General features: G+C 39.2%; 3 protein-coding genes across 3 annotated transcripts; 1 reads left to right on the forward strand and 2 right to left on the reverse strand.

The window, feature by feature from the left end:
• Window positions 1-10,525: 10,525 nt before the first annotated feature.
• LOC306770419 (formyl peptide receptor 2-like) lies at window positions 10,526-16,217 on the forward strand (the record flags this gene model as incomplete). Its single annotated transcript, XM_079259279.1, has 3 exons — window positions 10,526-10,705; window positions 12,344-13,198; window positions 16,164-16,217. 3 exons carry the CDS (start codon window positions 10,526-10,528, stop codon window positions 16,215-16,217), a joined length of 1,089 nt encoding a protein of 362 aa, XP_079115405.1.
• Window positions 16,218-18,497: 2,280 nt separating this feature from the next.
• LOC306770420 (chitin synthase chs-1-like) lies at window positions 18,498-35,358 on the reverse strand (the record flags this gene model as incomplete). Its single annotated transcript, XM_079259280.1, is given in 22 exon segments — window positions 18,498-18,576; window positions 25,523-25,734; window positions 25,821-25,931; window positions 27,157-27,221; window positions 27,684-27,715; window positions 27,815-27,974; window positions 28,058-28,333; window positions 28,477-28,656; window positions 28,786-28,954; window positions 29,087-29,202; window positions 30,582-30,782; window positions 30,866-31,007; window positions 31,093-31,194; window positions 31,277-31,300; window positions 31,302-31,452; window positions 31,534-31,695; window positions 31,839-31,931; window positions 32,049-32,232; window positions 32,669-33,548; window positions 33,671-33,859; window positions 34,862-34,997; window positions 35,303-35,358. Coding segments are annotated over 22 exon segments (3,720 nt in total).
• Window positions 35,359-44,147: 8,789 nt separating this feature from the next.
• Window positions 44,148-52,789, reverse strand: slc39a7 (solute carrier family 39 member 7). The gene is made up of 8 exons (XM_079258444.1): window positions 52,662-52,789; window positions 49,805-50,211; window positions 49,105-49,273; window positions 48,819-48,899; window positions 48,602-48,736; window positions 48,159-48,254; window positions 46,305-46,501; window positions 44,148-45,395 (listed from the first exon to the last, which is right to left on the reverse strand). Exons 2-8 carry the CDS (start codon window positions 50,201-50,203, stop codon window positions 45,141-45,143), a joined length of 1,332 nt encoding a protein of 443 aa, XP_079114570.1. The 5' UTR covers window positions 50,204-50,211; window positions 52,662-52,789; the 3' UTR covers window positions 44,148-45,140.
• Between the last annotated feature and the right edge of the window lie 19,300 nt (window positions 52,790-72,089).

Below are 72,089 nucleotides of genomic sequence, written 5' to 3' on the forward strand. Positions count from 1 at the left end.
AGGGCGACATCCTCCCAATCCACACTTTTGCAAACTGGAAGGGGTCCATTTGTCCAACTTGAAGTAGCGTCTGCTGAGTCTTCATGATTAGTGACATGAAGGCAACTGGTCTGAAATTTTACCAGAGCTTTACACGGTATTTATCAGCTTATTACTTAGTTACTTGATGACCTGTGTTACTGCTTTTTGGCATTAATTCTCATTACAGCATGTATTCAATATAGATTTAGTTAAAACCTGGTTGAGGAATGAAAAATAAAAATATTAACAAGTTTTATGATTTAATGGACAACTACAGTTTTTCCAGTTCCTTTTGACCCACGAGCCTCATGACCAGCATGAATTTCAGAGATGAATTCATCAGAGGAGACTGATGATGTTGGAGCGACAGCACCATCTAGCGGCCATACTGGATATGACCATGATAAAGGAGAAACTTGTGCTTCATCACTAAAACTGGTCTGAAGTGGTTTTTATTTCATTACATCATGTTAAAAGCAGATGTTTTTGTGTTATTGAGTGTTTGTGTATGTGTGTGTGTGCTTAAAGGCGATGGTAATAATCTAGCCAAAACAACTGAAGTAAAAACTTACTAAATCATTTACTGTCCTTGCAAGTGTCTAGCTGATGTGCACAAGCAAGTAGACATCTTTCAGGATCCTTTCTGGGTTGGTCACTATAAAAGGCTTGGAACTGAAGGGGTCTGGTTGTGGGTGGGTGAAAGGGGATGTGTATGTGTGTTAGTGTTTTATCTATTTTGATGTAAATTGTTTTATAATGTAAAGCACTTTGTATTGTTTTTAAGCACGAAAAGTGCTATACAAATAAAGTTTGATTTGATTTGATTTGATTTGAAGATGCCATAATCTGCCATTTAGTTTATTTGGTTCAAATCCAGACAAAGGACTTTACTCTGATTGCTGAAATGTCTCCTCTTTACATGCTGTTCCCCAAACAGAGGGATGCAGGTATAAAAATTGAAGGAAGCCTCAGTAAAACTGCATAAAAAGTTGCAGAAGTAAAAATAATTTGGACTGGTTGATTTCTGGAAGACACTACTTAAAATGTACAAATATTTCAAAACATATGATGGTTATTAATGTGGGCTGCAATCTATTCTCCTACCTGAGCATGCTGGTTAGGTTGTAGAACAAGGATGCCTGAGTGAATGGCTTGTTAGGCCTCTGTAGGGCTAAAGGAAATGTAGAGAATTCTGACATGTTGTCCAGGTATGTTGGGAAAAGGGATGTTTCTAAAAGTTGGTGGACAGTAAATCTCAAGAACTGGACTTGGGCACCCCTGTTGTAAAATACTGTGGCCAAAAGCAAAGCTTAATTGCTATGTTGATACTGTGCTGCAGATACTGCATTAACATATTTTCGATTGATCTGCCACCTTAAGATTTGCACACTCAGCATAAATTTGCAGTCATGTAATGAGTTAGAAACAGGATCCAGAAAAACTCAGATGACTCAGAAATGTGTAAAGATACAAATTTATTTAAAAACTCAAATGGTGTTGAGGATAGCAACAGTAACCTCAGTAGACTTAAATCTGTGGAGATGAATAGAACCGAAGTGCCTTGTTAAAGTTGAGCTAAATAGTTTGAACCAAGAGTTTAATTAAGATCTTTCCTGAATGAACCAGTAGATGAGCCACAAGACTGTTGGAAAATGACTTCTGAGTGCAGAGAGACAGGCCGTGCAAAATGAGAGATATTACTGGTGATTAACTGGAGATTTGAGGTTTCAGTTTTAAAACAGTGACATCTGGTGGCCAAATGAAGCCACAGCAACCTCTCCAGATGACAGCTGAGGCACTGACAGTTTCAACCTCATGCAGGCAGGAAAAGCTCTTTTCCATCACCTGCTGCTTTTGGTAACTTATTTTAAAGAATGATTATATCATTATTACATGTAAAAGCAAGTAAAATACTTGTTAGAGACACAGAGAATGCACCAGAAGTACAATGTAAGGCATTTAAAAAAATGTTAACTTTAAAACATATCTCCAACTAAAACTGAGAATAAATGTAAATGTTAGAACATTAAGGGCAAATTATTGTTTTGTTTTTTTTTGTTTTTTTTTTAGTTTTTTTTTTTATGCCAATTCGGAAAGCTCCTTTTAAAAACTGGACTAAAAGTTTATATCAACATGACCAAAGCTCCTTCCTCCTGCTGTTTTGCTACTGATCCAATATTTCTTTACAGAGCTTTTAAAAATATGAAAGATTCAAAGAAATGAAACACATTCAAATGCATTTTCAAGTGCATTTAAGTGTTTTAGATGAGAAGATTGGAAATACATATGAAAAACAGATGATCTGGCAGATGGGACAGCGAAGTCTGATCCTAAACACAAAAGCAAAACAAAGGGGAAAGGAGTCAAAGACAGCATGCAAAATCACATGAAAAAGGTCTGTTAACTTATTGCAGCCCTCATATCTGCTTAAAAACCCATTCAGAGAAGCCAAGTTCTTTAATATGACCAGACAAGCTCCATTCTCATGACTGTTGAAAATGAAAAAGCCTCATACATCTCTGTTCCTAAAAATTTCAGGTAGAAGATCTTCACATTTCATCATTTACTAAAGGATTTGTGTGACCACAGTGTTTGTGATTTCATGGAGAAGAAGGATGTCCAGGGGCGCTCCCTTTTCTTCCATCCTATTGCAAGAATAAGGTCAAACGGAAAGAACAGATAATGAAGCCACCCACAACGGTTCCTGGAAAATATGTGACCACCAGTTGCACTTCTGCGGTGAGTAACTGACCCGACTGGCACATCTGCTTTTGGGGTTTTTCTTCTCTTGTGGCCAAAACATCCCGACAAGTAATAAGACCAAAGAAACATCACACTTCCTTCTCCATGTTAAAAAAGGGGAACCACTATTCAGACAGCAGTCTATCACCCTATCTGAAACTCACTGCCTGGAACAAAACAAATTAGATCCAAATCTGCTGGGTTTTTCTAACTTGTCTTTTCTATGCATTGAAAGGTAGGGTTTTAATCATGGAAAATGGCTGAAGCAAACATTTTCAGTGCTTTTCTGTTTTTGTAGCTAGTTTCTGTATTTGCAGCATTTTTTTTTTGTATTTGCAGCTGGTTTCTGTATTTGCAGCACTTTTTTGTACTTCCAGTTGGTTTCTGTTTTTGTAGCTGGTTTCTGTATTTGCAGCACTTTTCTGTATTTTCAGCTGGTTTCTGTATTTGCAGCAGTTTTTTGTACTTCCAGCTGGTTTCTGTTTTTGTAGCTGATTTCTGTATTTGCAGCTGGTTTCTTTATTTGCAGCACTTTTCTGTTTTGCAGCTAGTTTCTGTATTTGCAGCACTTTTCTGTTTTTGCAGTTGATTTTTGTATTTGCAGCACTTTTCTGTTTTTGCAGCTGATTTTTGTATTTGCAGCACTTATCTGTTTTTGCAGCTGATTTTTGTATTTGCAGCACTTTTCTGTATTCCCAGCTGGTTTCAGTATTTGCATCACCTGTTTTTGCAGCTCATGTCTATTTGCAGGACTCCTCTGTACTTGCAGCTTTTCTGAGAATTTGTTTATGCAGCATTCTTTTCTATATGAATTGCGTTTGCACCTGTCAGCCACCATACAAACCCTTTCTTCACACTTCAGATTGCATCCAAACCACAGAGACACGCAATGCTTTTTCTCTAGGGTTTTTTTTTTTCAGCCCTGTCTGTTTCACAGGTGACAGTGGTTGTTTTTACTTTCGTGGTATAGTATTCCATTAACTGGCTGCAGTTGGAGAGTAAAGGGGATTTTAAGCAACATTGTAAAAAAAAAAAAAAAGCTCCAGGAAAATATTTACCTTACCTCTAAAGGTTTGCAGTTATTACCTTGTTATTAACCAATACCTTTTACTGATTCTCATCTGCACACTTTCATTTACTTACCTCTTTAAACTCTTAGAGTGGTGCTTTCTGTAACTTTAGATCTGAAGCTTGAGGAGTCACCTAAAAACCATTTCTTGCCACAAGAGGACAGCACAAGAACAGTAATCACATGTAAAACTAATGCCACAAACACAGATAATTAAATACATGTTTTTTTAAGAGTTATTTCAAGATTTTTGAAAATTTTTTCACAATGTAAACTTTGCACCTTCCTCCTTCTTCATTCCTTCCACTGCCTTTGCGTAATTCTAAGAGTGCAATCGCTTCCTTTTTGCAGCTCCTTTGAGCCAATCAGGTCATGCTACAACATAAACTTTTTTAATTACAGCTTTGTTTCCCAACCCAAATGCATAAACCTTTGTTTTATGCATTTTAAACATTTCTAGTTTGGTTGGTGGACAGCTGAAAGGTTGCGTGCACCACTTTAAAGTCTTTATTCTTAAATGTATTTGTGTGCAGTAGATTGGTTTTTTTAACAATCATTTCAAGGCTTGTGCCACTTTAGCTTAGTTGATCTCATTTATATATATATATATATATAACCACATTTACCACACAATCTCATTTATTTGTTTATCTACGTGCTTTGTTATTAGTCTGGATGGTTAAGTTCCATTTGTGGTCTATTTTGAGTTTTGCTTTTGCTTGATGTGAGACAAACAAGGTTTCTGTAACCCAGAAACAGAAGTCATTTAACGAAATACAGGAAGAGGCTACGGCTCATGTCAAGACTTTTTGTTATAACCTTGTTGTCATTTTGTTTTATTGTGCTAAAAAGCAAATGCACATAGAATCAAGTGGGCAAGAAAAAGTCTAAGCCTGTCATTTTGATAAATAATTAAGGGGTGTGATAATTCAAACAAACATAATGCTTCACTTTAGATTAATGATGTTTTGTTTGATAAAACTGGAAAGATGTCATAAGGCAAGTTGTGTGAAGAGGAAAGTGAAAACTCTCAAATTCATACGTTCATGCATCTGTGTGTGATTGACAGTGGAGAGAAAAAGAGAAGCAGCCACACAAAAAGGAAGACAAAACGAGATGCATGACAAAACAGAAAGAAGTGTGTGTTTGTGTGTGAACATGAACACAGACACACGTGACGTTTTTTGGTAATAAAACCTCCTGAAGTCATTGTAACTGCGTGGAACCTCGAGGGATAAATGCTCATTTCTGCCTCTGACCACTGAAACTGCAGCAGCCGACATCAGCGCCGTCAAATTGACTCATCATCTGCAGGTAACAAATACATTTATCCACATCTGACACCACAGGCAAGCTCTTCTACACCATCATTTAGGCAACATCTCCCACTCATCCTAGTGTTTTATTGACTGTGCTTCTGATAAACCTGATTGTTTCCACCATAAATTGTATTTCTAATCTGATATGGACTTAGCTGAATAAGTATGATAACTGTAACTACAGCCATCCTGGACAACACATTTAAACATTCAGACCAGGGAGAGGTGATTTCTACACATTACAATGTGAAAGTCATGAGTCATTATAAGTCTTTATATTTTGTTTCCAGTCAGCCACACCTTCTCTGAATTTTTTGGTGTTCTTGATCAATAGATCTTAAAAGATTCCTCACTGTCTTTCTTTTATTTTATTTTTCAGTTTTGGGCATTGGCTGTTTTTTTCTTTTTTTTATTTTCAGTGCAGTCTTTTTATCTGACCATTTCCTGAAGAATGTGATCTTTTTTAAGCCACCCACCACCTATTTAGTGACATTTGTCTCTACTTCAGTGACTTTTGATATATCCCTTAAATTTAAATGATATATTGTATTATTTTAAAGGTCAGTTGTTCTGAAGCCTCTAAAAATGAATCTTTTTCCCTTAAAGGGATATAATTTAACTTTTGATGCAAACATCAGCCTAATGTGAGTAATAATGGATGATTTGTGGTGTAGATATAGACGTGGGTGATGCCCTCTTCAGAAACCAGAGAGATCAATCTTTCATGTGACCTGGAGCTCTTTCCTTACAGCACTCCTACTATAAACACAGAGAGCTCTGATTTGTGCTGCTTTTCCTCCTCTTCCAATGAAAGCCTGTCATGATTGAATGTCGTAAAAAGGTGAAAATAGTGTCTGAGGAGACTGGTTTCCCTGTAATAAATGCATTTCCTGTAATTCATGTAAATCTCAAATAAGTAACAGAATGATTAGAAACTAGTCTGGTTCAGTTTTATGGTTTTTATAGGCTGTTAAATAGGAAGCAGTACTATTGTAATGTCCCATAAACTAATGGCTCATGCTGATGTTTCCATACAAAGTTATTGACATGAGTTGTGCCAAAGTTACTGCTTCATTTAATATTCAAAACCATCATTTATAGTCATGTTTTTGTTATTGGTTATTTATGTATTTTCCATGTGAGGTTCACAGATGGAGACTGTTCAATCTTGCGACACTGCCGGGGGGGTCTGCGGGAAGTTACAGGTTTAGTGCTCCTAGTAGCCAAATCTAGCATCAGGTATGCTTCTACACCTTCTTTTGTATTCAGTGAATGCGTTTTTATTAATATGTTAATGTAGCCCAACATTTTTCACCACCAATCTGCATCATAACTCACCTCTGGCAGACAGAGGTTAAGCTTCAATGGTAAATGAAGGTAAAATACTTTATATGTTATATTTCAGGTCAGGTTGACCAGTCAAAGCACTTTACTGTTTTGCATGTCACATTCACAAACACTCATATCCCAATAAACACATTGGGAACCAATGCAAGGTTCAATTCCTGGGGCATGTAGTCAGTGGTCTTCTTAGCTCTTCTTCTTGAGCTTCAGCTTAACACATGATGGTTTGTTACTCTTTTAATTAATGCTGTTTCTACAACTAGCAAGTCAGTGAGCTAGCTAGCTAGCTAGGCAGTTAGTTAGCTAGCTAGGCAGTTAGCTAGCTAGCTAGCCAGATAACTAGCTGGCTAACTAGCCAGCTAGTTATCTAGCTAAATTAAACTTTATTTATACAGATGCAACAAACAATATAAAGTGCTTTACATAATAAAAATAATTCCTGCACATTAAAATAAAGCTTTCACACACCAAAAGTATTGATTTAAAAACACACACACCGCATACTTTCCTTCACATGTGTCATAGAAGCACAACTCCCCGACGCAGACGTCTTTCAATCATAAACCTTTCTGCAAACACAATAAGTATCTTTTGTGCCTTTTTGATGCTAACGTCTCTTCTAGGCCTGCAAGCTTCATTACATTCTCCATAAAATATGCTAATTAGTGGTACAGCTCCATCAAGCAAGAAGACCGCACGAGTTCCTCAAATGTTCAGCATCGATGACGCCATCAGTCTGACGCCACCTGCCCAACATCTTCCAACTATTAATGGTTGATTTTATACGAATGTTTTCTGACAGATAACAACCATGAGGTTAAAAACTTGACTTTTAGAAAAAGGGGAACTTCAAACCAATATTTCAGCAGTGAAAGGACAAAGGTCCATCCTCTTTTCAACATGAGAATGGGACTTTAAAAATTAATATACTTTTTTTTGTTTTTAATCAAGGAAATTAAGTTTTTATCTCTGATTGATCAAAACTATGGAAATTTTTAGCTAATTCAGAAAAAAAAAAAAAATAAAGAGTAGGACTGTTTTATGCAGTTAGAGAAAACGTCCATCACAATCAGAAGTTTTATCAGATTAGCACGAGCAAAGATCTCTGTTCGCCCCATTAACTGGTTCTCAGAAAAATAGCAAGCAGCAGATAAGATGTGCAGTGTCTCATTTTAGAAAACAAAAACCACTCGCTGCATTATCAACATTCCAGCTCCTCGTTCTTTGACCCATCATACCTGTGTTCTCAGTCATCACTAAATATATTAATAACAATTTTTACTTTATCTTTCTGTTCCCTCTTTAGCAGCTAACGGGTGTAAGGTTTGACTTTATGAGCATATTTGCCATTTTTATAACTTCATTTCATCCTTAGAAACTCCATGATGCCTTGTCTTCAACACATTCCTCAACTCAGATGGAAACCATCAAACTTTGACAGGATACTATCAATGTCTGTAAAACGACTACATACCACGGATATATCACTACATATTTGTATTTGTAAAGGTCTCAGTCATCTAGATGAACATTTAGGCATCCTCCTTGCAGAACAGAAATACTGACAGATTCTGCAGAATTTGCTTAACCTGCCTAGATAAACAATGAGGACTGGAAATACAACAATGAGGCTGATTATAGGAAGTCATAAAGAAGATGACTTATTGAAAAAGCTTGTGGAATGTTTTTAATGCCAAGTTTCAGGAAGTTTTTTGCTTTTTACAAAGACTGGAGTAAATATGGACTGTATGTCGATGCGTTACTCTGCAGGGCGTATCCTCTTTTAAGCAACTACGACTGAAATTTAAGCTTTTCTGTTTCATTTCAGGATTAGTTTCTTTCATTCAGGGCTGAAAAGAGGCATGAAGTGGCTGCTTTCATGTCTCTTTTGGTTTGTGGTGACAGTTGATTTGTATTTTCCTTCACAGCATTTCTGTGCATGAGACACCGTCTATCACTGAGGCATTTTACTATGCAGCTCCCTTTGCATGGATGAAGTTTGTGAGCCTACAAAATTCACTGCCAAACTCTGCATGCTGAGTTCATGTGCAGAGTTCCCACTGCTGCACTTCTGGAGGCTGAAATGCAGATGTAATTAAGACATTTTGATGGTGTAAATTATTCAATTCTCTGCAGTACTGAGGTGTGGCAGCTGAGTCAATGTAGGGGAAACAGTGCACATGAAATGAAAAGAAGCTGATCGCTCTAAACGAATCAACAAGTCATCTTTATCTTGTCATTTTTTACTGGAGATGAAAATCTTGTGGTTTTACAAAGGCTTTTTGAAACTGACTTTCATGTTTCTTAGAAAAAGAGGAGTCAAGCTGCACAAAATTCAAGAAGTTACAAGGTTTTAATCTGAAACTTCTCCAGGACTGGAATTAAGTGGGGGAGGTTGACGGACGATCTGGTCACAGCTGAGTGATCTGATTTCATAATGGTGGTGATGAGGAGCAGGTGGGCTCCTCATGGAGTGCAGCTGCAGGCAGAGAGGCTGATAGTTAAGAACAGGAAGGCCTGAGAAGCAGGAAGAAACTGTTGCATGACAATGACTTTACTTTCAGTATGATACACGCTCCGCTCTGCGTGTGAGCAGCTGTGTGGTTGCTGCTGTCTTTGGTTTGGATTCGCTCACAAAGAGATGAATGATCTCGATTAGACACTTTACCGGTTAAACATAAAAAAATAAACTATGCAGTGCAGCAAACTGTTGTGTTTCTCATGAGTCTTTCGTGGGGAACAAATCTTTAAAGGGGTCATATTATGGTATTTGGAGTTTTCTGAGCTTTCTACAGTGTTGAATCCTCATCAGACATGTGAACGGCACTGTTTTTAATGATTGAGTTTGAGTTTGAGTTCCAGCACTCTCTCCATTCGGTTTCCATGGCGACAAAAAACGCGTCGTTTTAGAGAGTTTTTTTCTACTTGGGAATCCTTGTGACGCCCCGCTCCCATGTCTGATGAGGATTCAACACTGTAACACTGTAGAAAGCTCAGAAAACTTGAAACACCATAATAGCACCCCTTTAACATGAGAGGAAGTGCACGATACATGCAACAAGCAAAGTGTTTCTTGTAGAGATATATTTGAAATTTTCTGTGGTTTCAGGTAGTTTTATTTATTTTTGTCACTGCTGTTGGTTCAAGGTGTGAAAGCTGAGGTTAGGGATGGACATGTTTGTAAAACAGATGCCCATTTTGTTTAAACCGTTTTTAGAAGTCATTGTCTCATATTTAAATATGGCGATGTATGTAAGGGCTAATATAACATCAGAAATCAGAAAGGAATAAAGCTTTATAGCCATGCAGGGATCTAACAGGGAAATCTGACTAAAACGAGATTATTTTCCAGACAATGTGTCAGCCGGACACATCTGACTCATAAACGTTATGGAGCTACAAAGACAAACACGTTTCCATTTTGTCTGTCAAAGAGTATATTAAATCAAATCATGTGAAGATTCTGACTTGAGACAGAAATATGACGGCTACTGTTTACTCTGAATGGCATTTTATTAAAAGCAGAGGTTAGCTTGAGACAGAAACCGAAGACAGAAAATAACCACAGCTACTGTTGAACCAAACAGAAAACCAAAACAACCAACTGTTCACCATCTGTTCTCTGACCTCAGCAGACTATCAGCAGGAACAACAGTGGAAAGCTGCAGGAATAATGTTGGTTTTTATACACAACTTTAATCATGTAGTTTGTATAAAATGTTACTCGTTTGGCTGTCGGGTGTGTTACATCATCCTGCAACCAGTCAGGTGTTATGGTTTTGTCTGTATTTATCTGTCCGTTTGCAAATTTCCACAAATATTTATATTATTTTGATTTTTATATATATATATATATATATATATATATATATATATATATATATATATATATATATATATATATATATATATATATAATAAAAATATAAAATATACATTTATGAATTAAAACATGAAATCTGATCTGCCTTGATGTTTGGAGGTAAAAACATGTTTATATTTTCTTTTTTTTCTCATTTCCAGTCGCACAATGTTTGACAATGCCTCTCTGCTCGATGCTGTTACCAAATCTTCCACGGACGACCAGGCAACAAAGGTGGACATGGAAAGCATCATGGGCAACGTCAGCATCATCCTCTACACGCTGACTGTGGTGCTCGGCATCACTGGGAACGCCGTGGTGATCTGGGTGGCTGGATTCAGACTCAAGGTGGATGCACAGTGTTTGATGCATTACGGAGATAAATATCACTTTAATTGGTTTTAAAAACGGGACTATTTCAGGAAGGATAAATACACTTTCAGCTCTGTCATTGCTGGAAGTTTTGAACAACTAATGTTGTTAAGTCTTACAGGAAGCTGCTTTCTGAATGATAACAGCAACTCAGATTAAACTAATAATAATTATCTTTGTAGACATTGGAAAGAGCGGTACAAACAACATGCTGTGATCAATAACCAGTGTATAATTATTCATTCATCTGTTTCTGTTACAGCAGCAAAGTTTTGAGCTCATGTGATAATAGTCAGTGACAAATGCTCCTTGAAGCTCTACACAATAATTAGATTAGAAATGACATAAGATAGGTTGAAGTTTTTCTGCTCTAGAAACAGAAGAAGTCTAAAACTGTTGCACCGCATGGCATTCATATCCACATATTACAGTGTGTGTAAACCAGACCTCAGGTCTTTAAGGGAACATTCACATCAGCCTTTTTTATTCAAATCCGAGTCCGTTTGCTCAGAAAGTCTGCTTCTTTTGGGGAAATGTGAATTCGCCAAACAAATTCTGATTCGGGTCAAAGAAGTGGAATCGGTCCACCTACAAACCCAGGTCTCGTATAAAAGACAACAAATAGCAAAAATGCCAATAAAATCATAAATGGAATAGGAATAAAGAAGGTGAAGTGTTTATTTTGGTGGATTTGGTTCACTGGTCTGACAAAATACCTACATGTCCAAAACGAATCCAGCGATTTTGGATTTTCATTCGGGCTGTGAATATATGTTTTCATCAATTCAGTTCGATTCAATTTTTTGGGTGCCGATTTAATTTAAATTGTGATTCTCATGATTCCCTGATATAGCTGATTTCTGTAGACTAAAAACAACAACAACAAAAAAATGAGCGTGTTTAATGATGGAATATTTTTATTTAAAAAAAAAAAAAAAAAGTTTGTTAATTTGTGAAGCAAAAAATACAGACATTTGATTTTTTTTTTTTTTATTCCATTTTCCCACCCCTAATTTTCATGCTCCAAGCTATAACTTTGTTGAGTATGCATCATCAGGTACTCGAGGTCATTTCTTTGCATTAACGTGTTTATATATAACAGTTTTATGAAACAGCATCAAAAGCAACGATTCCAGCCCCCTTTTTTTTTTTTTACTGGTTATCAGATTGATAAATCTTGCAGGATCACACGTCCCTATGTTGAGAGCTAAAAAGGTATTGTGAGTAATTATTGTAAAGTTAAGTTGCACACTTGGCTTTGAAACTAAATTGAAAACATTTAGTTTCAGACTCTAAATAGGAGTCATTTCTCACTTAATCCTACATCAGTGAAAGCAAATATGTTTTTTTCAGTGTTCTTTCGTGAGATTTAGTGAAATTTTACAGGGTCATCATATGTTACACTATGTTTTGTTTCTTCATGGTAAATCATGTCTCAACATGTTTGGATTGATGTTTCAATGCTGTTTAAAGTAAAAAAAAAAAAAAAAAAGAGTAATGGAATAATGTAAAAAAAAAAAAGTGACGTTCTATTCATTGCATTATCTTCCTGTTTATTTATTTATCCCTATTATTATTGTTTATTCCTTCTCGTGTTTTCTTCTTCCCCTCCAGCCGAAGGTCACCAACGTCTGGCTGGTGAATCTAGCGATAGCGGATCTAATCTTCTGCTTCACACGAGTCTTCTCCCTCATCAAGAAGCTGTTTTTTAACTACTGGCCCTTTGGCAATTTCCTCTGCAAGTTCAACGGCTTCTTCAAATACGCCAACATGTTCTGCTCCGTCTTCCTGCTGTCCGTGATCAGTCTGGACCGAATGCTCTGCATCTGGAGACCCGTTCTCACCAAGCAACGTCGCACCATGTTTGCTGCTAGAGTGGTTGCAGTTTGCGTCTGGATCTTGGCAGTCGTCTTCAGCACTCCTTATTTCATCAGCCGGCATGTCTATCATGACAAGTACAACAACAGCAAGTGTAGCACAATAGAGAATAAGGAGGTGAAGGGGGGCGATGCCACCAAATACGCGCTCTACCTCATCCGCTTCCTGTGTGGCTTCCTGTTGCCCTTCCTGGTCATTCTCATCTGTTACATCCTGGCTGGCATTGGCATCCAACGGACCCGCCTAGCTGGGAAGTCCCGCCCCCTCCGTATATTAGCATCACTTGTCATTGCGTTCTTCCTGTGCTGGGCTCCGTACCACTGCCTTCTACTGGTAAAAATGGTGGATAGTAAGAATGTCGTGCTGAAAATATGGCAACCTTTGGCGAAAGGTGTTGCCTACTTCAACAGCTGTGTGAACCCGCTGTTGTACTTCTGCATGGGGCTGGAAGTGAGAGGCCAGTTCAAACAGAGTCTGATGGGTATTTACAAGCGAGCTCTGGCCGATGACGTCGACGGACAGTCCACTCAGACCAACGAACGATCTCTGGATGATAGTGCGGTCATGGTGGCTGGACAGAGTCCTGCACTGGTAGGAGTAGCTAAAGTTTAAGTAGGTCTGTAAGATTTGTAATCCTTAAGTTACTTTGGGGAGGGCAGGGGTTTGTACAGTAATGGAAATGAAATGAAGCTAAGAGCAGAAAAAAGTATAGAGTTCTTTGTTTAAAGTTTTGTTTCCACACGACATAAGTGCCAAAGATAAGTGTGAAAAATAAAACAGGAACATTTATATATTTATGTAAAACAGATAGAGATTATGGGTTTTATTTTCTTTATTTATTCACTTGGTTTTTTCCAGTGATTGTTGCTCAAAGGGCTCCCAGAAATAGTTCTCTGTGTTTTCTGGTTTATCTGCACTGTAAAAAAAAATAAAAAGTATGATGTACACATTTTGGTATTTTTGTGCAGAAGTAACTTTATTTACTTTCCTCGAAAACATGTTTAATATCAGATTGAGATCTTACCACACACACACACACACACACACACGTCACCATAAGACATGACATGCACATTTGGTTAATTGTCGGTTACACAATGTAATGTAGGTCGCTTTGTGCCAAATGACTGTATAATGGAATAGATCACAATTCCTTTGTTTCAAGTATAAAATATATTTTAATATTTCGGTCTGAACTCAAGTTGTTGATAGACTAACATGGCATTGGCCATCTATTTTAACACATTGGATGATATGTGAAAAAGAAGTGAATGTGCACAAACATGATGGTAAATATGTGACATTTGCTGCAATTAAAACTGATTTTATTTTTGTATATTTCCATTTCAAACTATAAACTAAAGGTGGATTTAAAACACTGCACTAATCCGTATTATGAGGAGGTACAAGCTCTTTTGTTTCTAGTCTGACTTTTTCTGACCTTTCAGTGAGGACACATGTTGCGTAAATGTTCTCATAAAGGGCAAGTTGTGGGAGGATGAACTGAAGCTGGATTACAGTTGTCCTCCTAAAGGATTGCAAGTTGTCTCTAGTATTTGTGATTAAAGTGGAACCGTGCTGTCTGGGTAGAGATGAAGGCAGGGGGAAGTGAAACTATCATAAGGAAAGCCAGGAATAACATTAGCTCTGACTAAAGGGTCATACAGTTAGATGAACTGAAACTGAACACAAATTACCAAACAAATGCTTCTTTTTCTGTTGCAACACCAGAAAGGCCTTTATGGGTTTCAACTGCTGTTTGTACAACTCCAGCCTCCATACAGATCTTGCCAGAGATGTACAAACAATAAAACGCAGCCAAGAAAGCTGGCCATCGATCCTTAGCAACCAGCTGATAAAACTCAGCTGTGCAGTAGTTAATCTGCAGAGTACTTCTGCATCTCTAGGAAACCAGCGACTGTTTATCTCTAACCTTTCTGTTCTGCTGCTGCACCAGGCTCAGTTCTATGATGTTGTCTTTAAATGGATCATTTTTTTATTTTAATCATCTTATATAAGCTTTATTCATCGCTCCTTTTTAATGCTATTACAGTGTAAAAAACAACAACTTGAACAGAAACTCTTATGGAAGCAGAAACTTTAAAAGTGTTGACTTGTTTGAGACAAACTGCATGTTTTGCATTTGTATGGCACCATAGCAGGTTAATTAAGGATTTCTAAATGATGTTTGTTGGTATTTACCATAAAATTTGAATGGTTACACTTCAAGCACACCATTATATTTAATGATGTACTAAAGCAAAACACTCCAAACTTCATTTGGTTTCATTCTGAGTCTCTATTTTAGTCTCATGTTGACATTATGAGTGGTTTATTTTTTTGGTGAGGAGATTTAAAAAGCTTATGCATTCTTTTGTTGGAAAATATAATTATGTTTAAACAAACAACTGAACACAGAACCACAATGAATAAATAAAAGGTCAAAATCTGAACAATGACACTGTAAATGAGCTAATTTCTTAATTTTTTCCCAAACACTTGTCATTTAAATCTGGCTTCCAGCTCTTTAATCATACCTGGTGTGTACTACACATCCTGTCTCCTTTCTTTCTTTACATAGTGGTAAATAAATGACCAGTTATGCCTATAGCTTCATTAATGTTTACAATAATATTTCTCTAAATGTTGCACACAAATTGAGGTCTTTCTTTATTTAAAGTGAAAATTATAATTCAGTTTTGACAGCTTTAAACTCCATAAATAAATGCATTGATTTGTTGTTGAAGTCATGAATCTAAATGGTCATGGTGGGGCAGAGGTGTGACTGAAATGTAGGCACCTGTCTGGTGCCAGCAGGTGCAGAAACAAAATCTCAACAAAAAACTGACAGTTTAAAAAAACAAAAAAAAACCAATAACAAACCAAAAGGATTGGCCAAAACCGTTGACAATCATGACACAATCTCACTCCACAACCTGGTGAAGCACTAAAACTGAGGAGTATAAATACACTGAGGAACACTAATGAGACAGGTGGAGTGGGTTAGCTAAATGAAACCAGGTGAACTAAGGACAGAAAGCAAACAGGAAACTGAGGCCTCGTCCACATGTCGCAGGGTATTTCACAAAACAAAGATATTTTACTCCGATTTGACTCATCATCCACCGAAATACACAGATTTATGCTTACAGAACAATTCTTTGAAAACATCCAAACAGAAGAAGATTTGTGAATACTCTGATTGCATGTGGACAAATATAGCTGGGTACTGAAACGTCACTGTTTCAGCATGAACGACCTCGAAACTGTGTTAGCGTTATCTGTTGTCCAGGCGCTTTGTGTTTGTTTTCACGCTGCCGCCAGCACTGCTCCACGTAGACGACCAAAGGCGAAGGATGAGATTACTTTCCACCACCTTACCATATCATGTTCCAGGCATGTTAGAGATGGGAGGTTATTCTGATTGGACAGGACTAGAGGCGCTACTGGTTTGATATGCTTATGAATGTGTTCAACAACACGCTTAAGCAGAAAGGTGTGAATGGATTTGTTTTTGAAAAACGAGATCGTTTGCACTGATTTTTTATACTGGCAGGAGGGGGAAAGATATTTGGCTTTGCAGAAACGCAGCTACGTGGACAAGGTCTAAAACTGAGGAGTCACTGAAGAAGATAAATGAGACACAAGTGGAGTGGGTTAGCTAAAAAAAAAAAACAGGTGAGCTAACGATGGGGATCAGAAAACAAAGCAGAACCCTGAAAAGGGATAAAACTACTAAATTAAAGGGGTGCTATTACGGTATTTGGAGTTTTCTGAGCTTTCTACAGTGTTACAGTGTTGAATCCTCATCAGACATGTGAACGGCACTGTTTTTTTTATCACCTAAACGCAGTTTTTTTTCTACTTGGAAATCCTTGTGATGTCCCGGGGGATAAAGTTCGGTGATTGGTTACCTTCTACTGGTTAACAAGGGCATGTACAAATACATCAGGTGGGTGGAAAACGTGGGATAAAGTTATTTCCAACGATGGCTGGTGAGTTTACCAAAGAGAGACATCCTGCTGCATTCGTTGCTGTGGGTTGCTGTTTTCCACTTCGTTTTCAGGCTCTGATTCAGGTTCCAACATGTAGGGCTGTATGCTATGTGTTGACATTGTATTTTTTTTATTTTTTTTTTTTTATTGAGTTCATATTAGCCGAATCCTTCCTATTTATGAGATATTACAATGACAAACTCAATTGAATGCACTAATAAAGTTACTGATTTGGAGAAGTCGATGAGCTGTATGGAAACGCATAGTTCCAATTTGGAGGAAACTAATATACACAACAATGACGGCGAAAGCAGGTGCGGTGCGCGCTCCTGATGTAGTGCAGTGGCGGGAGGCGGGGCTTAATGCGGAAGAGTCTCAATCCACTCGTTTTGCCCGCAGGCTGATCTGACAGCCTACGGAGAGGGTCGGTCTGAAGTAAATAAAGCCATTTGTGACAATAACTCGCTCAATCCCAGCCCTTCTGGTCTCAGAAATAAAAATAAATTAGCCTGAAATGCTCATAATAGTTCCACTTTAAGAAGGAAACTAAACATGACAGGAATATGGTACAAGAATATTGTAGCGTTCACCCCTAACCCTCCACAGAGTCATGTCAATGTCTTTCTCTGGAAGTGATTCTGGGCCTTTTTTTTGTAGTTAAAAGGTCTAATAACAAAATTACCCTTAATTTCTACATTGAAAAGTCATAAAAATAATCCCTGATTACCTCCAACATCTAATCATTGATTCCATTTCTAAGATTTCCTGAAGAGATAATCCATATCTCCCTGCGATGGACTGGCGAGCTGTCCAGGGTGTACCCTGCCTGTCGCCCAAAGCCAGCTGGGATAGGCTCCAGCTTCCCCACAACCCTGAATTGGAATAAGCGGTTCAGAAAATGAATGAATGAATGAATGAATAACTTTTGGCTTTATGTTTTTAACAGACAGACAAACCTTTACCGTAGCGAAGGTCACAAAGACGGGAAGGAGAATGCCTTGTTTGGCTTCATGCACACTTTTCATGAAAGACATTATTTATTAAAAATAGCTTTATTTGTTTTGTACCAATAAATTATAACAAACATTTAAACATAACATTGAAAGGTAACAACATATACAAATGAGATAGATAGATCCGTCCTCGGGGGTCACAGTCCTGCTAGTACTGCTGCGACACACATGACACACGTCAAACTTAATTATCTTAATTTAACTCATTGATTTAAGTCAGGTGTGTTCCTGCCAGGAAACTGAACACTTGCAAGTCTGAGGCCCTCGAGGGCTGGAGTTTCCACTCTGTTTAGATAGACAAGTGATGATTTGACTTGTTCCTCTCAGTATTTAAAAACACCCTTTATTTGCTTTTATAATTTGCCTTTTTTTCTTACATTTTATAAAAAGAAAAAAAAAGTGCTTTAACACTGGCAGCAAACTCTAAAACATGAATTACCATATAAATTAAAACTACACATCCTTCATTTGAGGCTACCTGTTACCTGAATGTGCAAAACAGTACATTGTATTTGTCACAAAATTATTAAATATAAATATAGAATAAAATGTTGGAAAAATTAATATTTTCAGTATATCTGGTAAAAAAGTGCATGAGAGAAGAACATAACAGAGGGTGGATTAACTGCTGCTAGGGCTGATAAAAGATTAAAAAAACAAAACAAAACAAAAGAACCCTCCCTAACGTTTCCGTTGTAAACATACATCTTAAACAGACGTAAAAGCCAGTAAACCCTGATGCAGCACATCCTGGTTTATGTGGTCAATAATTCTGCAGACATTGACCGAAGGCACTATAAGCTGCTCAATAATACTTCATAAAGTCTGACAGACAGTAAAAAACGTGACAAAAGTATTGTGGTTGTTGTTGGAACAGTCTGTTTAAACTATATCCCCGTCACCAGGGTCTCTGTAGTCATCATCATCTTCCTCCTCAGAGTTGTAGCTCGAGTCTGTGGGGCTGGAAGAGGAGTCATCCTGGGAGGAGATTGAAGAAATAAAGTGTCACTACTTTTCTTTTTTTTATTTGCAGTAACATCGAGTCACAACGGAATTTCAATGAAGAGGAATTAAAATGCAAAATTAATCATTTTCACAATTTATTGCCTATAATATATAAGTATTTGGACTTTTAAGGGGGAGGAAAATTAGGTCCTTTGCAGCCTTTTCAACAAATCAGCAAATTCTGCTCATTTACTGCTGCTTTTCAGGATGTGTCCATGTGTGTTTTGTCTGCTGTGTTTGTTTGAGGACTTGCAAGAGTTTCCCATTGTATTTTTTCTATACTTCAAATAACCTGAACTGATTCTGAAAGTAAAGATGCAGTTTTGAAAGTTTGCGAATTGTTTATGAAGACACATTTATATACTATATAAGCTTATATTTATATATAAGCTTAAGTTTGGGGGGCAGTTGCTATGAATTAAGCATTTTAAGTGTCTCTGCAACCTTCATATCTTTGTATCTTTAGCTGAAAACATATCTACTCAAGTTTTCAGCAAACTCTCTGAAATGCAGCATTCTTCTATCTGTATTTCTTATTTTGCACAAATGCAGCATTTCAGCCGTTTCTATAACTCAGTGTTTCTCATTTCTGGGATGGCTGCCCTGGCCGGCTGAGGGACGGCCAGGGCAGCCATCCCGAGCCGTCCCTCAGCAGTTCCCGCGCAGCCGGGAGCCGAGGCGGGCTGGACGACGGTCAGGCGGAAGCGTAGCCCCAAACCAAAACCCACTGGCCACCACCGACCTGTTCACGTTTCTAACAGATTTTCCCCGCTCGGCGACACACCCGCTGAGGCAGAAACCCTGATTATAGGTAGTTCCATAGTCAGAAACGTGGCTCTAGAGACGCCGGGGACCATAGTCAAATGCATTCCTGGGGCCAGAGCGGGCGACGTCGAATCGTATTTGAAACTGCTGGCTAAGGCTAAACGTAAATACCGTAAGATTGTAATTCACGTCGGCGGTAACGACACCCGGTTACGCCAATCGGAGGTCACTAAAATTAATGTTGCTTCGGTGTGTAACTTTGCCAAGAGCATGTCGGACTCCGTAGTTTTCTCTGGTCCCTTGCCAAATTTAATCAGCGATGACATGTTTAGCCGCATGTCATCCTTCAACCGCTGGTTGTCTAGGTGGTGTCCCGATAACAACGTGGGTTTTATAGATAACTGGAGCGCTTTTTGGGGAAAGCCTGGTCTTATTAGGAGAGATGGCATCCATCCCACGTTGGATGGAGCCGCTCTCTTATCTAGCAATATGGACTCTTTTATTAGTCAGCTAAATTGACAACTCAGGGTTGGGACCAGGAGGCAGAATTGTAGTCCTACACACTTTTCTGCAGCTTCCCACCTGCCGCCGCCCACCCAAAACCCCATTCCGACCTTATACAACTTCCCAGCAGTAAGAATTAAACAACACAAAAACACTTCTGGGGTTAATCGTGAAAACCTCATAAAAATAAAAACAATGGATCTAATAAAATCTGAAAATAAGACAATAAAGTGTGGCCTACTGAATATTAGATCCCTCCCAAATAAGTCTTTATTAGTCAATGACTTGATAGGTGATCACCACATTGATTTATTCTGTCTTACGGAAACCTGGTTACAGCAAGAGGATTATGTTAGTATTAATGAAGCTACGCCAGCTAATTATTTAAACTTTCACATTCCTAGAACTACAGGCAGAGGAGGAGGTGTTGCAGCTATTTTTAAGTCAGAATTTTTAATTAATCCTAAGCACAAAACTAACTATAAATCCTTTGAATTCCTGACATTAAATTTATCTCATCCAAAATGGAATTCAGAGAAACCGCTCCTTTTAGCATTAGTGTATCGCCCACCTGGACCTTACTCCGAGTTTCTGACTGAATTCTCTGATCTCTTGTCGGAGTTAGTGCTGACTACTGATAAGGTCATTGTACTAGGTGATTTTAATATTCATGTTGACGATGAAAATGATAGTTTAAACATTTCCTTTAGCTCTATTCTAAACTCAATTGGGTTTTCACAAAATGTCAATGGAGCCACTCACTCTCATGGTCACACTCTTGATCTTGTTCTAACATATGGTATTGAGACTGATAAGCTCAAAGTATTTCCTCAAAACCCTGTCTTGTCCGATTACTTCTTATTAACCTTTGAATTCACTTTATTTGATTACTCACTGACCAAAAATAAATTCTACTATAGTAGATGTTTATCAGACAATAATATTACAAAATTTAAACAATCAATTGAATCAATTTTTTCACATCTACCATGTGTTAGCATGACTGAGAGTCCCCCTTAAAGCCTTACTCCTGCTCAGATTGATCAACATGCTGATACTATAACAGCTTCAATGCGTACAATCTTGGATAATGTTGCTCCCCTAAAGAAGAAGAAATTAGGTAAGATTATGAAGCCTCCCTGGTTTAATTCCCAGCTTCGAGCTCTAAAACAGGCATAAAAAAACAGATGGCGCTCATCAGGATTAGAGGAGTCTCACTTAACCTGGAAAGAAAGTTTAATCGTATACAAAAAAGCCTTACGTACGGCAAGAACAGCTTATTATTCATCATTGATAGAGGAAAACAAAAACAACCCTCGGTTTCTTTTCAGCACTGTAGCCAGGCTTACTAGGAGCCGGAGCGCTGTGGAGCCATGTATTCCTTTCTCACTTAGCTGTGATGATTTCATGTATTTTTTCAGGAATAAAATTGACACTATTAGAGATCAAATTCACAATATTCTTCCTTCTACCTATAATGTTGAGCCTGTTGTGGTCTCTGAAGCATCCTTAGAACCAGGATCTGACTTGTGTCTAAATAGTTTCTGTCCTGTCCAACCCTCTGAATTAACTAAAATAATAGCTTCATCTAAACCATCCACCTGTATCTTCGACCCTCTCCCAACGAGCCTCTTTAAGGACATTTTCCCTTTAATTAATACATCACTACTAAGTCTTATCAATATGTCTTTAGTGACAGGATATGTACCACAATCATTTAAAACTGCTGTAATCAAGCCTTTATTTAAAAAGCAATCTCTGGATCCAGAGGTGATAGCAAATTATAGACCTATATCTAACCTCCCGTTTATGTCCAAAATTCTGGAGAAAATAGTTTCAGCTCAGCTACATGCCCACCTGAGCAGAAATAATTTATGCGAGGAGTTTCAGTCAGGATTTAGAGCTCATCATAGCACTGAGACGGCATTGGTGAAAGTTACTAATGACCTTCTTATGGCCTCAAAGGACTTGTGTCCGTACTTATCTTGCTTGATCTTAGTGCTGCATTTGATACAGTCGATCATAACATTCTGTTACAAAGACTAGAACAGGTGATTGGAATTACAGGTACAGCGTTAAGCTGGTTTAAATCATATTTATCTGATAGACTTCAGTTTGTTCATGTAAATGACAAGTCCTCCTCACAAACTACAGTAAGTCATGGAGTTCCTCAAGGTTCTGTACTTGGACCAGTACTCTTCACGCTATATATGCTCCCTTTAGGCAAAATTATTAGACTGCATGGAATAAACTTTCATTGTTATGCAGATGATACTCAACTATACTTATCCTTTAAACCAGATGAAACAAATCAGCCCAATAGGCTACAAAATTGTCTCATAGACATAAAGACTTGGATGTCTAGAAATTTTCTCCTCTTAAACTCAGATAAGACTGAAGTAATTCTCGTTGGATCTGAAAAACTCAGAGCTAAATTTTCCGGTTTTGTAATGAACCTGGATGGCATTACTTTAGCTTCCAGTGCTACAGTGAGAAACCTTGGAGTAATATTTGACCCTGACCTGTCCTTTGGTCCACATATTAAGCAGGTTACTAAAACAGCCTTCTTTCATTTACGTAATATAGCCAAAATTAGGGACATTCTGTCTCGGAGTGATGCAGAAAAACTGGTTCACGCTTTTGTTACTTTGAGACTAGATTACTGTAACTCTCTATTACTGGGCTGTCCTAAATATGCCCTGAAAAGCCTTCAGCTGATCCAGAATTCTGCAGCCAGAGTCCTGACCAGAACCAGCATGAGAGATCATATTTCTCCAGTTTTAGCCTCTCTTCATTGGCTGCCTGTTGAATCTAGAATAGAATTTAAAATCCTTCTCCTTACATATAAAGCCCTCCACAACCAGGCACCACTATATATCAAAGACCTCATAGTTCCTTATATACCAAGCAGAGTACTTCGTTCACAGACTGCAGGCTTACTTGTGGTTCCTAGAGTCTCAAAGAGCCGAGCAGGAGGCAGAGCCTTTGGTTATCAGGCCCCTCTCTTATGGAATAAGCTCCCAGTTAGTGTTAGGGAAGCAGACACCCTCCCCACCTTTAAGAATAGGCTGAAGACTTATCTTTTTGATAAGTCCTATAGCTAGGGATGGTTAGCATCCCTTAGTTATGCTGCTATAGGTTTAGACTGCTGAGGGACATTTCCTGATACACTGAGCTTCTTTCTTTTTCTCTTTATCTCTTTCTTTTACCCCCCCATAACAGTGTTGCATCATTAACATGTATGTCTCCTGTCTCAGACAGTAGCAGTTCCTGTTGTCTGTTGTCTTTCTGTCCTCTTCCCCCCACACAGCAGAGGCAGATGGCTGCCTGTCCTGAGCTGGGTTCTGCCGGAGGTTTCCTTCCTGTTAAAAGGGAGTTTTAACACACCTGCATGGAATAAACGGCTCGTTTACAGGCTGCAAAGAACTAGATGAAGTGGTTAAATAACCCGAATCAGGTGATTTAAAGTAAGGTTGGTAGCCTCTATAATTGTGAAATAAGGGGAACTGAGGAACAACAAGTTTAACTCAAGTGAATAAAGATGGTTGTAATCGTTCCCTTTCTGAAGACGAAGGCAACTCCGCCCTCTGCTGGCTTTTTGTGTGAACATCTAAAGCTTCAGCGTTTGGTTTGACTGTCGTCTCTCTGCTCAGATGCAGAGACCAGTTCACATTCCTCATGTATCTGAAACATCCACTGATCAGCTACAGACTGAACAGAACACAGCTGCCAGACTGGAACTGAGAAAAGAGAACTAGTTAATCCTGTTTTAACTTCTTTGCACAAACTCTCAGCTTGTTTTGAGCCTAAGGTCTTGCTTTTTTGCCTTTTAGAAGTCCAAGACCCCAGCTGAGACATGGTTCTACTTGATTGTATTTTTGTATTTTATCATGATATTTTATTAGTTAACTTTTAATTTAGACCTAGTCCTCAGATAAAAGGAGAAAAAAAGGTGAAATCTCCATTTTGGACATTTTTTAAAGCCCTTTTTAAACATTTCAGACGAAATCCATAATAAATAGTGTATATGACAATCTGGGATGGGCATATGAATACTATGGAATCTATCAAAATATTGGATTAAATACGTTGAGTATCACGGTTCCACTCTGTTGATACAAAACAGGCCTTTTGAGAGTTTTAGGCAATAAACTGTGTGAAACTCTGCAACAGTGTATTCCTTTAGATGATTAAGGCCTTTCAGATATCACAACGTCACGATGATGATGCTGCTCTGTAAGTGATGAAGAGGTTTTGTTTTAGTATTTTACTCATTTGATACAGGTTATTGTGTATTACTTTTTATTCTATTTATTTTATTACTTTTACATAATATAGTTTGCACTTTTCAGTTTAATAAAGGTGCTTAATAAATGTGAATAAACTTTTTTTTTTTACAATATCTTTATTTTTATGTTTGATGTTTAGTCTCTTAAATTTTCTTTTAACCTAAAAATCTTTCTTTTCCAGTGTTTTATCTTCCTGATACAGTTAAACGGGGTTGGCACAGCAACTCTTGAGGCATAATTTTTTGTGTTTGCTATGTTGTGTATATTTGGATTTCATGCTCTTTTGATTTGGGGAGATTTCACGAATATATATATATATATATATATATATATATATATATATATATATATATATATATATATATATATATATATATATATATTTAGTTTTGTTGTTGTTCTTTTTTTTGGTTTTATTGTAAAATCTCTTGCGCTACATTTTTTGTTGTATGAACAGTACTTTATAAATAAAGGTTGGTTTAATGATTTATCATTTTTATTTTAATCTGTAGTTTATTTATTTTATCATTTTAAATGATTCTTTATTTTTATTCTTGTATAATGTATTCTGTCAGTATATATATTTTTTTGTTTTAAATTAATTTTTTTTCAAGTATTGATGATCTTGAGTTTTATTCATATTCCACATTGCCTTTGCAGTAAATAAATGAACACACTCTGTAAAGTTATGATTTTCCTTTTACAGGGCAAGACATATTGACATCAGTACTGGAAGCATTAAAAAAGTACCATAAACTAATTGCATCGAATTGGCAGGAAAACTTTGTGGTATCGCCCATCCCTATTGACAACGCTGTCATCTTCTTTGGGGTAAAAACTTGAATTTCTTTTCTGTTTAAAGGCGTTTTTCCCTCTCCCATTCAGTATTACCATGTCAGGACTAATGGTTACGATAAAAATAATAATGGAAATATTTAGGGCGGCCATCTACACAACATGTCTCCCATGTAGAGTAAATCTGTTGGAAAAAATATGGCACACAGATTGTGCAAAGTGTTTGTTACTGGGTCCAGTGACTGATTTAAGTTGTTGGACCAGCATTCAAGGCAGTTAATACCAATATTATTAATATTAGAGTTGTAATAATAACAGTGCCATTACAGGCAGGAAGTTGTGGTGATTAATAGAAGTAATTAATACCTGTCAGGTCGTTTGTTCTTCTTGATGTGTGTTTTTCTGTTGTGTGGGCTCAGTTTCCAGAAAAGCTATGTAGTGGATGAGGGTGTAGATTCTGGATGAACACACACAAAAATATGATTTTTTTTTTTCAACGTTATGTGAAGACATACAGAGAATAAATGGTGATTCAATGTAAATATTTACCTGTGGTATAGCATGCCAACAAACTGGAGCAAAACAGAGAGAGCAAATCCCAGAATGAACATGAGGAATGTTGGCTTAATTTGGATGATGCTCCCTGTATCATTTAGGTTGAGATCGACCATATTTATCTCGATGGAGACGCTTTCAAAGACCTGCAGAGCAAAGGTTGCCACAAGCCACAGCGCGTTCAGGAAGAAGAAGGAGAAGTTGACCTGGGTAGAGAAAGAAATGAGAGCTGAACATTAAATTTGATGTGTTTTCTGTAAGAGATGCTTATACCTCCGATCCTCACACAAACCTTGTTTCTCAGTCCTCTCAGGTCATTCTGCATCTCTTTTTGTTTCCTATCATCAATATCCAGAGGGTAAAGGTATTTTTGCCTCAGTTCCTCCCAAAACAGTTTCTCCTCCTGCAAGAAAATGTACAAAGTTCAACAGATACACTTTTAAATGAAAACTGTTATACGTTTGTGGTATTCAGTTAAAGGTTCAGGAAATGGTTTATTTATTACATTTTACAGTAACTAAAAATTACTTCAATCTTTTCGTAATCCTCTCTGATGTTTTAATGTGGAACCATGTTTCTGCCACCAACCCTTTACTACAAGTCTTTTACTTCCAATATTCAGGAAGTACATTAAAACAACTTTTAAAACAATGATTATGGATATAGTTGTAAAGCTGAGCATAACAGGATCATTGTGTGGCATTTATGGTTTAAGGAGGTGCTTTGATTTATTTGCAGCACAAATGAAGCAGAAAAATATATTGTCACCAAAGTTTGTGCTATAAATTAAGTACAAAAAAAGTCAGCTTCTTTGTTTGAAAGATGTTCTCTTATTAACTCAGTTTCCTTTCATATTTACTCCAATAATCATTTTATATAATTGTGACGGCCCAAGCCTGCTGGAATGTGGAGGAAGATGTCCCAACACCCGCACACGACTAGGATTGGCCAGCCTTCCGCATCTCAGCCTCTATCCTTGGTGCTTTAGGATTGGTGGAGGACTTTTCAGGACCACGGCTCATTGGCTACCTCCTCTGCCACTCTCCTATTTAAGGGATGTCATCAGGGCAGCTGTGTTTGAGTGTGACACAGTTTGCCACTGTTGTACTGTTTGTGGGTTTTGCTGAGGTTTTGCCTTCTGGGACTTTTTGACTTGCTATAGAGTTACAGAACTTGTAGTATTTTTGTCTGTGATTACAGAGCTGTTTGGGTTTTGTGTTATTGTATTAAGAAAGTTATCTCTTCTGTATTGGGAAGTTCTGAGTTATCCCTTATTGTTTTGGTAAATTCACCTATTTGTAAATAAATTTATTGGTGAACTTTTAGTTACTTGTTCTGTTTTATGTTACCATCCCTGTTTTAAACCCCTAGACTCCACAGGGGTCGTAACAATAATTTACAAATCATGCAGAAAATCCAATATTCAGGATGTGACTTTGCAAAGAGGACCTGAAACCAAGCACAACTACATTTAGGAGCACTAAAAAGAACTTGTGGTGGGTTTGAAACCAGGTGTGTTAATGACAGGAAGCAGAAAACGAAACAGAGAAAACCTAAAAAATAAGTCAAGACAGAACTCAAAAAGACCAGAAAACAAAAGGCAAACCCATAAATCATGACATATTTACCTCATTCAGAGATTCTTCTTTCAGTTTTATGTCACTAGATAAGTGCTGGAGTCGTGTTACCCAACCTAGATAAAGAGCACAGAAAGTAAAAAATTAAAATATATCTATGTAGCTATCTGTGTATCGATATTTAAATTGCGATTCTCACAATTCTTCCATTTGACTGATTTTTGTAGATTTAAAAACAAACTAAAATGTACAAAACCTTTTTTGCTCATCATTTTTCTTGATTTCAATTAGCAAAAAAAACAACAACACAATAGCCAAACAATCATTCTGCAGCTATAATACCCCCCCAAAACAATTAAAAGATAAACAAAAACTGAATACTAAATAAAAATGACTAACATTGTATATTGGATTATTTTTGTTTATTTGAAAAAAGATTTGGTAAATTATTGATTTTAAAATTGTCAAGCAAAAAATCCCAATATTCAATTTTTCGATTTAATTTACCACCCCTAATAGATATATTTTCATTTGCATGAGTAATTTACAAGAACAGACTAGCTATTTCTTGAACTTACACTTCGTAGATGAGTAGTTAGTGTCTGCTTGCCTGAAAAACAGTTCAAACATTTATCAGTAGGTACAATGCTGTACTTTACAGACCTTTGTAGAGTTGCATTAAAGTTATGTCACAGAAGTCAGAACTTACCATAGTTTGTCCTCAGTGGCGCCCTCCACAATACTGTTTTGTTGTTGAGGCTCAGACTGCGTGAACTCTGGGGTCATGTTTTCCTGTCTGTCTTGAGATCTCTGACTGGGTTTTTTACAACATTTGAGACAGGAGAGGAGCTGCTGGAGAGTGTTTTTGACTGCAAGTATCAAAGTGTAAAAGTGAGCTTCAGTCCATTTCAGCAGAAACAATAATACTGACTTGCATGGCGGGAAAATGTACCTTTCAGTTTTGGTGTTTGCTGGGCGACTACAGGTGTGTCAGCCCCAGCTACAGGCTTTGTCTCTCTGGTGCCCCAGGAGACGTTATTCATGTTGACCATGGAGTAAATGGTGAGCAGAAGGTAGGCGCTGGGGATGCAGATGATGTAGAGAAGCCCATAGAAGACAATAGGCAATTCCTGGGGGTGCATTATGGCAGTGATTATATAAATGATAGACATAGTGAGGATGAAAATGCTGCTGGGTGTCAGAATGGTCCCACTTGTCACCATTGAACCTGGTAGAAAACAAAGGAAAGAATGTGTTTCAAAATGATCTCAACTTAAAGTTTCTAATAAAAAAATAATAATTTTAGAAAATACAAATGTATTAGCTTAGCATGAACCTAATGAAAGTTACACCCATTTAAACTTTACGTACCTATAATGGACATTGTGACCACCAACATAAGAAATGCATAGAAGACACTCAAAACTGCTGCAATTGTGATCTGAGTGTCTGCCTTGATCTTAAAGCAGAGACCCAAGTAGATGGCAGGAGGTATTACAGCCAAAACCAGAGCAACAGAAGTGTGGATTTCCAGGATGAAGGACAGACTACCTGAAACACAAAGCAAACTCAAGTGGTCAGTAGTTTATAAAAAAAAAAAAAAAAAAATTAAAGTTAAACCTTGTAAGCATTTGTAAAACTATTTACCTTTACAAATGCACAGACAGAAATAATTCTAACCTGCAATCATGAGGCAGATAGTGGAAGGTGCAAGAATGGACGACAAGATGGCAAACAGTTGGTAAAACATAAAGGGTTTGGACATGGATGAGTTCCTCTTGGAAATGATGTTGGCAGAACCCAGCAGATCCACCACACTGGCCATTGTAGAAGGCCCCCACCGTCTCCGCTGAGTCGAGAAAAAAGACTGAAGTTCCTGCTGTGATATTTAACTGAACTTATGCCACATCTTTTCCAAATTTGGAAAGAAGCCTTTTAATTTGCCACAACATTACTGAAAGGGTTTGTCTTCTGCGCCCACCTGGTTGTATAGCTCTTTGAAGTCCTCTGGTGCATTGGTGTAGGCATCAGATGCTGCATTGTACTCTACTCTCCACCCTTGTTTCAAAAGTAGAGTACACAGCCAGCGGTCTTCACCTACAGAGAGGAGGAAGGGTAAAACGTATCACCACTGGTCAATAAGAGGCAGCAGGTTCTCACTGGGTGTATCCTTATACACATCGGTGGGTTTAGCCTTTTATACAAGCGGTGGCCAAATGGTGTTGAATTTTATATATACTGTGCTAACTGTTGACTTATTAGAGAGACATGAGATATAAAATATACATCTATCCATTTTCAACACCGCTTATTTCCATTGAGCATTGCGGAAAAGCTGAAATGTATCCCAGTCATTAACAGGAAGAAGCAGGATACATCCTGACCAGGTGGTTGAGCTACAGCAGAGGCAAGAAGCAAAATATCTTTACATTAAGAATCTGGATCACCAAGTGGAATTGTTTGTGGCAAATTCTAAAAGGTCCAAAGGTAAGTTGATTATTTTGGGGTACAGTATGTGGCACTTGATGAGGTGGATGTGGAATTGATTGCTGGTGGAAATCGTAGATTACACCTTTGTGTCCGATAATAATGACTAGCATGGTTAGCTATGTTCAGAGGAACTGTTAGGGCTGCAGTTTAATTCAGCCTGAGATTTGACTTCCTGTTTACAAAAAGTCAGAAGCATCTGCTTTTCTTTTCCAAATAAGAATAGTTACAGGTTATACTTCCCTACAGTTTCATGCAGTAGCATACAGTAATGCTAGCCTCATGTTTAAATAAAACCAGATGTACCTTAGTAACTGGAATACGGAGGTACTCTTAGACTTCTTTATGGTTTATTTCGGTTAAAATTCTGATTATCCGAGTTGTGTTGCCCCTTAATACACTAGTTGAAAAATGAATATGTCAAGCTTCCTCACATTTTCTTGGAACTAGTCTTGTGCTACTATATAACTAGATTAGCAGCGCTACGTAGCTTCATTTCAACATTAGTTAGACTTGCACAGGGACAAAATTTATTTCATAAATGTGCATTCAAATGCCATATCTAAATATGTCCTTTAAGTATATCAGAACAGATTTACAGGATGACTAATTAAGAAATTATTTATTATCACTTATGCTTTTATTTTATGCTTGCAGTTTTAACAGTTTTTTCTTTGTTTTGTTTTGTTTTTTTGTTTGTTTTTGCTGCTGTTGTGCCATAAACTTCCCTGCTGTGGAACAAATAAAGGAATCTTGAATTTGAGATTTACTTTAAACTAGTGACACTGGTGATCTAGAAGTGTCTGGAAAGATATTTCTAGACCATTTTCTTCTCCAGTGACCTGTCAATCACCTGAGGTGTCAGGGCCACCGCAGTTGCCCCTCTAGCTGCACCCCTGACTCTAGATTATAGAGATTAAAACCATGAAGATATTACAAGCTATCACTAAGTAGAGCACAGGTTTGAAAGTGTAGGTAATCCTAAATACCTTGATCATACTGGATGTAGTGGCTGGCCTCTGTGGACTTAGTGGAGTATTTCTTCATCACATTGTCATCCATTAGTGCCTCTGCTCTGAACAGACTGAAGCAGCCAGGACTGCACAGCACGCAGCCGAACACATGCTCAGCTGTCTTCTGCAGCCAGTGGCTGATGGCATATTCAAACTTCTGGAACCACACTGCAGGACCTGCAGCAGAAACGCAGAGATATTTCAATCTCAGCATGGTCCACTATCCTTACACTACATGATGATTGTCTCATTGTGCCAACCTGATCCAGTTGGGTGAATCCTGCCGCATGCTGCCCCAACACGAGGATACATTTTAAGCCGATCTATGAGCAGCATCACAGCAGTAGGCTGGAAGTCAGTGTCTCCGTCTAAAGCCAAGAGGTAGGTGTTGTGTGTCTCTCTCTGTAAACAAAGGTGCATTTTGATGTGAACGAGAACACGGCACACATGTTCAAGCAAATCAGAAATAGTTCAATTTTTTTCCCACCTGGATCTCTTTCCTGAGTATGTTTGCATCCTCATGCTGCTCCCAACGATGATAATATTTGGTCATTATTTTCCACCCCAGAAGATAGTAAAGGTACATCACCTAGAGAACAACTTGTACAAATTAGCGAACATGATGTTGGCCAAGACCAGAGTATTGAAATGCTTCAGGAAGTCTTTCCTACCTGAGACCATCTCTTCTTGTGCCGAAACCTTTTTTTTATCCTTGAAGTGGATGATTATGTTGTTCCCATGAGGCATGGTGACGACGAGACGCCCCCCGTACGGTGTCCGTATGATCCTTTGATCAGGAATTTGCCGCTGCATTCTGAAGAATTTTTCTTCAAGGCTCTTGAAGATGCTGATGTGAGAGGATAAGAGTGTTGGTGTGCCATAAGTCACTCCCATGTCAGAAAAAAACATGTTAACTTCACTTTCTTACCCAAAAACTTCTGTGATGATAACTACAAGGGATTTTGCGTATTCATTGAGTTGACGTTCCTCGCTCCCCTCGACTGGTTCAAAGGCGTCATCGAAGTAGATATGGGCTTCAAAGGTAAAATCGTTGAACTTTGTCTCATTCTTTGGTCTGTACTTGTCCAATCTTCAGGGATCAGACAAACAAAGACTTTAATAAACACTTCTTGAATTCAAAGAGAGTAACTTTTCTACAGTGATTATAGTTTAGATACTTTGTTGTATCTATGAGTTACAAAGCTATTTACCAAAGGAGTGAGTGTTCCTCACCTGAAAATTGAGATTATGATGTTCATCATCTCTTCGTAGGTCTCGTGCCACATGGTTGCACACAGATACAACATGGCAGTGGAGGCATATTCACTAAATCTTGGTATGACAAGAGAACATATTTCACTCTATTAAATATATGCAAGTCATTGAAAGAACTGTCGACATAAAATGGGCAAATTATTCAACACAAGCACATCACACACTCACAGATTCTTCTTGTGTTTGGTCTGGATGTGGTATCGAGTGTTGAGGAGCAAGGATTGCTCAATAAAGGCTCCTTCATACAGCCTCCTGAAGAACAGATCTTGGGTTTTTTGGATACGGTAGATGTTGAGGTTCCAAATATGGGTGGTGGATAACAGGAGACCAATCCACCAGCACACTGCTGCACCTAGAAAAGGGTTAACAAAAATATTATCCATACATAATCTCTACCAGTTTGATGTTTATATGCACACCAGAGAAATAAAGCTCAACCTGCACATAGTGGACTCAAGTATGCTAACGGGTACAAGTTTTGAAGGAGTCAAATGCAGTCAAATGATGTCAAATACCTCTATCAGGGGTGTCCAGGTCCAGTCCTCAAGGGCCACAATCCTGCAGGTTTTGCATGTATCCCTGCTTCAAAACACTCGACTCAAATGAATCAGTGATTGTGCAGAATTTCATAGGCTGTTGGATCCATTTAATGGAAGCCAGGTGTGTTGGAACAGGGATACAATGAAAACCTACAGGACAGCAGCCCTCGAGGACAGACTTTGGACACCCCTGTGCTATAATCATTTATAGTCAAGTGTACACTAACTTCACAAGGGTTAGTTTCTTACCTGTCAGCATGCCAACGTTGGTAATCTTGGACATGTCCAGGAAGCACAGAGTTTGTGTAACATCCCAAACCAGATGGGGGAACACGCCGCTGTTCAAGCTCTGGTTCCTTGCATGTACAGCTGCGTTGCAGTAGCTTGTGAAGTTGATGCTTTCAGTTGCATTCAGACTTTTGTTGTATTCCTGGTAGTAGACAATGACTGGGACGACGAACACGGCCACAACAGCCAGAGAGGTGAGGTACAAAGGCAGGATAAAGCATCGTCGAACGGCGTGCATCTTGCAGGCTATCAAAGCAAACCACTGGCAGAGTGCTGAGGAGATCAGCTGGACCCCAATGATGAAGATTAGAACCCTGTTCCCTAAGCTTGGGATGGAGGTCAATTGGTGCCATTTTATTTTGGAAAACGGGACGTAAGCTCCAAGCACGCAGGCGGTCACCATGATCCTCACCAGGCTGGTGAGGATGTGCAGAACATTCTGGCACTTTGTCATGTCTATGAATAGATTTTGAAGGAAGCAGGATCTGGTTTTGTTACAGACCAGCCTTAAGTAGCTCTCCCACCAGTTAAGAGACACCAAGAAAGACCCACCAACAGCACGACCCACCCAAATACTTGTCTTAATATCAGTAGGATCTTTCATAATGTATAACCCGACAAACAGAGAGTAACCAAGCAAAATGAGGATGAAAGCAGTGACAGGGGAAAGCAGAAAGCGGTTGTTTTCCTTGGCGATGCACTGAGCGACTGCCTGTAGGAACGCAGAGAGGATAGCAACGCCATTCAGGAGAGTCGCGTTGGTCACGATGTCTAAATGAGGCATCGTCACAACGGTGAGACACGCTACACCCACAGACACCAGAAACTCAAAGAGGAAAACCTGCAACAGAAGCAGAGAAAAGAATTTAATTCAATAGGATGAAAGAAACAAGCAAAACAAAAAAACAAGTCACGCTTGGTTTTCTCATCAACAGTCAGAGCCTGAACAGACTCTTGTCGTACCAGCGCTACAGTGGCCTTCTTAGGCATCTTTGATGTTTTGTAGAAAGCTTTCCACATGCTTTTGAGGAACAGAAGGACACTTGGTGAAATGAGAGAGCAACCAATACATAGAAGTGCGAGGGGCTTTTGCTCTGCTGAGAGGGTCTTTGTGCCTTCGTGGGACAAAACGATGAGAAGAAGGAAAGATGTCTGGGGAAAAAAAAAGAAAGATGAAAACCATTTTTTTTTATTTAGTCTCTTTCCTTATGTAAATATGACTTGGTTCTCAGGAACGGCAAAATATATGTTAAAGTTATCATTAATATCAGTTAATATGTGAAATCTCCAGCCATTCTGCAGAGTGGCTTTAATGTTGTATTTATTACATTTAAATTAACCATCTGATGCATAAATTAAAATAACAGCACCACATTTTTCATATACAATATTTCCCTTCCACAGAGATGTATAGAGGTGCTTTTTTGTCTTTAATATTATTTGACTTTATAGTCATATTAATATAATATATATATATAGACACACCACTAAAGTGGACTAATATCAGGTTTTTGACCTGTTTATCACTGAGATGAAGTTGATAATTACATTTACATTTATATATTAAATTTTATACAATACTAATTCTTCAGTGAGTGGAAGTGTGTTGGATCGCTCTCCTAATGTCCACTGAAGTGCCAAAATTGTAAATGTACCATTCTCACTTAGGAATATAAAAGAAAACAGCCTTCAAATAGGTCTCCACAGCAGTGGACACATGCATCAAAAGGGTTAAATCAAATAACAAAATGTTCTGGTATACACTCGATCCATGTCAGATAGAGAAATGTTTCATTCAATTCAATTCTGACTTCTCCACTGAAGACCCATTCATTCATTTTTTTATTCATTTTCTATACTGCTTAGTCCATTTAAGGGTCACCTGGAAGCTGGAGAGGCAGGTACACCTGGACATGTCACTTAATATTATGGGGTGTTAAACTCCAGCCCTTGAGGGCCAGTATTTGGCAGGTTTTTTGTTGTTTCTCTGCACCAACACACCTGATTCAAATCAAATGGATCCAGCAATTCTTGTCAACCAATTTATGAATTTTGATCAGGTGTGTTGGAGCATGGAGACAACAAAATCCTGCAGGACTGGTGTTTGACAGCTGTGGTCTAAATGTTTCAGAAGAAGTGCTTAAAGGAGCTAACCTTGCTACACAGCGCCAGTCCAAACACAATGATAGCGACTGCAAACAAAGAGAAGATCCTGAGAAGTTTGATCATTTTCCAGGGTGTCTGCTCGTCGTCGATGACCGGGACCTCCCGAGCGGTGTCCCATGGCCTCCTGAATTTCAACACAGAATGTCAAACTGGGAGCACACTGAATCAAATACATGGCTTCATTTTTTATGTACTTATCTGGCAACATTTGTTTTTTTTATCACACCCAGATACATTTTCATTTGTTTGTTTTTCCTTAGTGGTAATTTTTCATTATCTAATATCTGCCTTTCTGTTAACAAGTTTTTGTGTAAAGTTTCATTGTTATCATTTAAAAGATTTTCGTCTAAATTAGATTGCAACAAATCTTTTGATTGATCCAGATCAGCATCTGGATCCAGGAATGTTTTAAAGGATTGCTACTGCTACTGCGCCTGCGTGTGAGCGGCTGCACGTCTGTTTGCTCGGATGAGTGTTTTTGGCATCTAGGCTGGTTTGAGTGTCTTTTCTAATCTTTTCTATAATGCTGGTTAGCATTAATAGACTGGTGTACTCGAAAGAGGAGTTACTGGCACTGAAAGACAATGTTAAGGCCTGTATGCGCCATTTGATTCCATTGGAGCTAAGGCGGAAGTACCGGGGATGCCGAGCCGGTCGTAAACACAAGGCAAGAGTAAAGGCTAGAATCGCCAAACGGAGGATTTTTAAACCACCGATTCCCTCTGTTGTTATGGGAAATGTGAATACCTTGTCTAACAAGATGGATGAGCTTACCGCGCTGGTTGGGAGCCAACGGAGCTACAAGGAGAGCTGTCTTCTCATCTTCACTGAGACATGGCTAACCAGCCTTGTAGTGGACGCTAATGTGGACCTGCCCGGCTTTTCCACCATTCGAGCAGATCGGGATCCTGATGCATCCGGAAAGCGCAAAGGCGGGGGACTCATTCTGTATGCTAACAAGCGGTGGTGTCATCCCAACCATCTGACTGTTAAATCCGTGATTTGCACCCGCAATTTGGAGCTGCTAGCTGTTAGCATCAGACCGTACTACGTACCACGTGAGTTCTCGCACGTCATCGCGCTGTGTGTTTACATTCCTCCGAGAGCGGACGCAGAGGCGGTGCGTGAGGCTATCTATAACACCACCACAGCACTTCAGTCCCAACATCCAGATGCATTCTTTCTTCTCTCCGGTGATTTTAATCATGTCACCCTGGATTCTACTCTGCCATCTTTCCACCAGTATGTCAGCTGCCCCACTAGGAAAAATAAGACTATAGATCTTTTGTATGCAAATACCATGGATGCATACTCAGCTTCTCCCCTTCCTCCACTGGGCAGATCCGACCACAACCTTGTCCACCTACAGCCCACCTACACTCCTCTTGTGAAGAGGCAAACTGCTACAACCAGGCAGGTCCGCAGGTGGTCCCCTGAGGCAGAGGATGCACTCAGACACTGCTTTGCCACCACAGACTGGAATGTATTAGTGGACTCACATGGGGAGGACCTAGAGGGGGCAGTGGGTTGCCTGACTGACTATATAAATTTTTGTGAGCAGCAGGCGGTGCCTGTTAAGTCAGTAAAGTGCTTTGCAAACAACAAGCCTTGGATAACATCTAATGTAAAGGGTATGCTAAACACAAAGAAGAGGGTGTTTGGGAGGAAAAATAGTGAAAGGATGAGGGAGGTTCAGAAGGAAGTCAAAACCTGCCTGAAGGAGGCTAAGGAGGCTTACAGCAAGAAGCTTGAGAGGAAGCTGACTGACAACAACATGTGGGAGGTCTGGAATGGTATGAAAACCATTGCTGGCTGCAGCAGTAAAAGCAATGTTGGCTGTATGGACATAAAAAGAGCTGAGGAGCTGAACACTTTTTTTAATCGGTTCAGTTCCCCACCAACTGCCTGCTCACGTCAACAGCCCTCCTCATGCCGCCCTGATCATCACCATCCAGCTTCTCCTCCACGTGCCTCTCTCTCACTTTCAAACGCCACTCTCACCTCAACTCCAACCTTCATCACTGCGGACCAGGTGACAACTGAGCTGCGACGTCTCCATCCAAGGAAGGCCCCGGGTCCGGACCAGGTCTGCCCGAGGCTCTTGAGGACCTGTGCTGCTGAGTTGGGGGACCCTCTACAGCAGGTCTACAACCTGAGCCTGCAGCAGGGGAGAGTTCCTTCTATGTGGAAAACCTCCTGCATCGTTCCAGTTCCCAAGAAGAGTCGGCCTCGGGAGCTGAACGACTACAGGCCGGTCGCACTTACATCGCACGTCATGAAGACACTGGAGCGACTGGTCCTGCGAATTGTGCACCCTCAGGTGCTGGGAGGACGGGACCCCCTCCAATTTGCCTATCAGGAGAAGGTGGGAGTGGAGGATGCTGTCCTCTACCTTCTACACCGTGCCCTTACATACCTGGATGTTGGAGGGTGCATGGTGAGGATGCTGTTCTTTGACTTTTCCAGCGCGTTTAATACCATCCAGCCCAGCCTTCTCCGGGAGAAGCTGAACATCATGGCTGTGGACCCTCACCTCGTGACCTGGATTTCAGACTATCTGACTAATAGGTCACAGTTTGTCCGAGTGGGGGGGTGTAGGTCCTCAACATTGACCTGCAGTATTGGAGCACCTCAGGGCACGGTGTTGTCGCCCCTCCTCTTCACTCTTTACACCTCTGACTTTCAGTACAACTCAGATACATGCCACATGCAGAAGTTCTCTGATGACACTGCAATTGTGGCATGTATTAGGGAGGGTGAAGAGGGGGAGTACAGGGGCCTGGTGAAGGACTTTGTGGAGTGGTGCCAGCACAACAAGCTCCAGCTTAATACATCAAAGACAAAGGAGCTGGTGCTGGATTTCCGCCGGGCGCCCCCTGCTGTACAGTCCATCAACATCAGTGGATCTGAGGTGGAGGTGGTCTCTAACTACAAATATCTGGGGCTGCAGCTGGATAACAGTCTGAGCTGGGCAGCTAACACAGATGCTGTGTACAAAAAGGCTCAGAGCAGGATGTATTTTTTAAGAAGGCTGGCATCCTTTAGAGTCTGTTCAAAGTTACTGTACATGTTCTACCAATCGATTGTATCTAGTGCTCTTTTTTATGCTGTTGTGTGCTGGGGGGGCAACGCTAAAAAGAGGGACACTCAGAGGCTGGACAGGCTCATAAGGAAAGCAGGCTCTGTGGTTGGACTCGGCCTGGACTCTGTGGAAAAGGTGGTGGAGCAGAGGACGCTCTCTAAGATCAGGGCAATCCTCTCCAATCAGAGCCACCCCCTATATCTTGTCTTCTCTCGGCAGAGGAGCTCTGTTAGCTCCAGGTTTCTCTCATTGGGCTGCTCCACTGATAGACTAAAAAACTCTTTCATCCCTCGTGCCATCAGGCTGTATAATGCAGCCACTTCAGGGAGGAGCAGGAGAGACTGATACTAGTCCTGAACTTTGTTTTTTTCAGTGCCTTAACTTGTAGCACCTTAACCTGTAGCACTTTATCTTTTAATGCTGTTGAATTATTTATTTGTCTGGTTTTTTTAAACTTTAAATTTTCTCTTTTGCTGTTTTATGAATGTGAGCAACGGACAACTGCACAATTTCCTTCGGGATTAATAAAGTATTTATCTATCTATCTATCATCATTGTGACATCCGTTCATTTCCAGTATATAGGTGTATAACTCCACAATAAATGGTCAGAAAATCCTGGAGAAGTCCCCAACAGGTTTTACAGGACATCAAAGATAGATCTGGATAAATCTAGATAAAACCATCCAGAAAAGAAAAAAAAAGGTCTGCTCCATCTGAGTGCTTTTCCAATTTATTCCAGACAAAAAGTATTCAAACAGTCCAGATATGTAAAAATGCATAAAAAATAAGAATAAAAAAAATATGAGTGTTTTAAGTGGGAATCCTGATTTATTTCAAATACAGTCATAGCTGGTAATATATTGCTGATAAAAATGGTGAAATTATTAATCATTCTCTAACACTTGCTAATATTAACATTTTACATATATTGATGATTTCTAAATCACAATTTGTTCAATGAAATCAGTGTGAAAAGTTTTTAGTAACGACTGGATATTAACTTGCATGGCTAAGAATGTAAAAAGCAGCATTTATTGATCTCTGTACTTACTTTAGCTCCACTCTTCCACTCTTCTCTGCCATGGTGAATGTGGTGTGTAGACGCCTCGAGATATTCCATCTCTATATAAATGCACCTGCATGAGTCATAGCCTCTCTCATCAAATTCCCAAAGCAAGAGGTACAAATACCAGTTTGACAGGTAGGAAGTATCCAAGTTCACGGAGACGCTTACCTGAAAAGTGGGCGTGGCTTATAAAATACCTGACTTGGCTGTGGTTCATACTATTTAGAAGGTCTGCCCATTGATGCCTTGTGCCTAACCAGAGTAGCTTCCTGGAATAGATGCTCCCTCGCATTTCAGTAAAGTCAATTTACATATTTTCACACAAGAGACTAAAGAGAATTTTTTTTTTTTTTTTAAACAAGTCACCGAATCAAAAACAATGAACAAAAAGTAGAAAAAAATTCAATAAATAATTGGAAGAATTCTCAAATGGATACAAAAATGTAAGCTTTAACAAAAAAATGAAAACAATTACACACAATTTAAAAGATTAAAACTAAATTAAAACTGCAAAGAGGTGGCATGAACACATGGGAAGGGGCTTGGGGTGGGGGGGGTGGGGGGGGGGGGGGACAGTGACTGTGGTTGTTGGGGAGGCCAGTCCGGGCCAGCGGCAGGCATGTAAACAAACGGAAGAGAATGGTTTCCATAACAACCACATTTACTTTGAAATGTGTAAATCATATACATGTTCCCTTCAACAGCTGGGATGCAATCTTTCCTCGAGAAAGTGGATTTACTGTCGGGAGGATGAGTAGGTGTTAGAAAGAAAACAAACCCAAGATGAGTTGGACAGGAGGAGAAGGGAACTGGCATGTGTGGTTGGGAAGATGAATTATGCCAAATACAGAACAATCCTGGAAGAAAATTGGTTAGAGGCTGCAAAAGACTTGACACGGAGATGGAGGTTCGCTGTCCAGCAGGACAGTGACACTGAACATACAGCCCAAGCTACAGTGGCATGCTTTGTCTTTTCAGTATATGTACTCTTTATTTATTTTTTATCTGATCTATTTGTTTAGAATGAAAGTTTTTATGGGTGCATGAGAACCCGGTGTTCCTTCGGTATGAAAAAAGTTTATCTCTTTATCTATCTATATCAATGCATATTAAAGAGTCAGAGTGGTTCAGTCCAGGTCCAGACCTAAACCCGTTTGAAAATCTGTGGAAAGTCTTGAAAACTGTAGTTCCCAAAATTTATATAATCTGACTCAACTGGAGATACTTTAAAAAGAAGAATGCCCCCCCCCAAAAAATTGCTAATGTAATTGCAGCAAAGGATGAATATTTTTCCAAGCACTGATGCCATATTTTAGTGAAGAAATGAGTTATTGAGAGGGAAGTGTGGGCTTCTCCACCACACCTCTCTGTCTGCTTTTGATTGTGGCTAAGTTATGAGAAATGCAGAGAAAAGGTGATTCAACAAGCGTGGTGCTGGTAAAACTGTTTATTTACCTCTTATCCACCTGTTGTTACCTAGTTCTGAGAAGTTCCAGAGAAAAGGGGCGTGTATTTGGTTACACAGCAGTAAGGCACAAGCAGGAAAATCATGGCGCTCCGGCACCGCTACAGTAGTATCACATTTCCTTCTTATTGAACAATATGGGGAAATATTTGGCTCAGTTTACAGAAAGGGTCAAATCTGGATGAGCAACTTCCCTGAAACTCACCGCTTCTTATATAACCAGACTTTTAATGGCAGTTATCTCTGAATTAGTTATAATGTATCCAACCGATACTGGTTAGAGCAGTCCAGTTAGTGGAAGATTAAAGCAACAGGGACGTACGTCACCGAATGCCTCAATATTTATACTTCACATCTCGCTTTTGAGGTCTGAGGAACAGTCCCAGCGTGTGGTCCCAAAGACGGGACTTTAAACCAGACGGGACATGGCCTTTTCTGTAGTCGGTCCTTGACTCTGAAATGCTCTGCTGTCAGTTCACAGCAGCTCCTCTTCCTGGGCTCTCCACAGAATTATCAACTTATAACATCATTTGCTTAAAATACATGAACATAAAAGCACTTAATAACACACACCAAACACAATGGCATTATATTCACAACTTATATTAATACACATTGTATTCCTTGGCCTTTAAGCCAGTGTAACACTGCTTCTGCTCAGTGTGCTATAGTTAGGGTTTAATTACTATGTAATCATTTTGTTTTATTGTTTTAATTTCTTACTCCTTAAATGACCAATTTGTTTTCATGTGCTATTTATTTCTCTTTTAACTGTTTTATTCTCTTGTTATTTTGGCTGATTGTGTACAGCACTTTGTTCCAACTCTGGGTGTTTTAAAGGGATTTATAAATAAAGTTGAGTTGAGTTGGGTTAAATTCCTCTTTCCACGCTAAGGAATCATATTATTTTATCACTCTTCAAATAAGTGTTAATCAGCTAAGATCTCAGTCGTATTATTTAGGCCGAACACACACAAATAGTTTCAGCTTCCTTTTAAAGCGTTCCATCTTATTGTCTAAAATAAAAAGACCTGGTAATGTGTAACAAAAAAACGACTTGCTGACGTCTGCCTTGTAAAATGACAAAAATAACAATCTTCTATCCAATAATTTTTCTGTTTTGGTCAGAACTACTTTCTTTATTGAATATATCAATGAACATTGCCAACATCCTGCGTTCTACACTTCACCATGACAGACGGTGATTCATCACACCAGCACTGGTCCGATCAGGACTTCCAGCTGCAGCTTTGTGCTGAACTTTCCTGCAGCCTTTCCAGGTTGTGTTTTGTTGTTTTGGACCAAATTACAGAACAATAGTCTAAATATGACAAGACTAGTGATTGTATCACTAATTTAATTAGAAGAAAAGGCATAAATTTCCTGCAGTATTTAGTCATAACCCTACCCCTACCCATTCATCTACCTGTACTCTGTAGGCAACCCGACTATTCCAAGACATTCCACTATCCACAACTCTATTAAATGGTTTTTACTAGTTTCATCATTTTATTTTATTTAGTGATATAGTTGACTTTCATTGTGCAGCACTTTAGAGACGGTCTGCATGAAAAATATGCTTTATAAATAAACTGGATCCTTCACTGATGCCATATTTTAGTGAAGAAATGAGTTATTGAGAGGGAAGTGTGGGCTTCTCCACCACACCTCTCTGTCTGCTTTTGATTGTGGCTAAGTTATGAGAAATGCAGAGAAAAGGTGATTCAACAAGCGTGGTGCTGGTAAAACTGTTTATTTACCTCTTATCCACCTGTTGTTACCTAGTTCTGAGAAGTTCCAGAGAAAAGGGGCGTGTATTTGGTTACACAGCAGTAAGGCACAAGCAGGAAAATCATGGCGCTCCGGCACCGCTACAGTAGTATCACATTTCCTTCTTATTGAACAATATGGGGAAATATTTGGCTCAGTTTACAGAAAGGGTTAAATCTGGATGAGCAACTTCTCTGAAACTCACCGCTTCTTATATAACCAGACTTTTAATGGCAGTTATCGCTAAAAGTTTTGATTTTCCTTGATTATTCTGAATCATTTATCCTCTTTTTCTTCAACAAAGCATTGTCGATAAGCTTAAGTATTTATAAGAAACTATTTGAATGATCAAAGAAGCATATTTCTGTAATCTTCCTATAAATTTACACATTATATCAATCTATTGATTTGCTTCTCAAACTTTTTGGAGAACTATTGTGAACATTTCCTATTAATCTGTTGAGAAAAGTTCTTTTGAAGAATAATCTAAAAAACAGGTGTGCATCAAGACTTTTTAACTTTATTTCAGCTAAATTACAGTTTGATGGCTTGTAATTAAACCAGCTTTTTTTTCCGTCAGTAACTCAGATGGGGAGAAAATTAAATTTCCTGGAGAAGCTGCTATTGTCATCATCTCACTGCACATTTCTCCTGGTTGCGTATCGAAGACATCTGGAACAAGAAACCAAAACTAAATCTGGAATGATTTATGAATCAGATTTTCTGACGTCAGATGACACATTTCAGATAAAAATCTGCCAAATGCACGAGTCACGTCGTCGTTCCAGGGACTCTTTCAGCATCAGCATCGGGTTCTCATGAGCTGCGTTACAGTTCACCACAAAATAAATCTGATATTTCTCAATTTTCAGCTGTTTCCACTGAAAGGCGTTTGACGCATAAACCGTCTCCAGGTGGCGTTTTAGCATTTTCCACTTACAATGGAGGATTTTCCACTGGTTTTCACAGCTCTTCTCCCTCATTTCCCTGTTTAATTCCTTTTAAAACTCAACATTTTGCTGTTGTTTGTTACCTAATATGACGGTATTTTTTTTCCTCAATGATTTGTAAAAAGATTTCAGTCTTCTCCTCCATCCCCCCCCCCCCCCCCCCCCCGATCCAGCGCCATCTTTACATGGAATGAACTTGTCACGTGATTTCCAATACAGGCGGTCCTCAGGGTTTACGAACAAGTTCTGTTCCTACATTAAGGCATGGCCCGAAATTCCTCTTAACTCGGACTTGTGCCCTTAAATACCCCTTAATAATTAAATAACTACTTGTATTGTCTAAATACAAGTATTATGCATTATATTAATGGAAAAATAGTAAAGGCAATTGAAACAGACATTTAAATTAAAATAATATAAATATCCACTGAGGCGTCATTTCAGCCTCCACATCATGCGTTTTACAAGAGCTTATATGGAACCACGTAACCTACTTTTTTTTTTTTTTTTTTTTTTTTTTTATTACATTGAGCGTCGTAAAGTCAAGACAACGCAAACCGAAAACCGCCTGTATTATTTGTATTCCAATTATTGACACGTCTGGGGAAAAAAAAAACCACACACACTTCACGAGAGCGTAAAAACCTTGAAGTGATATTTTAGATTTTTTTGTGTATGTTGATGTTGTTTTTATTGCTATATTCAGGTTTTGCTTATTTCTAGGGATGATGAAAACACAACTAGTTTTAAATTTTAATTTATATAACAAAAAAAACAAACATCGCTTTCATCAGTTTTTCCAAGTATTCATCTTTAATCTGACTGAGCTGAACCTGGTTTACGATCTCTGCAGGGATTTGATGCTGAATAAACCAGGGGAGTACAGCTCCGGTCCTTGAGGGCCACAATCCTGCAGGGTTTCTATGTATCCCTGCTTCAAAACGTGCGACTCAAACTAATCAGTCACTGTGCAGAACTTCATGGCTGTTGGATCCATTTGATGAAAGCCACGTGTTGGAACAGGGATACATCAAAAACCCGCAGGACAACCGGGACCGGCTTTGGACACCCCTGCAGTAAACTAACAAAAAGCTGAATAATTCGAGAATATGCAGAGAAATCGCCGTCACTTCGAGAAAGATGATTTATTGAGGACATTCGGCACAGCTGCAGGAGTTTTCATCACTCTTTATCTCAGGAAAAACAACAGTTAAAGCAGGAATGTTCCACTTCTTTCCAAACAATAATTCAGTGAGTTATTTATATGATTAAAAACAAAACATGATGCCATGCTGAACAATTACAGAAGCTAAATTAACTAGTGGAATGTAACAAAATAGTTTTGTTCAGCATCTTCAAATAGAAAAAGAAAAAAAAGTTCCACTTGAATCCTGGGTATCGTTCTTTCTGCTTCTTCACAGAGCAGTCAGCGACCGTAGCCATGACGACCGGCCTCCTTGCTTAAAGAGTAAGCTGGTATGGCTGGACATCTGGTATAGTTTAAAGACTAATAAAGGGAACAAGCTGTCTGTTTTTAGCTGCAGTCAGACAACAGGTAGGGGACAGCGAAGAGTGGATTTTGGGGCCCAGAATACAAAAAGAGCGAGCTCTCTTCTTCTGAATCACGTCTTTTGTGATCCGTTGCCTTTTCAGCCTCTTTACTGAAAAAAAGCCGACGTTTCCCTTAGAAAAGTAATAGCAACAAAAATCAGGACGTTGTCACGAGCTTCTAAAAACACAAAAACAACTAAAAAAATCATCCATTCTCCATCAACTGGTGGTGGTTTTCCAAAAATACCATTTAATAAAAAACACGAAAAACACCACTTTCCAAAAAAACTATTCCACCTGAGCGCTACCTAAGCGGTCTTTCCCCTCTGAGCGTCTCGGCTGGAAGATGCTGGGTTCAGTTTCTGTCCCTCCTGCAGCATCTCACTCGTACTCTGCGATCAGCACCATCATGCCAACTCCAAACAGCAGAGCTAGGATCTCCATTAGGGACTGGCCGAAACTGCAGCGGCCCGCCAGCAGCTCAGGGAGCACTGTCACCGTGGCAATGTAAACGAACCCACCAGCCGTGAAGGGCAGGATCCAGGCGGTCGCCGCGGCGCCCACGCCTTCAGCCATGAGGGAGCAGGCTGTCCCGGCCAGAGCTCCCACAGCTGTCAGTAGCTGCAGACACATGGCCTGAAGGAGGAGAGGAACAAGGTTAACACACTCTTTTTCAGCACTGCTAAATAATCCATCATTGCATATGGACCATAGACCATATATGAAAGGTGGGCGGAGCCTCCGGCGGTTAAAAGTGAAGCCTATGCGGAAGTTCATAAAACTGCAGTTCCTCCTTCATCCACCAGGGGCTGGCTCCAAAACAGAGCAAATCCCCATAGACTCCCATGTTAAAAAGACCAACTTCACAGCAGAAATAAACATGTTTACAGCCTGGTTCAAAAATCCATCTTAGGTTTAATTGGTCAGGTTTACCTTCATGACAACTGTGGAGGGAGTGAATTTTTTTCTAACTCGCCCGTTTAAAAATAATTTAATCTCGAAGTTCAGCATATTTAGGGGCGTGTCCTTTTGATTGACTGGTACCAATCTCCCGCTTCAAGTAAGAAGAACGTAGAACAACCGCGGTTTTTAACCAATTAGCAAAGTGACTTAACTTTACCCCGCTTACCTCCGTCAGCTGGTTGGCTCCTGTTATCTCCAGGTTAGCTTGGTTAGCTCTTAGCTACAGAATGCTCGGAGTTTGCTTGATGTCAATCATCCACCATGACGCTCACAGCCCCCCTCTCAGCTCCACCTCTTTGCCCATATTTGTATTTTCCGGGCAAGACGACATGCATGCCCCTGCCAAGATGGTGATGGTAGGAACCGCCCACAGAGCTTCAATTCAGCTCTTCAGAAACCTACGGGTGACGTCATGGAGGCTACGTCCATCTTTATATACACAGTCTATGATATGGGCACATAATATTGTGGCTGCTATATGCATCCATTCATTTCCACTTTCTTTGGTGCACGTTAAATTAATTTTCAAAGCCGCATTTTTAAAGATGAAAATGTAAGAAACCCCACTGAGGAGTCAGCTACCTTCCTCTTGGTGCAGCCAGACTGCACAAGGATGGCAAAGTCTCCAATCTCATGCGGGACCTCGTGCAGCAGGATGGTGACGGTGGTAACAGCGCCCACTGCTGGACTGACCAGGAACGACGCCCCGATTGCCAGGCCATCGGTGAAGTTATGCGTGAAGTCGGCTGCCAGATTCAGGTAACCCGACACCTTGATGTCTGCGTAGGTGGATAGAAAAAGTAATGATGTGACGTCTCTGGGATACTTTGGCACCAGTGCTGCAGTTTCATGGTAAAGGATTAGCCATGGGCAAGAAGTCACGAAAGTCTGATATTGGATTTGCACGATGTTGATATCACATGCTCAAATTTAATTAAGCAACATAAAGGTAATATTAAACCACAGCAAGTAGAATAATGTACCTGCAGGACCCAATGCTGGACTGATAAACATTGGTTTAAAGAGACATTACAGAACTTTTGCCTTTTTCCACGTCACACACCCCCTATCGACGACTAATTAAGCATCCATCTTGCATCCTACCTGACCCGTTAGCTCTCTCCAGCCAGCAGAAGACGATCTTGCAATGACTCATTTTGTCTCTTCCTCTCTTAATTTTTTGCGTTTCTTTACTGAATCAGCGACATTGTGTGTTCAAAACAGCTAGTTTCTTATTATAACGCAAAGCAATGTTAAATGTCACATCCTAGTTCAGAAAGTTGTTTCGTGCGTTTTTTTTTTTTTTCTAGCAGCGGGACGCCGCTTGCTAATGACAACTCCAGAAATGTGCTTACTGAATTATGGTGCACTATCAAAACGGTTCAAAAACACATATTTTAAGTGGGTCAAACACAGTTGTTGGTTTTCTCCTTCTTGCAGTTCATCATGTGGCCACCAGGGGATCTCTTACATTTAACCAGGAGAAATCCTCCAAAATGTCTTTTTTTTGCCAAGGATTGTAGATGTCATGATTATTATTGTATTTAAAAGCAATAAAGGCAAAATTTTTCTCACCTCTCCATCGTAAAAAATAATTTTAAAAAAATACTTCTGGTGATTCAGATCACACCCAAAAGCGAATTATTTGTTACTAATCTTATTTCTGAGGGTTCCTGAAAATCTTCAAAAAATTCATTCATAACTTTTTCATGTACATTATTAACAGAGAGACAGACAAACCATTCATCTATAAGTCTCTTCATGGTCTAGTGCCTCCTCCCTTTGAAGAATTAATCAGACGTAAAGACAGTAACCTCAGGACCAGATCTGCCTCCAGAGGGGACTGTGAGGTTCCATTTAGACGGACTGCCAAAGGGCAAAACACCATTGCTGTTAAGGGTTGTATGAACTGGAATAGTCTTCCAACATCCATACGAGAGAGTTGCACACTTAAGGCGTTTTAAAAAAAGTGCTTAAAAGATGGCTTAAAACCAATCAAGTCTGTCAACATACATGAGGTTTAATAGATGCAGTGTATTGTATGTGGATTGATTTTTTTCTTTTCTTTCTTTTGTGTGTGTATTTATTAATTTAATACATGTTTTATATGTCTTGTCTGTAAATGTCTGAGGACTACAGATGGAAAGTAGCTTCTAACTAACTCTGGCATATTTACACACTATTGAATTTGTAAAATGTGTTTATTAATGTGCATTGTCCTAATTAAATAAAATAAATAAATAAAATAAAAAAAATTTCCAAACCACTTAGTCTAATTTAGCGTTATGGGAAGGCGGAGCTGATCCCAGTAATCTCTGGGAGAGACAAGTACACCCTGGACGCCTCACCAGTCCATCACAGACAAACCAATGCACCTTGGCAGAGGTAATAATAAAGATACTCTTCAAATGTTGTAAACCTCAAAGAATTTCTCACCAGCACTCTTTTTCTCCTCTTTCTTTGGTGCCTTTACTTCTTTGTTTTCCTTCTCTTTGTCCTCCTCTCCATCGCTGTCTTTTTCCTTTGGAGAAGCTAAAAAAGAAAAAGTCACACAGAATGTAATTTATATTTTAATTATGAAACCTGATGAGATTGCAAAACACATTTTTATGTGAGAAAAGCTGCAGGATTGCATCTGTTTAGCACTGCAACCTGCAGCTGGACTGATGATCACAGCGCTTGGCTTTAGTTTGTATGATGCAGTGACATCTAGTGGACAACTTGCAGAAGTGCAAAGCAAAAACGGAAGAGCTCATACAAGAAAATGTTGCTTCCTTGTGGGTTATAATAAAAAAATGGCAAAGCGTGAGGAGGGAATATGAAATGTGAAAACATAACCATTAATGTTACATTGTAATCATAGTTTAACAGAAGCGTACCGTGTGAGTGGCTGTGGGAATGTCCATGGCCGTGTCCTCCCTTCAGCAAACGCACAAACTTTTCAACAACGAGGAAGGCGATGATCCCACCGAGGACCCACAGACCCACTGACATCATGTGACCGTGGGCAGCTCCTGTGTAGACACAGGAAAGGAAGCTCTGGTTGGGGTTGATGTACACATGATGTCACAAAGATAATAAACATTCAAAGCTTACCGTGAGAGTGACCATGGTCATGTGAGTCTTCGCTTGCATGCGAGTGTCCGTGTTCTTCATGTCCATGATGGGAGTGGGGTTCTGTGTATGACAGGAGGAGACAAATATTTAAGATGCTAAAAGTAAAAATACTAAAACACACAAAGTAAAATTCATTTTCCAATTGAAAGGCGGCATTATAATTGTTAAAGGCACTTTTTAAACTACTAATCCAAAAGCACATGTTCAGTGTTTGCATAAATGCTTCAAAATACTGCATAAAAATTCAAACTGCTGAACCACCTACCCAGAGCATGTGGTATGAGGTGGAGGAAGGCGTCACCCAGCAGTCCACCGGAGGCGAAGCTGAGCAGCACCTTGAGCAGGTTCTGGTGCTGGTCGCTGTTGGACTGAACTGGGATGAGGAACAAGATGAGGAAAGGAGCCGCACTGATCAGCAGCGTGGCTCCGACAGCCTGCGGACAATGATGGAAGGAAGTTTACAAAAGGGATGTTTTCCTGCAGGGAGAAAATGGCGTCAAACAGGAGGATTATTATCAACGTGGTCAGAAGGCGAAACAGAAGAAGGTGTGTTTGATCTGATGCTATGATCAATCACCAGTTTCTCCCCAATATGAACAATAAAATTAACTTCTAAAGGTGCTTCTGCAGCTGAATGTCTCCTCTTTCCTCTGGTTCCTACTATGATTTTATGACCCACAAACATGGAGCCACTTGTTGGTCCCAAACTTAAATGATATATTTGTACATTTCAGTCTGATTTTACAGTGACTGAAGCAGTGAAGTTCTGGTTTCTATGAAGGCGTCACACTGTGATGCTCCAGGTCATAACTTTCCAAGTAGGGGCCTAAAAACAACAAAGTGAAATAATAATAACCAAAATTATTTGAATTGTCCTCAAACTAAACGTCCTAAAGATTTTTCTAGATAAACCATCCATGAACAGAAACTGGAGAGTTTCAGTAAGACTGTTTCCATGGACACACCTGTGTCCAGAGCTCCACCATGTCCCTCTTCTCTCCACGCGTGTGTCCATGTCCACTGTCCTCCTTGTGTACTCGAACAACATCCTCATGAGCGTGTCCGTGATCGTGCGCGTGTGCGTGTCCGTGATCGTGCGCGTGTCCGTGATGCTCTTCCTCATGTGGAGGAAGGTTGGCCTCAGCGCTCCACTTGCTGGCTCCGTGGAACATCTTCGCTTGGGAGCCGTGTGAGTGGCCGTGGTGATCCTCCTCTCCGTGGGAGTGACCGTGGTGGTGGTGGCCGTGGGAGTGGGCGTGGCCATGGTCGCCATGGGAATGGCTGTGAGCTGTCGCTGAATGAGAGGCTAGCAGCAGTACGGTGGATGTGGCCAGCGTCAGTGCGAGGAGACGTATACAGCCCATGTTATCCCCTAGAATAAAGACCAAACAACAGAAATACATAAAAATGTGACTGATTTTATGGTTTTAACACAACAGCTGCTCTGGTAATATCTCAACTCAATGCTACTTAATGTACTCTTCAACAGGGTTGCTAGCAAAAAGAAATCATCTTCTATTTAATGTGTGCTAAAAAGGACAAAATAATAATAATAATAATAAAACGGATATGAAATGAAAAATTAAATTAAAAATACTTTATTAATCCCCAAAGAGAAAATCAATAAACAGCTAGAAAAAAAAAAAGATATCAGACATTTCTTAAAATAAGCATCACATTAAATGAAACAGGATTATTTAACTCCTAACAAACAGAATGACATCATCAAAATATTATTCAACAGACTAAAGGCGTTTTCTGGAATTTATTGCTTGTTTCATGGAAGAAGCAGCTCATTATCTCAACAAGCCTGGGCACAAATAAAAAGAATGAACACACATGCGTTACAGCGGCCTTGTGAATTTCAGAAGCACTTTGACGGATTTCCTCGGCAAAGAATCCCATAGTTACAGATAATTTGGTCTCAATCTTGCATGTTAGCTGTTATGTGGAAATGTCTTTCCAGCCAGTAAAAGTTAGTCCAATGTTTTCTCCTGTCTCATCGAAAGCTCTGTCCCTTTCTGTCCTGCTTTTCTTCTCTTCCTCCACGAATGTCTTCTTCTGTGTTTTTGCTGAATCCTCTACTGTGTGCGTTCAAAATAGCCTGTATGTTCACATCCGTTTGCAAGAATTTGAGATGGTGCATAAAGAAAAACTCGAGTGAAATGTCTTGCTTCTCAGCTTTGGGATGGAGAGGCAGCTTCAGAAATATGCATAATAGATGTCACTGTGCCATCAAACAAGTCAGGAACACAGTGTATGAAGGTCACATAGTGCTACTTTAAAATGAACACAGCAGAGAAACAGAACAATGTGTTTTATCAAACACAAAAAAAGCACGATATCATCACAATGACATTGAATATTTCACATCAGATGCCCTGTTTTCTAAATAATTAGCACCATCCTTCGAAAAGCACATCCATAATTCACAACTTTCACCATCTACAGTTTGCACTATTTCTGACTCCTGGACAATCCAGTTATACTTAGCAAATGCACAATTTACACATACATAAGCTAACCTGTGTACATGCAGATACAGTTGCACATGTAACTGCTAGAATGTTTACACTGCACAGTAGGGGTGGGAAAATCTAATAAAAAAAAAATTGAAAATCTGGATGTTTTTGCTTCACAATTTAAAAATCGATTTTTTCCAAATAAATAAAAATAATCCAGTATAAAATTAATCATTTTATATGTTTTTATAGATCTTTTTACTTGTCTTCCTGGCCATTATAGAAGCAGAATGATGGTATGGCAACTGCGTTGTTTTTTCCTAATTTAAATCAAGAAAAATGATGAGCAAAAAAAAAAGTTTTATACATTTTATTTTGTTTTTAATCTAAAAAAAAAAAAAAAAAAAAATCTGCAATGTCAAAGAATTGTGAGAATCGCAATTTAAATCGAATTGGCATAAAAAAAAAAATCGGAATGGAATCAGGATAAAAGCGCATTATCATAGCCATGCTGCACACTATACTAATAATTTTGCAGTGTTTGCACATAAAACTATGATTGCACATATCTGCAAAAAGAATATAGACAATATTTTTCATTGCATATATTTTTTTAAAGAATGTTTATTTCTCTTGCATTTTGCATACTTCTCTTTATATTATGTATCTATTTTATACCTTGATTCTTGACATTCTTGGCATCCAGTGAGCAGCAAAGTAAACATTTCATTGCACAGGGAACTGTGCATATGACAATATCTGAACTAAGAAAACTGTGTCTTTCCTGTAAAGAAGAATTACATATGTAAAATGTAACATGCTGACATTCTCTAAGCTTGAATGGTGTTTTAGTTTTAGTCAAATGGAGTTGCCACTTTACAGCATATCGCACCAGATCTTAGTTCAGACAGAACTGACTCTGATTTGCATGTTTCCAGTCAGACAACTTTTAAAAAGCTGTTTATGACTGCTCAGAATTCAGTTTCTGGCTTCATGTAAACACAACAAAGTATGATAGAGGAGTAAACAATACCACTAATAAGTCTTGGCCCTGTTAACTGTCCCATGTAAGACTTGTTCAGCTAGTTTAGTGCTGTGATTGTTTATCTGCTGGCGACAGCTTCACAAGTCAGATGTGGATGTAAAGGAGATAATCTCCTCAATTCTCTTTGGAAAGAGGCTTCTCTAATCTGACCACAAACAATAAAAGCCGATCATCAAACAAGGACTTCTGATGATCCTGATTTCCAGAAAGCCTGCTAGCAAAGCTAGCTGGCAAGCTAATAGTCAAACAGTTAGCATGCTGCTGCATCACTAAATAAATGCTAAATGCGACTGAAAACGGAACAGGAATTCTCACCAGATAGTGCAAGATATTTCCACCTGATGCGCAGCTGGTTAACTCTCTATCCTGAGAGCAAGAGCGCAAATATTTCTGTCTACGTCGATGCTGCTGGTCAGACGTGGCATTCACTCATCTAAGCTCACTGAAATCTCGCGAGGACACGTTCCATTCCTCGTACGCTTCCTTTCTTAGTTGCTAAGACGGAATAACCTTCGCGATTTTTGCAAGTTAATTAAAATTATCCTACATATTTACACATTAAGACAATATTATAAACTTTTCATATCCATTAACCTTGCAGAATCGGACTTATAATGCTATAATGTGACTAAAGATGGATGATGAGGACTCAAAGGAAATATCGCGAGAGGAAACGGAATCATTCCCACACACGCTCAGATCAGCAGCATCCTGCAGGACAGGATACATATCCGCTTGACTGGAGAAAAACAAACAGTTTAAACATTTACATCAGAAAAATAATTTTACTTTCTTGCAATGTCTTAACATAGAGCAACATTTTTGTTTTGTGATGTTGAGTGTACAGTAGGCTAGGCAGGGGCGTCACCAGGACATTTGGGCCCCATGAAAGTCAATGGCATAGACCCCACCACTTGATTGTAACTTTTACATTGTTGTTTTTGCTACAAGCTGATAAAAAGAATATCTTTTCATGGGAATAATAATGATCAAGGGCTGTGTTTAACCCTTGATGGGGCAAGTGATTATTTTTGATCACTTTGTTTCCTTTCATAATCAGCATGAAACTTTTTTTTTTTGTTAATGTAACAGCAGAATGGAAGTCTTGGTTCATACCAGGACAATTTAAGGTTAAAATTTCTAATTTGAAGGTATTTTATTGAGTGCCCTATAAAGGGTTAACTCACAGTGCATACATCTAACTAGGCTGTTTCAATATAAATGGTTTATTAGTTTAAATTACTGCTATATGTTATTACAACCTTTGAAAAAAATATTATTTTTAATGAAGGTTTAATGATTTTGTTATAAAGTCAAGTCTGTACATCTTTTTGGTCCCAATCAAGTCATGGTGCCCTTAGAATCTTCCTAACCCCCCAAATGGCGCCTCTGGGGTTAGGTGAGAAATAAGTAGCGGAAGCATGATTTTAAAATAGTTTTGAATGAATATATTAGCTACATAACATCTCTTGGTAGACATAGTGAAGCCATAACTTATGAGATTAAAAAATCAGAGTATTTTGTAATAAAATCCAGGAGTGATGACCATCCACTAACAATCACTTAGCTGTTGTTCACCTCTCCATCATCTCTGCATGCTCTTTGGAAAATTACAGCTCTGTCACACCACAGCAACATATGAGCAGTGATGTAAGGCAACGCTTTGTGGTTGGAAAAGACTTTAATCTAATTTGCACATCACTGCTGTTGCTGGGGGAAAACATATGATAGCCAAAAAATGGAACATTGTCAGAATTGGTATGAAAGCAAAGTTTCTCCCTTCAAAGATGTCCTTTTCCAGAAACAATTTCTGTTTACGATGGGTTTGGGTTTCTATATGAGGCCAAATGATGTCTTTGTCATAATTTCCTATCAGTGAAAATGAATATATTCACATTTATCCATTTCAGGCAATATCCATGGAGAGGTTAAAGCCAAGATGAGCAAAGCCTGTATTTCACGAAAGAGACAGCTACTTTAAAAAGTCATTAACATCCATTCACACAACCAGCCTTCTGTAAACAGCCATTAAAGGGAGGAACACTTACTGTAATGCTGGATCAATGTGCATCTTCACACTTCACATCATCTTATTCAGTCACTTTACTTTGAAGAGTTAGAAAACAAATCAAGACAAGTGGGACATAAATACTTCCAGTCAGTGGTAGAGCCTCAGTTTGCAAACTTTTACTGATGACAAACATTTCCTTTGGTGCGATGCTTGGGTTTGCCTCATTGGTGTCTAACTGAAAGGGAATCAGAGCTTGTAAAGAGAGTTGTGCAAACTGTTACATCTGATCTAAACTTTCACCATCCAGCAGCTGCAAATACTGACAGATAAGTGTTTCTACTCACTTCTGGAAATACTTCAGCAAATCCACCATTCCCTTTTACTCAGCTGTTAAATGAAAGTGGACGCTACACTTCAGAGTAACGTGGTTTTGGACTGATGAAGCTGAAGAAAGCTGAAAGGACTGGGAATTCCTTCTGAAATCGCTGTAATACAGGTACAGCTCAGAAATTTTGAATATTATGAAAAAGTTAAATATTTTTGTCACTCAATTCAGGATGTGAACCTTATATATTAAGTAGATTTATTACACATAGATATGTTGAATATGGATTCATAATATTCCATTTTTTCTGAGTTGTACCTGTAAGTGATTGTTCCATAAGAATGAAAGCAAATTTCTTTGCTAAATGCTAAATTTTTTTTTTTTTAGCATTTTTCTTCCTCTGCTGAGATGCCTTGTGCCAGAGATGGAAGGGAAGGCAGAGTGCTGTTATTTCTTCCTGCAGTTCTAGTCGCCTCTGCAGAGACTTTTTAATCAGCTGCAGAGCATCCTGCAGACCAGAACACACACCTGTTGATCTGTAGCAGGAAACCAGCAGCTGTTGGTTCAGACTGTTTCTCTGCAACATGATGATGATGATGATGATGATGATGATGATGATGCTGGGGCTTCTTTACCACTGACAAGGTCTGAGAGAAGTCCTCTGGGATCAGGATCCCATTAATGTGAAGGTGGAGACTCCATTGGTGTGAAATGGGACAGTTTCTGCTTTGTGTCTACCAAATATCATCTTCTTGGTTTTTACAGATGATGGTCGACTCGTCCTGCAACATTTGCAATAAAAACCCTGTTTAAAAGCCAGAAGCCATGACTCTCTGGTGCAGCGACTGCCACGTGTAACCCCTGACTGACGTCAAGTAAATTATGATTATACAAATGTAAAGGCCAATAAACAGGTTCGGCAGGAGTACAATGGACACTAAGGTGGGTGCAGAATGAAATGGCTGGAGGCAGGAAATCAGCAGAAATAATGATTGTTATTAGTAAGAAAATAGAAAAATAAAGTGAACAATAGTTTTTACAACTACAGTAGCCGGCAGAAAAAAACATAACCCAGTCCTCTCAACTTTGGTCTGTTTTTAGTCATTAGTCAAGTGATATAGTCCTTCTCTGTAACACGGTGATGATGGTGATGATGATGATGATGGTGGGGCTTCCTTACCACTGACGAGGTCTGACAGAGGTCCTCTGGAATCTGGATCCCATTAATGTGAAGGTGGAGACTCCATTGGTGTGAAATGGGACAGTTTCTGCTTTGTGTCTACCAAATATCATCTTCTTGGTTTTTACAGATGATGGTCGACTCGTCCTGCAACATTTGCAATAAAAACAGTTCAAAAGCCAGAAGCCATGACTCTCTGGTGCAGCGACTGCCATGCCTTCAAAGGAATGCCATCTTCCAGAGATCCCCAACTTCAGTGGACAGTGACCAAGCCCCAATAGTGAAAGCCCCAATAGTGAAACCAAGTTTCAGTTTTTTCACTGAGTTTCAGAGATTCAAACCAAAGCAGCGAGAGATTGTTGCCAAAAATCACATGATCGAAACCTCGCAGCCGTGTGGACGAAACTCTGAAAATGTGGAGGTGAATTGACTTTGGAAACTTTGCAAAAACAAAAACCAGTGTTGCATCCAGAAGTCACATACAAAATGATATTTGCAGAAGATTTCAAAACTCAAATTTTAAGGCTTCAATTAAATTCAGTTCAATTCAACTTTATTTGTATAGCGCCACTTCACAACAATGTTGTCACAGGGTACTTTACATACACAAATCAACATACACATCATTTCGAGCCAATTCATACATATCCTATAATAGAAACCAACTGATTGCATCGAGTCATGACTTCGATCCAATCCCCCATCCTGAGCTGCACGCGGCGACAGTGGGAAGGAAAAAACTCCCCTTTAACAGGAAGAAAACCTCCGGCAGAACCCGGCTCAGGGAGGGCAGCCATCTGCCTCGACTGGTTGGGGTGGAGAGGACAGGAAAGACAGATCAACATGTACAACTGCACTTATTCAGGAAGACCTACGGAAAAAAGTAGAAGTAAGTTAGAGATGGCAATATTGGCATGTATTTATACATTAATATATTAGAGAAATAGAGCAAAGTACTTCTCAGTGCATCAGGTAACATCCCCATTGCTACATAAGTAATGGATGGCTAGACTACCCATAACTTTAAGAGCAAAGAGCATAACCTGGATAGTTGGCTTCAAAACATTTGTGCAAACCTGCAGACAGCAGTTTTCAGACTTTCAAAATACTTTTCAAGGTTTCAAAACTTATTTTCAGACTTACAAAACTTTATTTCAGGTTTTTATTTTTTTTTAAGCACTGACTTTCAAGGTTTCAAAACAATTTTTTGGTTTCAGATTATGGCAGGACTCTAATTACATATGTGATGAGCTTTTGTTTGGAAATTTGCAGTGTTTGTACATAGAACAGATACAAAACCATAAGAGTCAGTTTAACTAAACTGTCTTTAAATAATGAGGGACAAATAAAGCATTTGAAAAAACTGACACAAAGTTCAACTGAATTGTTGCAACTTTTGTTTGAAGGTTTGCATTGAATCTGTCAGTGTTTGTAAGTAGAACAGATAAACATGTTTCAGTCTCTTTCCAAGCTTTGCTTCTCTGTTTCTGCAGACTTTTCCACACCAGTTCGGATGCTGTGCTGCTTTGGGGGATTATGGCGTCACATCTGGCATCTCGATTGTGAGTTACAACCATGACAGATGTTGGAGAGTCATTTCCATGCAGCAGCAGGTGACCGAGCCTTACAGGGCCAAAATTATGACAAGAAAAGGCTCCAAATCCAGGTGAGTATGGAAGGTGATGTCTCAGACGTAAAGCATCTGAAAATGGGGAGAAAGGAGGCGGGATGCTGGACAGGTTCTTCCCTCAATCACCATGGAGATGAGGAGGTTGCAGGTAAACATGACAGATGAAAAGATGAGACACAAATATGCACCTCAGACACTGACCAACTTTTCTTCCCCGTGTCTGTGACGGAGTTTTGCAGCCATGTTTAATCTCTGCCAACATGTCATGTCATCAGTTAAGCAGCAGAAGGTCCAGTGCATTCATGATGACCTCTGAAGGGTGTCTGTTCTTGCAGAACTTCCAGCTTCCATGTTTGTCAGCTCATTTCTGCTTTCATCGTTTTATCCGTTGTGTTTATTTCTCAGTCTAAACTGCTCGTCCTTTGTTGGCATTTATCTATTTTTACCCGTATTTGTGAAGTTTAAACACTGAGACTGTCTTAGGCTGTTAAAAAAACCGTCAAACCTCTGAAGTATCTTTGTCATTTGCTGCTGACAGGCTGCACTTTGTCTTTTACTATAAACAAAACACACACTCACACTGCAAGCGGGCTGAGGTTAAGGTGCTGATGCAGAGATATGACGCTGATCCTACTGTTGTATCTGACAGATGTATGAGATCGAAGGCCAGTTCTTCAACATGACCTTTAAAGGTAGAGAGATATGCACCCTGCTTAAACCAGACCTGAGCCTCCAGAAAGGCATCGGATGGTTGGACAGGAAGAGTAAGACAAGATGGAGTTGATAAAATAAGACTGGCTTCTTCTTCTTTTGATTTCATGACTTTGTGGATCTCACCAAAAGGACACCAGATCTTTTCTGCAACTGTGTGCTTCACCACAGAGAGCATCAGTCTTGTTTAGGATTATATTTACTTCCTTCTTGCTTCTTATTTTTCAATTTAAAAAAAGTGAAGTATTTTCCATTTAAAAAAACCTGATTCACTTCATATTGTCTGACTCATCTTTTCATATAAGCTTAGTTAAAAGGGACTTCAGGCTTCCCAGCATGTGTACAGGACCAGGTACATCTCCTCACCAAAAGGACACCAGATCTTTTCTGCAGCTGTGTGCTTCACCACAGAGAGCATCAGTGGATGAAACCTGATGTTTCTCCAGGTTCTCTGCTGGGAAGGTGAGTGTTGCTCCTCGTTTAAATCAAGATCGACTTACTGTGTACAGTTGGGTTTTGTTTGACCTCCGGGGTTTTGTACAGCATTTACTAAAGCATTTTATGAAAAGTAAAAAGACACAGGAATTAGAATCTAAGATGCTAAAAGTATCCAGTAGCAAAACAGCGCTTTAAACAATTTGTAGGTAGAAAAAGATAAAACAGGGAGCCATACACTGAAATGTGTGACATTACATCTGTCACCATCTTGGTTTTATACGGTCAGGCTGCAACTTGCAGCTCAAGTTTTCCAAATTTAACATTTCTTTCACCAAACCCTCAAACTTTAAGGCATTATATCCGTTTTTTTATCTTAACTTCTGTGTCTGACTCAGTTTTAAGCCATTACTGCCTGCAGCATCCCAAGGCTGAAAAACTACTTTACAATGTATGTTCCTGCTGGGGGCATCCCATGACAGCTGCATTTTAACTCACACTACTGCATCATACACCTGCAACTATAAACATTTGCTATTTTGAACTTGCACCATGGCTGATTTTGCATAACAACATAAGAGGACATTATCAGAGTAAGAGAAGAAAAAGGAAAGTAACAGAGCAGGATATAAAACAAGCATCAACATGAGACTGACTTTTCCTCTCTGGAGAGAGCTCGGAGAGGAGTCAAGATGCAAAACAGAAGCCGAGTTAGTCTTTGACAGGAAACAGGGAAATGTAAAAATATGTCAAGTTAAACAGTACTGCAAAATACTACCGCAGGATTTCCTTCTAGAGGAAAACAGATACTGAAATGTAATTCAACATAAATAGAAACATATGAAGTAATCTCTCCTCTTTCTTATAGGATGCAGCTTTAATGCACATAATAACCTGCACTGTGCAGAACACCTGCCCCAGTTTAGTGGTCACATCTGCGGTGGGATCTGTCACAACCTCATAAATGTACACGTGGACCACTTGCAAACAGATTTGGAAAAAAAAAAAAAAAAAAAAAAAGCTTTTTAATTTGATGATACAAGTAGCCAATTTATTATGCAAAATAGCAATCAATGTGCACAAACTGCAGCTTATTCCAGTCAGAGTTCTGCAGCAGCTACAGCTTCATGGTGTAAGTTTCTGACACAAGAGCATTTATCTGCTTGTGAGGAAATTCTTTTTGAGCAAGATTTTAATCACAAAGCAATTGTAGGAAAAGAAAAAAAAAAACAACAAAAAAACAAAAAACACTTTGTCCAATAATTTCACACAAAAGGCTGAAATCCCAAACATGAGAACTTTTTAGTTTACAGTGACAGCTGTCATTTCTCAGTTTAGCAAGATCTTGAGTCAGGTATTTCATCTTGTGACACTGTAGCCTTTATGAACGGTTTCCAGAGACAGCGAGAAATGGATTCAGTCCAAAACACCATTTTTCTATTTATCTAAAATATGCACAACTCAGATTTGCACATGTTGCAGTGCATTCTCAGCCACACCAGCGTCACTAAATTAACAATAAAACCTGCCTTGGCGTTGCCTCCAAATAGTTTCATAGCTTACAAAAGCATCACATGTGAAAGTGTTGGTATTAAAATAATGAAATTTACAAAGATTTTTTTTTAAACCAAATAATTTCCAACCTTCATCCAATCCACTTATCCTCATGTCGCCTGCTCTGAAAAGTTTAACTGGTGTACATGCACCCCATGAGATGCATTTACCTGAACCCCAGGAGAGAATCTGACAGGTGAGTAAATAGATCCTCTTTCTTCCGACACCAGAAACACGTTTACTTCATTTCAAACCCTCAACAACGTATTTGATTCTACAAACATCTTTCGCTGTCACAGGTAGCTTAACCATCCAAACTAAAGGCATCTGTATGGTGCTGGAAAACAGATAAATTAAAACTTTTTATGATGAACGTCTTGTATACAAATAGTTACCCTCGTGGAGGGAAAGGTTGTGATACTTGGAGGTTGCTGTCCTGCTGCTTTCAGCTGTTTCCTGCTTCGGCACACCTGACTCAGATCAATGGGTCATTAAGAGGCTTCTGAAGGGATTTGGCAACAAGCTGTTACGGAGATCCATTTAATCTGAATCAGGTGTGTTGGAGCAAAACCTGCAGGATTTGTTTACCTTGATGACCAACATTAGAAATCCCTGCCTCAGTGAAGATATGGGTCAACTGCCCAAAAGACAGTTAATATATATATATTCACACACATACAAAGACTCTTGTTAATCTTATATAATTTTCATGCAAATAATGCAGATTTATTTCAGGTGTAATGTGATTAAAGTACAATTCCATAAAATGTAGATCAGTTAGGAAAAAACATTTGTTGTTAGTTTACTGCTTTTTATAGTGTATTTTTTTCTACTGATTAGTATGATGTTTGTTTGTTTGGTCAACTATGTTGTCTTAAAAGGGTTAAAAGTTGAAATGTATTTGACAAAAAAGGGAAATTTCAATCAGATCTGGATTTAAAGATGAGAACTTATTTACAGGAATGATGTTGAAGTTCTTCAAGAGGGGACTTTTGGAAATCCGAGGCAGTGAAAAAGGAAATGTTTAAACTGAATTTCATTTTTTAAAGATGGTGGATAAAGTGAGATGGTGTATTCAAACAATTGTCAGTGTTTGATACGGAAAAGCAGGGATCATCAACTCTGGACTGGTTGAGTCAGGCTCCTGCTGGTTTTAGATGGTTCACTGCTGCAATTTTATTCAAATGAAATGTTTTTTGCAGTAGCTTCTCAAAAACACAGCAAGTTTGCTCCTTTTGCTGTTTTGTACATTGGAAGCTTCTTTTCACAAAAAGAGAGTTGTGCAGGACCCAAATGCAGGCCGGATAAATGCAGGAAGCAGGCGGGATGCAGTAAATTAAGTTTTAATCGAACGGAAGGACAACAGGAAAGACTACTGGACCGAATATGGGGGAAGACGACAGAAGACCCCAACAAGGACCACTACAGGAACAACTAAACAGGAAAAACTACAACAATGAACCAGCAAAGTGGAACTGAAACAAAGTGGTGCATGTACAGAGAGGACAACAAGACACTGGCGGACTGAATGAACTAAATAAAAGCAGGTGAACTAATAAACAGGAAACTAAACAGAACACAGCAGGGAGGAAAACTTCAAAATAAAACAGGAAACCAGAACTAAACATGACAGGACACTAAACCAAAACCACAACACTTCTTTGTGAGTATTAGGCAACAAAACTGCATGGCCAAGATTAGGAAAACAAAACAAGCAAAAAAAAACTAAAACAAAACAAAACACACCAATAACCCAACAAAAGCGCATTTTCCAAATTTAGCAGCTTTCGCTACAGCTGTACATGATCCAGTGTCTACTTCAGTCTGCCAGCAGAAGTTGTTTTCAGCAAATAGCTTAAAGCACTAAAGGATTACACACACACACACACACACACACACACACACAGCCTGAGTCGTTGGGAAGATAAACGTCTTTTATCTTGGCTGTGTCATTTCAGAGGGAGATGAGGAGAATCCAGCATTTTTAACCCTAAAAATACAACGCAAACTCGTGTATAAATCCCCTTTCAGTAAAGAATAGTCTGAATTTATAACAGTCACTCCACATTTCATGTGCACACATTCACAAGGAAGCTAATTTATTACGGTATTTTTAGCTTTATAGTTTATTGTATTTTCTGATATTATTGCATGTCTGATTCTATTTTCTGTTTTTCTATTACATGTAAAATGTTTTTGTATCATATTTTTTTTCTTATAACCCTATAAGGTGTTTTTATCTCAGTTTATTATCAGTTTTATCTCGGTTTTCTTGTTGTCTTTTTCCTTTTTCTTAGATCTATGGTTTTATATTGTGCAAATAAATAAATAAAAATAAATAAATAAATAAATAAAAAAGGAGACAGTGAATCAGAACTGAAGTGTTAACTTTAATTTTAATAGTTAATAACCTACAGCTTAAAGAGAAGATGCAGCTCTGCCTCGGGCTGCTCCATCGGAACAAAGCACAAAGATCACACTCGTCTCCGCTGACTTCAATACTCTGCCGTTTCAGATTCATCCTTCAGCCTCCTCTGCTGTCACCCCGCGTCCATCTTCTCATTAATCATGCTTCACCTTTCTGCTAACTCCCATCCCCCTGAGCCTCCAGAGGAACCAGGAAATGTCAGCAGGTCCTGACAAGGCCACATCAACATGGTGCCAACCAGGGTAACTGAGGCTAAAAGCACAAGACAGGCTGTTTATTCAAAACCAAAATTTGACTACAACTTCTTTTCAAAGCATAGATCTTTTGTCACGCATCACTAAAAAAGACAAAAGGAGTCCAAGCAGATAGAATACAGAAGTGAGTTCAGGACATGGTGCAACAGTTTGCATGTTATAAACCATGGAAAGAAGATGGACTGAGGATACTTGGTCCTGCATCTGCAGCCTGGAGGTGCAGTGTTGATCGTATCAGAACTATTTAGGCTTCTACCTTCATCTATTTTCCTGTATATGTTAAACATTCTGCTTATAATTGATACTGGCTTTTCAAATGTGCACCCAAGTCATCCTGGACAGTCCCAGTCACTCACTAATAGCTCGCTGAGAACTTTAATTTGCATAAAACAAACCCAAACTCCTCTTCCTCTCAGAAAAACTCGAACATTATCCCCCATCTATGAACATCTGGAAATTCTACTGCTACATCTTCACATAGCAGAAACTGTTCAGGGCTGTGTTTAAGCTCAACGTGGCAGCAGATTCGTCTGATGTTGGAGCGTTTCGGCACAGCCCAGATTAGCAGAAAAGCCTTCAAAATACTGAGCAATTCATGATTAAACAATCATCCAACACAGGATAAGTCCTTCTCAGAACTGAATGAACTGCTTATTGCAAAAATTGATTGATAATGTGAGAGAAACCAGCCATGTTAACGGTTCCTTATCTCATTAATATGCATGTGTGAATCCAGAAAAAGCCTCTGGATAAGGAGCAAGAGATGGAAGTTATCTTTGTGTTTTTCAGCAAATTTTACTCTGGGACACAAAAATTAGGCTCTAATTTTGGTAAAAGTCTCACTTTGCAAAAACGTGCAACAGCTTTAGTCCTAAAAGCTACAGTGCATTGATTCCATCAAGCATTTGTGTAGATATGATCCATATGTAAACATAAACAGCACTGACACGCATATATGGACTCATAAATATTGACCCAACATGCCGTCATATTTCATCCCCTGCTTTATAGTCTGCTCAGAATCCACATCTTAACTGCAACCAAACACAAAACAGCTGCATGAAAATTAAAGTGATGCACAGCTATAAGCTTTGACCATCCCATAAAAACATGGAGTTTTCTTCAAATATCACACGGAAAGGAAGCATTTTATGGAAGCATTTAATTTGAAAATCCATATCAGGACTGTGCATGTAATGTATGAGCATAGCGGTCACATTATGTTAATCAGCTCCCATCTGGACTCACAAGGCTCCTTCCAGAGAAATTGGTGTGAAAACTTCTATTCTGAGATCTCTGTGATTGAGTTTCCACAATGCAGCAGGCTGGAGACAATTACATCAGGGCACCTGATTCTCATCAGTATTCTGCCACTGACATTTCCCTGCCCGCCTCGTCGTCGCAAACGCAACGGTATCACAGCAGAACTGGCGGGTATGAAGGGAGGTGTGTGTGCAGGAGGGTCTGACCCCCCCATCACTGTGTTTTAAAAGTGCTGCCCTGTGTGTTGCCCCCTCAATGGAGGAAAGAACATCTATGTTTCTATGCCATGGTGCCCAAAGTCGGTCCTGGAGGGCCGCTGTCCTGCAGGTTTTTGATGCAGCTCCTGTTCCAGCACACCTGGTTTGCATTAAATGGATCCAAAACCCAATTAAGTTCTGCACAATGACTGATTAGTTTGAGTCAGGTGTGTTGGAACAGGGATACATGGAAAACCTGCAAAATCTGGGCATGCCTGTTTTTTGCAATCCTGACAAGAAGAAAGTTTAAAACTCAGTTTACAGGGTAAAAGGAGAGTTTCCACATTACAACCTCCTTCTTTGAAATTAAAATATCTTCCCTTTATGAATATAACTCCATTTGCACAAAGGGATCCTCAAAATTACAGAGCAGTGGAGGTTTTACATGACTGCAGTCTGATAATGGATATAGACACTTTACAATCAATCACAATCGGCCTTTTGTAAACCCACACACACTTGCCCTCACACAGAGTGTTGGTCTGCAATCAAATCCCAGATCAGGAAACTGCAAGAAAAACAAACCGAAAAGACATTCAAAGAACATTTAGCCATAATAGAGTAAGTCAACAAAATAAACAAATAGGGTACATTTAGATGTTTAATCCATGATCGCGGTTCAAATTATGCAAGTGGAGCCCTATTTTCATGTGTGCACCCTGACTTCACATATCACATGCATTATGCACCATATGGTCAAAAACATGGTGACTGCTACAAATATTCTGCTACGACTGTGTTCAGCTTCCCAGCAATCACCGTGTGAGAGGCAGGGGGACTGCTGGGATAGACTCCAGCAGAGGTGCACAATCCAGGTACCAGAAAGTAAAAGTCCTGCCATGTTTTTGGATCTTTGTGAGCATTTAGAACAGGTGTTTTCACTAACAGGCTCATGTACCTGCAGTGGAGCTGAGCTAACTGAATTAATCCAGTTTAGTTGTTGGAACAGCTGCCGGACAAGACTTTTACTTTATGGTACCTGGATTGTACACATCTGTACTCCCAGGTTCCTCACAATCCAATGCAAATGCAGGGCTGTATGCAAGGCAAAGAAAATCCTTGCAGATCCTGCCCATCCTCTGCACAGGCAGTTTCAGCCATTGCGCTCAGGCAGGAGATATTGCGTGCCTAAGTTTAAAACCAATAGAGTCAGAAACTCCTTCATCCCAAGAGCCATTGGATTTTTAAATGAATCATAGTTGTTAATTTGCTACTTTTGGCGTCGCTTCATGTGCTGTGATGTTCTTATCTTACCGTGTTTCCACTGTTATTTAACTTGCCTTTTATTATTTTATTATTTTTATTGTTTGTTGTTGTTGACAGATTGCACTTTTATGCTACTGGCTGCACACAAATTGCCCTACGGGGACCTAATAAAGTATTGAATTGAAGAATCCTTACTTGGAATGAGGTGTTTGGGGAGTTAAGAAGATGGATGGATGTGTTCCCCTTTCCAATCAGAAACGGCAACAGAATTTCTCTCAACAAGCACAAAAAGCTGCATATTAATTGGTTGTCTGAGTGTTTCTGGGCACACAACGCTACGGTCCGCTGAAGGAACGTATTTGTTCGCCTGTGTGTCTTAGTTTGTCAGGTCATCTGAATGTACATGCCATTCCTTCATCTCTCCATGTCCCGCTTTCATAACTTACTTTTTAGGCCATGATTGCCGACATTTTTGGACTGGTTGGAACAAAGAAACGGGATTTCTACATCTCCACAAACACGAATGTCATGTAAGTTGCCCACAGCACGAGATAAAGAGGATCAGCAGTTAGAAAATTCAGAAATCAATTAAATTCTTTGGCACGTAGTTTGTGTTTGTGTTCAGCGGTGCTGCATGGATCAGACAGGGCCTCGGAAAGACCGACGTAAAGAATGTGGTTTCTGTAGATAAACTACAGCTTGCAGACTGTAAGATTTGTTTTAGTCAAAGCTTAACTGCACAGAAATCCTGAAAAAAAACTTGTTTTTAATGGGAGCTCTGGACTGCTTCCCACTGGGATAGCACGTTGACCTGGGGGCAGGACTTTAAATCATTTTCCTTTTTTGTCTCGAATCGTCCAACATATTATAAATGTGCATGTTGTTATGCATCATTTTGAGCTGAAAGCCAATGAAATCCTGAAAGAAAAAAGTCAGTTTGAGGTTTGAATGTTATTATGTTGCCAATCCCTTCGCCATATGCTCCATAAAGTGTGCACACACCTGGGCGTGGACCAGCTGCAGGAGGTTTTGTGATTGACAGCTGGCTGAGATCAGGTGTAGGCAACTTGGGTCCTCGAGGGCCATAGTCCTGTAAGTGTTTCCCTGCTGCAGCACACCTGACACACATCAGACTTTGCCAATTAGCTGTTGATTTGAGTCAGGTGTGTTGCAGCAGGGAAACTGAACACTTGCAGGACTGTGGCCTGCGAATACCGCAGTTGCCTGCCGCACTTTTGATTGATGCTAAGAGTAAGATGGAGCATGATGCAGCTACAATCTTACCTGATGCATCCCTCATATCTATAAGATTAAGCCGGTGTTTATGGTAGGGGTCTCCAACTCTGGTCCTCTTGTTCTACAATCCTGCAAGTTTCAGTGTTTCCCTGCTGTGATACATCTGAGCCAAATCAAATCAAGTAGTCTTCTGATATGGACCGATGTGTCTGGAATAAAGATTGATAATGATGAAGATGAATGGCTCATTGACAGGCGTGTGCAGAACATGAGAACAGGTTTTTGGAGAGCCTTTTCATTTGAGTCAAGTATCTTGTACCATGAAGACACCAAAACCTGCAGCTCATGAGGACTGGAGTATGAGACGCCTGGTTCTTGGCATTTCTGACATTGTCCATGAATAATTCATGAGCATCCTCCTGCCTAAGGTTACCTGGTTAAAAGATCTTTACAAAGTTGAAATGGCTCAGACAGTTCTCCTACATGAAACTTCTTGCTGCATTCAAATGAGTTTGTTTTCCTTTTCCCACCAGTGTGTGCTAATTCACTGGCAGGTCATCATAAAATGAGGCGTAGCAGACCCATAACAGTCTTCAAGTTTTACTTTAACTTGTAAAAGAATTTACTCTAGCATATTTACATAAAAATAATAATGATGAAAAAAAGAAAAACTTCAGCAAAACTGACATAACTCAGCCAAGGCCACAGTCCTGCAGGTTTTAGATGTTTCCTTGCTTCAACACACCTGATTTAACCCTCTAACCACCAGTTGCCAAATTCCAACAAGCACCAGGACATGTCTACTGAGCAAAAACCACAAAAATGTGGTTTTTTTTGGTTTTTTTTTTGTCAAACTTCTGTCTAAGATATCTGTCAAAGATTTTCTTGTAGTTTAATGTAAATTTTGGCCACTAGGAGGCGCTAAACCTGTAACTTCCCACACACCACTGTTGCAAAATCAAGATAAAATGAAGCAGTAACTTAACTCATGTCAGTAAACTTGTCATGAAACATCAGCATTAGCCCTTATCTTATGGGACATTACAGTAGTACTGCGAAACCATAAAACTAAACCCGGCCAGTTGCTGATCGTTCTGTTACTTCTTTGAGATTAACCTGAATTCTGCAGCTCATCAGGCTCTTACTGCCAGCATTTATTCCAAACAATAGCAGTAAGATCTGAAAAGGTTCATCACATTTTGATACATTTGTACAACAGGAGGAACTTATTAACATGGAGGCAATCAGAAAGTGGGTTTGCATTCACATTGTTCTTTCGTCAGGCTTCAAGAAGTGAATTTTTTTTCTAAAGTGGACTCATGTGTTTCCTCTGGAGCGATCCTTTTTCTGCTTTTTCTTTCTGGCCTCTTCAGACAACGTTTTTTTTTTTACCTTCTAGCTTCGTTCAGTCATGACAAACGTTTGCTGTGAGAGGAGAAAAAAGTAGCACAAAGCAGAATCTCTGTGTTCATGAGGGAGAGCCATGAAGCAAAGAGCTCCAGGTCACATGATCCCATGAGAGACGGATCTGGTCCTGGAAAGTTACAATGTCCGGTTCCTAAAGAGGACATCCCTTTCAGAGAGCCAACATGTGTCAAGCTCTGTATATTATCCCCAGAAACCATCCATTATTACTCATGTTACACTCATGTTTGGGTCAAAAGGTACTTCCTCTACACACTTCCTATCCTATCGATAAATGCTCTTGTGTCAGGATCTTAAACAACGAAGCTGTAGCTGCTGCAGAACTGTGACTGGAAAAGGCTGCAATTTGTGCACACTAATTGCTATTTTGCATAATGAACTGGCAATTTGTAGCTTCAAATTAAAAAGCCTTTTTTCCCCCTAAAATCACCTTCCAAGTGTTGTACATGTATATTTATGAGGTTGCGATTGATCCCAACGCAGATGTGACCGATGAACTGAGGTACAGTATTCAGTGTATCCTGCACAGTCGAGGTTATTACGGTGATGGACATTAAAGTTTCCATCCTGTAAGAAAGAGCAGATTACCTCAGACTTGAGCTAACTTTCTGGTCTTGCTTTATTAAAAGGCTACAGAAAGCTTTGGGTATTGATGAAAACCTCGGGAGATAAGGATGCAATGACTTTCCCTGCTCGCTAGGTCTTCAGCAGGGCTGAACACACACACACACACACACACCTAACAAAGTCTTGTGCACCCTACAATCATTCCTACGTGCACAGACAAATCAAATGTCCTCTGCTCTCCTTTTTTTCCCCCCAACATTTGCCCCAGAGCCTCATGACAATGCTGCCTTGGCTGGTAATGATGTGATGGAGCGCTCGCCTGTGTTTCTGCTGCATTCTGCTGATTTATCCTCATTAAGCGCCCCGCTGAAATGCATCAGCTGAAAATGTTCCAAATGCACAATGAACAGTGCAAATATTGGCTGTCAACGAGAATTACTTTACATGGCAAGATGGGCAACTCAAGGGTCTTGGAGTCCATGCATGTAAATCAGAAAAGTCCTTTCATTTGTGAAGTACTTTGATTCAAGCTTTATACTGAAAATAATTACTATTGAGTAAATCCCCCCCAAAATCAAGGCTGTTCTCTAATCTGCAAGACAGTTTTGAAAAGTTTGAATTTCTCAAATACTCAGAAGAAGCAGCAACGTTTAATTTATAAATGTTGAGCACAAAATGAAAGATGAGGATTTTGTAGGCATGTTGATTCTTTTTAAGTGGTTCAAAGAGATGCATGGTTGGGAAAACAGAGAAGGATAATAAAACCATAAGAGGTGCATATGCAAGAATATAAATAAGAGCTATTTCCTCTGCCTTGGCATTGCTGAGGGAAGGAACGGCACTGCAAGCGTAGTGTCCAACTCTTTCTGAAGCCGTGAAAAGATAGTTTTACCTCACCTCCACTTTCACACAAGCAGGTGTTGTTTCATGATGAGTTAATGGTGACACCTGCCACATTGTGCCACCTGCAGAGTTTCCTCTGGGCCAGAGTACATGGACACAGCTGGAGCTTAAAAAAACAGTCCTGCATTGTAAGCGTTCAGTGTTTTATGGAGATCGGTGGGATAAAACAGGAAATGTGGTGGAAAATAAGTGCTTTCAAATGTTTTATATTTTCCATTTTTTATCACACTTGGATGAATTTGACTTTAACTCCCTGTTCACACTGCAGGTCTTTATGACTGTTTTTCAGAAATCTTTGCAGTGCTGTTTACATTATGATTTAAATGTGACCTCCATCACACCTCTGTGTAAACCGTGCGCAGCCCTGAAGTGACCAGAGGAAGATGTGACGTCACATGTTTTTTTTTTTTTTTTATCAGAAGTACAAACGGATGCTATGCTTGTCAGCATGTGTATTGCATTCTAAGTTGTTTTACAATCAGTTGAAAAATGAGAAAAACATAACCTCCTTGGCGGAGATAATAAAAAACATTGTTCCATTCATTGTGTATGTCTATCTTACTTTAACTGCATAAAGTCTGCAAAGTTGGGCGGTTATCCTCCCTGTTAGTGAGGCGGTTTATAATACCTTTCATTTGTCGACTATTAAGATATTATGATTAATATTTGTGTGCAAACAAAACCTGTGCTTCCAGCATAAGGTTGTTGTGTGATAAATGGCTTCTCTACATGTTGACGTGCTCTTTGCAGATTACTGAAACACATAAATGTTTAAAAAGTGAGCAGAATTCCACTTCTAATGTATAGAAAAGTAATGTGTTCTTTCACTTCTTCCTGATTAGAGCCCCCATGCAGAGGGCAGCAGGAGAAATGTGCAGTACAGAAGATTCTTGCACATGCTAGTAATCACCAATCCTGACATGGAGCACAGCAAAGGCATAGGGGAGAAACTCAAAAGGAAAACTAAATCAAAAAGAAAAGAAAAACACAAAATCAGAAATCATAGCTTACTTTTGCTGTTTTGTGGTGAAAAGTTTTATTCCAGCTCTAAAAGTCTCTGTTTTCTCCTGTAACTTCAGTCATGAATCATGAAGGTCCTGCTAGTTTCCATAAAGATGAAGGAAGTTTCACAGTGAATTCACTCTCGAGCTTCGCTTCCTTCTTTTGTCTTTGTGTTTCTAAGGAGAATTTAGGGGCTGTACCTGGATTTCACTGACTGATGATGGCTGTAGATGCTGACTATCAACTTCAGCTGATGGGTTCCTGAGATACTTAAACTTCTATAAAAGTGTTCAGGTTCACCTTTCTAGCTTCTATTTGCACAGATCCTCTTCAGACATAACAGCTATCCTCTAGTTTTCACTCAAAGTAATCTCATTTTCTTTAATTAAGAAATAACCATTTAATTAGGTGAACTTGTTGACAAAGTAACATGTTTTCACACATGGCTCTCTTCTAGAACAGGATTATATAAAATGCACTTGTATTTGTGAGGCAATAACTTATGTTGGGTATGTCCGCTTGGACAGGAGGTAGAAAAAATAGGCCCACCATGAACAGATTAAAGTATTCCACTTTGGCAAATGCACTTTGTGGAAAGATCAGCTTTCATACTTTATCAGATTTATTGTCCAATCGTGCATATTTTAACTCGACACTTTTAGAATAGTTGCAGGATATAATCGGAGAGAAATAGTAAGTAGCCTTAAAGTTAAAATGACTTTTGACAAGAGGATGTTGTTACAGCTCTGAAAGGGTTTTGATGATTTTGTTTGCACGTGATTGGTGGTAGAATTGTTTAAACTGCCCTCAGTAGATGGATGAACACTTTCTGCAGGGCATGAGGGTTTAAATTTCACCAGTGCTGTGCTGGTAACCACATCTGGATCTCCCTGGGAAATCATTCAACATGCAATACCTCCTGCAGCCCAGAATGCACCTGTGGGATTTTACTGAACAAAGAATGGGGACATTTCCCAAATCATCCTAATTAGTCTGCAGGGAGAAGCAAATGCCACCTCACATACAAAAGAGGCCGTTTACGTAAAGGGGAGGGGAATGCATCTAATAGCATTTAGAACTCCTGATTTAATATCACTAAAGATTGTTTTTTTTATTCGTAGAGCTGAGGGTGAACACTGGCATGAAGCTGGCCTTGAACTGTGGCAAACTGACACACAGGGAGTCATTTTGTGCAGTGAAATAATTAGTATGCTCAGTAACTTGGAAACCATTGTGAGCTTGATTCAACAAAGACAGGAGTTTCAGCTACTTAGTGAACAACATCTACTTTCTATCAACCTAAAATGGGGGACCTTTTTTTTAAAATTTTTACCTCGAAAATGAAATTCATCTTTT

The sequence above is a fragment of the Telmatherina bonti genome (genome assembly GCF_933228915.1).
Source record: "Telmatherina bonti genome assembly, chromosome: 19".
Classification (NCBI taxonomy): domain Eukaryota; kingdom Metazoa; phylum Chordata; class Actinopteri; order Atheriniformes; family Telmatherinidae; genus Telmatherina; species Telmatherina bonti.

Bases quoted from the DNA above. Each gene is read 5' to 3' on its own strand.
- slc39a7 (XM_079258444.1), bottom strand. From the start codon at position 50,203: ATGGGCTGTATACGTCTCCTCGCACTGACGCTGGCCACATCCACCGTA. The intron at 48,255-48,601 runs GTACGCTTCTGT...TTTCTTTTTTAG, and splicing joins TTCCCACAGCCACTCACACG to CTTCTCCAAAGGAAAAAGAC. The intron at 46,502-48,158 runs GTGAGAAATTCT...CCACCTACGCAG, and splicing joins AGAGGAGAAAAAGAGTGCTG to ACATCAAGGTGTCGGGTTAC.